The following is a 72089-nucleotide window of genomic DNA, read 5'->3' on the forward strand; positions in this document are numbered from 1 at the left end:
ATGTTTGAAAGTCGAGTGCTTAGCTCCTGAATGGATTCATTAGGCTGCATCTGGAATAGCTCATACTCTCTCTTTAGCATGTTGATTTTGGATTCTTTAACCTGATCCGTTCCTTCAAAGGTGGTTTCTAGTTTCTCCCATGCTTCTTTTGCTGTTGAGCAGCCTCGGATTCGATTGTATTCAAAAGCGTCAAGAGAGCAATGAATCATGTTGATAGCTTTGGCATTAAGCTGAACAGTTTTCCAATCTTCTTCGTTGTATTCTTCTTCAGTTTTGGCTCTTCGGGTTCCATTGGATTCAGTGAGCATTGGTGATGATACTCCTTTTAGGATGACTCTCCAACATTCAATATCATAGGCCTGCACAAAAATTTTCATTCTATTTTTCCACCAATCATAGTTAGATCCATTAAAAAGAGAAGGTCTAGATACCGAACTGCCTTCTGGTAGGCCAGAAGCACCCATAGCACATGTTGAGCAAGTAGCCATTAGGATATCTTTGGTAAGCTAATATATTTAGCTTGAACAAGCAAAGCCTGCTTTGATACCAATTGTTGGGTCCAGCAGTAGCTCAAGAGGGGGGGGGGGGGGGGGTGAATTGAGACTTTAAAACTTTTCTGCTAAAATATGATAAGCTACGGAGTTAGCTTAAGCAGATAGAGTTTTAGTCAGGCCAAGCTAATCAAATATGAGAGATTTGATAGCTTCCAAGAGATCAACTAAAGAGCTATAGAATAAGCTTAAGTTGATAAGTCCAATCAAAGATAAGCTGTTCAAATATTGAGGATTTGACAGACAAGTAAGATCAACTTCTAAGCTATTAACTCAGCTTGAGTTGATGCACATTAGTAAAGATAAGCTAATCAAATATGAATGATTTGTGAGCTTATCAATACAAGAGATAAAGCTAAGTAAACAGAAATTAGATTAGTTTGAGAAATGCTTTTAAAAGTTCTTTAGAAAATCTCTTTTGAAAAACAGTTTATGGTAAAGCTAATTAAATCAGAAATGAAAGCATAAAGCTGAGACGCCGGATTTTTATAGTGGTTCGGCAACCCTGCCTACATCCACTCCTTAGGGATCCCCATCCCTAAGTATTTCACTCTTCAATCTCTATTGCGGGCTAGAGATAAAGCCAATAAGAATACAACCCTAGTTCTACCCAGAAGCTAGTCTGTAACTTACACGCTGATTTGTTAGCTTCAGCAAACTATTTCCCTTTGAGATTACAAACCTAGTTCTACCCAGAAACTAGTCTATAACTCAGCTGATTTGTTAGCTTCAGCAAACTATTTCCCTTTGAGATTACAAACCTAGTTCTACCCAGAAGCTAGTCTATAACTCACAAGTGATTACATATATATTTGGTGGTGTAATACTCTCACTCAAAACTAACCCTAGTTTCTTTGAGAGGGATGACCAATTTGAAGCACAATGTTGGTGGTAATGGATTTTCTCTCTTGATGCTCCACACTTGATAAATGGTTGATGGAGAGGTATATATAGGCTTCAAGAATCTTCTAGAATTAGGGCTGAGTCATGTGCCTTGATTCTTATCCATAAATGCAAGGTGTGCAAGATGCCAAATGGAGGAGCCTCTTGCCAGCCGAGCTAATCAGATCAGGTTGGGAACATCTTGTTTGGTAGTGACCTGGCAGCCTGATTTTGTAGTACAAGGTACACTGTCACAGTCTGATCTTATCTGCTGAGCTGGTAAACCTCAAGCTAATTCCGAAAATGCCCTCCAACTATTTACTTGTATTTCAAGATAGAATAATCATGAACCTTCTAGAACATGGGCCTTGCAACACTTGAACAAACAAAATTAGTGGGCTTTAGTTATCATCAAAACTAAGGATTATGGATAAAGGCCTTTAGCCAACATTAGCTATTTATAGGAGACAAAACCTAAAATAGAAAATCTAGTCTAATAAGATACAATCTCTTATTTAGATAAATACTAAGCTAATAAATAAGATAATGTCTACTTAATAATTAAGATAATGAATACTTAATAAATAATAACTAAAAGGATAAATACATGGCTTTTAGGCTAAAAACACGAATTAGTCAATATGAGCTCTTTTTGGGCCACTGTAAACAATCAGTTTTTAGTTAATTAAAAACTATTTATTATTTTTAAATATAAAAAATATTAAATTTTACGATGTCTGTTCGAATTTTATAATTTTTTATTTATTTAATTTATTTAGTAAAAAATTAATTATATATCCATTAGTTATTAAATGAAATAAATTAATATTAATTTTCTAATATATATGAGATTTAGTAATTAATTAATTATTATTTAATTTAGTTATATTTGATTTTATTTGGTTTAATATTTGGTTTGGTTAAGTTGGATTAGTGGTTTGCGATGTTGCCATGTCAGCTAATTTGCTGAGTTGGAAGTGACATAGATGACATGAAGGCAACAAATACAGTTCGATTCAAAAATGTCTGAAAGAAACAGAATATAGCAAACTTGGCTAAATCTAATGAATTTGAAAGATTTAGCTATAACTGACACAAGACGTAAAAGTTTAGCATTTTTTTGGGATGTTGCCATGTCAGCTAATTTGCTGAGTTGAAAGTGACACGGATGACATGTAGGGCACAAATCCGATTCGATTCAAAAATGACTAAAAAACAAACATAATATAGCAGAATTGGCTAAATCTGATGATTTTAAAAGGTTTAGTTATAACTAACAAAAGACGTAAAAATTTGGCATTTTTTTGTTGGTTAATTAAGCCAAAAAAATTTCATCATCAAAATAAAAAAAATAAAAAATTAAAGGATTAATTAACATGAATTGGCAGGACGTTATATTAAGCACTTAGCGTCACCATTTTGTGGGATATTAAACTCCCTAAGTCACTGAGTTATTTCAATATTACAAAAAGGATACTAAATTTCAAATCGTTAAAAAATGGTCACTAAGTTATCGAATTATTTCTCAGGGAGGTTACTGTCTTAAAAGAAGGTCATTAAATTTATCACAAATTACAAAACGGGTACTGAATTATACCGTTTTGTTAAAAAACGATACCGAATTATTCACCTTTTTGTAATTATAGCATGCCACGTAGGATAAAACGTAAAAAAATAGTGTGTTTTGCCTCGAGTGACATCCCGTGAAATAATTTGATAATTTAGTGATAATTTTTTAACGATTTGAAATTTAGTACCCTTTTTGTAATATTAGAATAACTAAGTGATCTGAGGAGTTTAATATCCCCATTTTGTGTTAGTCTATTTATTATGTTTACAATGGATCAGGCAGAAGGAGCCGTCGGCTTATGTATACAATTGACGAAGGAAATATAGTATAGTGCATGAATCTGATGATGAATTAGGAGTTAGCAATTGATCTTTCACATGAAAGTTAGTCTATTAGTAAAACAATTAATTGCTGATATAATGAAAGTTAGATCATCCACGTCCAATAGAATACAAACATGTGTAGAATTGAAGATGAAATATCGAATAGAATACAAACATGTGTCTCCATGCATGCAAGCTTATTTAGTAAGCATGTCATGTGCCCTAATAAACTTAGTAGTTAATGTTGCATCATCTACCATAACTAATATTGGCTCTTTAAGAGAGTGAAGAAATAGGGATGTAAATGATGAGTGCGAGCTCGAATTTATGTATATTTATTAAAGCAAATCGTAATAAATTTTATGGTGTTTTAACTCTTTTACGTTTATGAATAACTCGTATATGAACTCATATATAGTGGCGGATGTAAACGTATAATTTTTTGGAGACCAACTTGTTTAATTATTATTTACAATTTTAATATATTTACTATTATGTTATGTTTGATTTTTTTATTTGAAAAAATTAGTTCAATTTTCATACAAATCGAACCAAAAAATTTATCCAAATTTAAAAATTAATTGAACCTATCAGTTTAATATGAATCAATATGGAAAGTTAAAGGTTCAATTATTTTGAATTAAAATATTAGAAATTTTTGATAAATTAATTATATTTGGTTGTGAAAAATATTAAAATTAAAATTTAATTAGATTCTATTTGAACTAAATGCAAATTCCTAAAACTAGACTTAAAAACAAGCTATTTTATACATTTATAATTATCATTAGCCAATAGATTCACAAATAATTTAATTGTGTTTATTTGTTACGCTCGCCGCCGCTGATGTTACACTCGTCGTCTCACCCGCTTATCAGCCCCTCCACGTCGTCGCTGACCAATGGGGCTTTCGGCGCTCGCCATTTCTTCCCGCTTGTCAGATCTGAAAATATCAGATCTGAAATTTCAGATCTGATATTCTCAGATCTGAAATAAAAAAACGTATATAATTCGTATGTGATTATTACTATATACGAATTATATATAATAAAATTGTATTCACCAAAAATAAATTGTATACGTATATTATTTGTTTATATACGAATTTGTACTGAGTGTATTAATAATCGTATTTTTATATACAAAAATATAGTATTTTTGTAAATATTATATTGTTTGTAAGAAATTTTGAAGTAGTATCTTTATAAATATTTTCCATTTTCCCGATATTTTTGTAAAAACCCCTTAACTTTTTGTTAAATGAAGGGACAAACTTGGCCCTTTTATAGTACACTAAAACCCTGTTAGGGTTAATGGCCGCACAAACTTGGCCTTTTTCAAGGTGAACGCGCTTTATCCGAGTATTTGGGGATTCGGTATTGTTCTTTTCGGATGCTGTTCCAGTCGAGGCAGATCCTATTGATTCAGCCGCTGTTTCATATGTTTTGGCCCTTCGGGCTGGGAGTCCGGTATCGTCTGAGAATGGATCTCATGCGACTCGGCTCCATTGTAGTTAATATAGGATTCGGTATCCATCAATAATCAAAAAAATAATTTTGAAAAATAATTTTTTTAAAGTTATCTTAATTTAATTAAAACATTATTCTGGTAAGATCGTTTGTTGAATTTTTTTTACAAATGTTTTTCTTCCACAATTAAAAAAATAAAGCATTTATTTTATCAATTTTTTTTTATTAATTTTTTTTAACATACTGAAAATACTATAGTAAAATTAAAAACAAATTACGCATTTCAAGATTAATTCAAAAAATCAAGTTTTAATAGAATTTAAAATAAATATAACAAATTTTACTTAATTTTATAAAAGATATTAAATTTTATGAACGATTACTATTTTTTTAAAATTAAAAAGGAGGAGCGATTGAGGAAAAAATTAAACTCACGATTATAGTAAGTGATGTCCAACAATTAATATAATATTTAAGTTATAACTCGTTTGGATGGATTATTACTATTAGAGGATGTCAACGAAGAAACACATGCTTGATCAATATGCATAGATATTGTAGTCATTAAACGATCAAAATTGTAACATTATAAACTTAGACTTTGATTGTAACAAAATTAAAATTAATAAAATATTTTATGAGAAATATTTATGTACAATGAATGTAAGTTTATTTTTTATATGAAACGTTCGATAAAATTACCTAAGAGACAATTTGAATTTAGCTTGATGCTTTGTATATCGTTTGAGTTTCTCATTGAATCTCTTTGAAACCTCTCTATGATAGCTTGAATTATAATATTTAAAACGGTACATTTAGGTTGATCATTAGTTGATTGTTGGTTGATATTAAATGTTTATTAACTTTGGTTATTTTTTAGTAGCTCATTGATAACCTCATTCATTGGTGTAAAATGACCTCCACCTTAGCGAATTACACTAATGTAGCCGTAAAACTTCAGGACCGTGCATAAATTTGAGAAAAAGTGGTAGTTTGTGCATGAAAATGAGAAAATTTAAACTACGTGATTAAAATGAGAAAACGTATAAAATTTGTGAATATTTATGAAATTAACTCTTTTTAAAATGATAGTATATTTATCATCATCATTTTGACCTTTTTCAGATATACTCACAATCAGTTTGGATATGATGTGGCACGATACTATACGCCTATTGTATATAATTTAATCACGCCACATCAGCTCTAAATTAATTGTGAGTATATTTGACAAAGAAAAAAAATGATGATAATATATATAGCGAATTGTAAAATATGATATACTGATAAAATGGTTAAAGTTTCCGATTGATAAATACATTGCCTTTTATTTATGTATAATCAGATCAATCTACATTTATTTTGAAGCAATATAGTATTAATATTCATTAAATATCAAGAACTCGCCAACATAAAATAAAATATGTTAAATTTTCTTCACCTTAACTGAGAGAACAAAAAACAAAATTACACAAAAAAATTATGATTGTCCGCCAACTATTATTATTATTGTTTGACCAAATAACTAAAAAAGGTCAAATCTTTTATGAAAATTTTACAAAAGTCCAAATCTTTCAATTTTATCCAATTTATCCTGCATGATTTTATTTCAATTTTGTCAAATTACACAATTTTGCTTATGTGGCGCTGATGTGTGGCATGACACATCAGCGCCATGTAGGCGCCACATGACACATCAGCGCCACATGTAGTTGGACAAAATTGAAATGAAATCATGCGTTTTATGACAAATTGGATAAAACTGAAAAGTTTGAACTTTTATAAAATTTCTATTGATCATTTTTGGTCATTTGGCCTTATTATTTTGATATTCTTCTGTTAGCTTTTCTATAATAACAAGAAAAAAGAAGTTACCAAGAAAATTACTACAGTTTTCCATAATTAGTGAGTGCTAATTATAAATTCATTCTGAACTTGGTATCACTATCTGGATTGGAAGTTTTCAGTAACATCAATATATACATAATAGTTAATTTTCCTGCTTATATATTGCTTGCTGCCTGTAAAAAAAAACAAAAAACAAAAAACAAAAATGATAATACTACTGCGTAGAGAGGTAACTTCTTCCTCAAGTTAAAAAAAAAAGGAAAAAGATAATAATTAGACGCCATAAAAGCTATGTCTTTGAGGAATGCAATCATCATAATCCATCTTTTGAGAAGCACATGAATACCCCTTTCTAAACCTGTTGTAGTTTCTGTTCTTTGCTTCCACTTCCACTGCGAACACTGCGCAAACCGGTCGGTGATCGGAAAATCTTGATTCGCTTCTTATATATGATAACTGCTCGATTCCTTTTCCTTTCCATAGTATCCGGTCGCACCTGAAATTTTTTAACTTCATTCGTTACTCGAGAATTTTGAACCCCAAAGCATATCTAAGGGTTTTTAGTTGTTAAATTGACCTTTTTTCATTAAAAAAAAATTCAAATATAACATTCATTTTAAAATTTTTTAGTAGAAGAGAGTTCAAATAAGTCATTTATAAGGGGTTTTTTTGAATTTTTTCGAACAAAGAAGAGTCTAACTTACAAAATTGGGTACAAGTAAAACCCAAAAGTGTGTATTTGGGTACAATTGGCGGTTTTATAACGTTAGGGAGAAATTGAAAATGGACTTAAAGGTCGAGAATTTTTTAGGACATTAAGCCTCTTTCATTTTGATCATTGATACTTTAATTCGTTTTTCAATTTAATGACTACACTTTAATTTTCTTATAACATAAAAGTTTTATCTGATTTCAAACCAAATATTCTCTACATGACATACTTGACAATCTGTGAACTTCCATCATATATTGATTATAATTCATTTATCCTTTGAATATATTTAATTTATTTTCTTATAACATAAAAGTTTTATCTGATTTCAAACCAAATATTCTCTACATGACATACGTGACAATTTGTGAACTTCCGTGATATCATCTGAATATATTTAATTTATTTTCTTATAACATAAAAGTTTTATCTAATTTCAAACCAAATATTCTCTACATGACATACATGACAATCTGTGAATCTCCTCGTATTTCGGTTTAGTCATAATATTTTTATAATAATTTAATACCAATTACCACATAGAAAATAATTGGTTAAAATAATCATATAAAATCTTCATGTTGTACGAAAATTAAAATTTAATTACTAAACTCAAATAAAATAGAATATCATATAACAAAACAAGGGTTATTAGCCAAAATTGTAGCAATTTTTTATATCTTGTTTCAAAATGATACCATAACTTTAATTTATATCATTTTGGTATCATTATTTTTATTTTTGCTTCATATTAGTATTTTCAATCAGTTTAGGCAATATCAAACTGCCGTGGTAGCATGTAAATAAAACACCTCATTGATCAAACATTCAATTTGATTGCCATGTCAATTTCAAATTGCCAATACCGTTTTTGCTAATAACCCGAGAAAACAAGGAAAGAAAAGCGGAAAAAAGAAAAATACCATGCTGGTGTTCTTCGTTTCTTCCTGGATTTGACAGTTTCTCCGGCATAAGAGTCGGAATTATTGGAATACTTATAGGTGGGTGCAAATAAAATACGTCCTTCTGTAAATCCATTAAATACTCTCCCTGCTTCTCTCTCAATATTCAACTGTAATCACCCAAATATGTAAATAACTCAGCCTAGTCAATTATATATATTCTTTTTATATTGGTTTTATTAGGTAATAAAATAATAAAGTCGCATATATAAAACAGGCCAAATGAAAAAAAAATGCCAAACTTTTCATGAAAGTTTTACAAAAATTCAAATATTTGAATTTTATCCGATTTGTCCTAAAACGCATGATTTCGTTTCAATTTTGTCCAAATATACAATTTGGCTTATGTGCGGCATGCCACATTATCGCCACGTAGGCGCCACATGAGTAAAATTACACAATTGGACAAAATCGAAACGAAATCATGCGTTTTAAGACAAATTGGATAAAATTGAAAGGTTTGTAATTTTGTGAAAATTTCGTGAAAGGTTTGGCTTTTTTTGGTTATTTAGTAAATTTGTTTATCTCCATACAGCGGCGGAACTACTTATGTTACGCTTCAACCCGAGCTCACGTCCGAAATTTTTAACAAAAAAAGGTAAGAATCATAATGAATTAGCCTAATAACCAAGAAAAGACAACGTTTCCCAAAAATTCCAGTTCTGTCCACCTTTAGAACTTCTCGATAATGTCCAAATGAAATTGTATTATGTCGTTTTAAAATGTCTCAACCCAAAAAAAAGAGTGTTGATGTTGATGTGTCGCTGACGTTGACTTCCACATATTTGTCATGTATGAGAAATATTTTATTTTGGTTTGGAAAAAATTTCTAAATGTTTGGCCTTTTTAGATCATTATCTGAATCTTTATTTTATATTTTTCATACATGTCAAATAGGTGGCAGTCCACGTCAATGACACAGCATCAGCACACTCCTTTTCGACTAGAGACATTTTTAAAACGATACTATATGATTTTAGCTATTATTGAGACGTTTTAGCTATTAGGCCTAATGAATTTAAAGATAGACAAAAGGTGAAATTCGGATTGTCGAGTCAGAGGTGGACTAGAAATTAAGCCTTGGCTGAAATAAAATTTTGAATCCGCCATTGTCCCAACACAGTTATAAATGAATTGTTAGGAAAAACATGCAGAATATCACTAGGCATTCACTTATCTACCTTGGTATCAATATCTTATTTATGCAGATTTTTCAACCATTTAATGACCGGTATATGAGTAAATCAGATTCAATTGAACGGATTTAGCTACAACTAAAATAATTCTGTTTACGCAGATTATAATAATTTCAGTCATAATTGGTAAAAATGAATTTGATTCTCTAATATTATTAGCAAAATGACGAACAAACCTGATCTTTCTCAAGCAATTTATCCCATTCATTATCCTCCAAAAGAACTCTTGTTTCCTCATAGCTCAACGCTACTCGATAATTCAAATCTCCAAGCCATATTACCCGGCTGACAACCAAAAACCAAAGGTTATAAAAATATTATTATATGAGAGATAAAGACTCAGTCCACCACGTCTAGTGGCACTATCATAATTTTGTTTGTTACTATTTTACACTTTTTTTTTTTGAAAAGACTATTTTACACTTTTAAATAGTAATATTACAATAGTGCTATTATTTTAATGACGTGTTCTAATGTGATAGGCACGGATGACGTGATGGATTGAGTGAATTTCTCTTATTATATATCAAGAAAAGAAATTTGGAATAAGGAATAACATACTCATGATCGATAATTCTCTCCGGGGCTCGAGGATTAGTGATGCTCTTGCAAATCTTGGGGAACTGTGTGCTTCTGATAATCTCAGCTACATCAGCATTTCTCCTTAGTTCGTCTCCTTCCTTCTCACCCGAGGCCAAGTGACAACAAACGAAGCACAGACTAGTTTTGTGTAATGTTAGGCTCACTGATATACATCCCTGCAATATGATTCAACTCTCACAGTTATTACAGCAAATATTAAGGTTATGTTTTTCTAGTGTCGGGATTTTAGGGTTTTGTATTCAAAAAATTGCGGTTACTGAATTATATGCCATTTACAAAACAGTGACCATCATTCAATTGTTATATTTTAGTAACTAAACTTTCATTTTTATAATAGTAGCATATCATTACTTGAGAAATTGTAGCTAATAATTCAAAATTGCTGACGAAAAACTGTCGTATTAACTTTTGTTGTCGCTACATAAGTAATTATTGGCTTAAATTTCTAAAAAATCAAATAGTAATTATCTATTAACAACTATATCTCATTTTTCAAATATATCGTGATTTTAAAATTTTATCAGTTTGATCCATCATTGACTGTTGTCAAATATATTAATCCTTAGTTTCTAGCTGAAATGGCATATGATGTTGAGGATAAATTTTATATGCATCAACAAATAAAATTGTGTCATGACAGCTCTAAACTAGTTATGAGTATATTTGACAAAAGTAAAAAAAAATATACTGGACTAAATTGGGAAAAGTTTAAAATTATCGTATATTTTACAGTCGAAGTATAGTTTTGAGTAGATAAATATATTTTATCTTTTTCTAATTAGTGATTGTTATAAGAAAAAAATGAAACTTACTTTGTTTCCAAGGCAACCCATAATTCCTCTTCCTACAGATGAAATTCTGAGATGTCCAACGTGAGGCACCAATTCTCTTCTAACCCAAACTGACACAAAAATACCAACCATTTTCTTACTTGTTATTAAACTGTAAGACATCTGCGTCGGAGCGCAAGGCAAGATAGGCATCTCGGCTGAATACCGAATGCTCCGGTCATCCTCCGGAGAAGACGAAGGGTCTAATTTATTTATGCAGTCATTCAGCTTCCGTAATCTGTGTCTCTCTCGAGGCGGCGATTCGACAGGACAATTGCATACCTTTATAAGGCTGCTGTCTACTTTCAAGCTTTTGCTTAGGACTTTCAGAGAATTTCTGTTGAAGAGTTTATGTGGCTTTGTGTCTTTGATGTTGTCGTGGTTTATTAGGAGTCTTGAATTGGGTGGCGAATCGGGGTCGAGCCGCGGCTTGTTGAGTGCATGGTTTATCAGAGCTAGCCATTTTGCTGCTGGTTCGTTGTCTTCAATCACAAGTACATTTCCAGCACTGAGTGGTACGATTTCCTGAAACCTGAAGAGCAACATAAAGGTTAATTTCCGAGTTGGTACCTAAATTTAACGGTATATTTTAAATTGATACCCAAATAATTTTCTTAAATATGGTTAGATAATTAATTTTTTTTGAATTTAATCATACCCGCAAACATAAATATCTGCACAGCCTTCAACCTGCAAGAAATCTTCAAGATTGAGGCCAGAATTGGGAGTCTTTCCTCCTACATTCCATGTTCCTACAAATATCCTAAATTCTTTGATTTCTGTTTCTGGTGCCATAGACTGCTCAAAGTTACATAAATTCAGCCCTTCAATTGCTGGACTTGTCACTCTGTCTGCAATTTATTACATAAGACCATAATAAAATGTTAGGTTAGCTACCAAAGAATATGCAATGCAATTAGCTTTCATAAGCTGAAATTAGACTAATTTTATTGTCCACGTGGCTTTTGCCCACTACGTATAGATTCAATCCAACTCACCAACCAACTTTCTATCCGTCTTAAATTGGTAGACAATTTTAATTTTTTTTTCTTCCTGTGAATGACGGTTTAAAACAAATACAGTGATTTAAAAATTTAGATTCTCTCGATGAAATGAGCTAATTTATTATAAAAATTATCACACTTGTCCTATTTGAATGTAGCAGTGATTTTTTTTTGTGATTTTTATAGTCTTTCCAAGACGTTCTGCTGTAGTTAATTAGGATGCATTTGATAATTATTTAATAAAATAATAATTGAGTATCTATAATTTGTGATAAAAAGATTAAAATATTATCTGTCAATTTCGATCCGAAAAAGTATATGTAAAAATATTAATTTTCTTTGTACATCATTAATATCCAGACACGGAACTAATAAATTTATAACACAAAATCAATTATATGATATAAATAATTAAAAATATCATAGTTTTTATCGAAAATTCTCTTAATTTTCATCACATAAAAAATGGAAAATATGGCATTAATGCACCTAATAATTTTTCATATTCAATCAATTGGTTTAACACATTTAATATTTCAGTTCGAACCTTTGTCAAACCCAAAACAAGAAAAATATACCTTTAATACCATTTTTCTTCATAGGATTAGGATATAAATCTATAAAAGCTTGATTCTTTTCTGTTATCTTCCTGTCAAAATCTGCCATCCAAATCCAAAATCAAAACCAAAAATATATATATTTGCAAATGTATTCCTACATAACATATATTATTATAAGAATAATGAATATGATTTCTAAAGATTAGAATAGAATATTACCAAAAAATATATCATCACCATCTGACTCTAATTCATCACTTGATCCCCTTTCCTTTCCATTTCGCATAGAACTGAAAATCTTTGGAATAATAGACTGCTCAAGAAAAAGAATTAATTAAACAATAAATATACATATTAATTAAAAAAGAGAATTTATTAATAAAGAACAAAAATAAAATATATATACCTTTTTTTTCTTCTCACCTTTGACAGAATTATCAGGAGTAGTATTTGTAGGACTATGATCAGATTTGATCGTTATTTCTGTGTTGATTGTGAGCATTATTGTGTTATCTTAAATAATTTCAATAATTTTGCAATGGTTTCTTGGTGAAAAATATTAGCAGAATGTGTGATCTGAAATGAAGATTTAAATCTGTAAGAGAAAAAAATTGGTTGATCTAAATTTTGCATTATGCATGAATTTTGTATTAAAAAATCGTTTTTTTCTTTTTTGATTTTGGTGGATGGAAATGGAAAAATAACATTTTTGTGATTTGTTACAAAGACTGAGATTTTGGCGCCATTGGTTTCGGAGAATTTGGGAAGGTAAATGGAGAGACCGTTATGATAATTTTCTTAGCTACTTCACATTAACCTTTCTACTTTACGCCTCTAGAACTTTTTTATTTTTATTTTTTTATTAATAACTAGTTTCGCATTACGTGCTATGCACGTGGCTCGTAACGTAACTCGTCAATGAACATATTAGTAAATTTATTATAATTATATCAATTTTTTATTTATAATTAATATTAAATTAGTTAAGAATTTTTTTAAAAGTAAATATAATATATTCGGCTATTAAATTTTTTCCACACTGAATTTATTCTTTTTTTGGTTTATAATAAACTTAATTAAATAATTAATTTTATTTTATTAATAATATCTTTAAAAATAATAAGATAAAAATTTTAATAATATTACTAAAAGATAGGTATTCCTACTAATTTGGAAACAATTTAGTTATTTTGTACATATTAAAAACTAAATTGGAGATAATTTAACTACCTATTCTAATTAGAACTTTAATTACAATATGGAGATAATTTAGCTACCTATTCTAATTAGAACTTTAATTACAATAGTGATTAATTAAATAACCAATTAGTTAATGACTATAAAACCTTCATTTAGTAGTAAACTAAAAAGGATTATTCGGTAAATTTGCCTGTCCCCCCCCCCCTCCGTGCTTTTATATATAGTACTAGTTTTTCGCCACGTGCTACGCACGTGAGCTATATTCATATGACCCGTTACTGCATTAAATATTAATAAAATATTTAATGCAGTACTTAGTTTTTAATAAATAATTATAGAATATTTTTTATTTAATTCGAAAAGATATATATATATTAAATATTAATTAAATTATTAGATTATATATTCAAATAGCAAATTTATCTAATTCATGTTGTAATTTAAATTTTTTTTTCTGTCACATATAGTGAATTTTCTTTTTAGGTTTTTTGTCTAATTTATATGGTAATCAAACATAACTATGTAATAATAATAATAAATGATAAGGTCTAATATAAAAATTAGTGTGTTGATCTCCCTCCGTCTCAAATTGATATGCAATATTTTTATTTTCTTTTGCCTCAAATTATAGACGGCAAGTATTTATTTTATAGTCAAGCTTTTTAAAAATTAATTAATTTGAAAAAGTATAGTTAAAATTTAGAGAGAATTTAAAGAGAAACTTTTAAATTATAGGGACCTACTTGAAGCGTCTAAAAATTTAAAGGACTGCGGAGATAGACCCGCAGCACCCACCCCTTAGCTCCACTCCACCTAGCTTATGATTGCTTTAAAATTCTACTTGATATAAAACTTAATTATAAGAACAAAATCATATAAGGTTGTCTGAAGAATGAGCATAGAATTTAATTATAAGAATATGAACAAACTCATATAAGATTGTTTGAAGAATGACGATGATATTTACGTACCCGTAAAGAATATTTTATACATTTTCTAGTTTCCACTATTTTGTGTGTACATATATATAGTTTCACTATATATATACATATATAATGTTATATTGTAATTGACATAAAATATAATTGACACAAATTATATGAAAAAGGAACAAAACAACATAAACCCTAATAAAAAAAGATCTACGTAAATGAAAGAGAATTGATGGCTGCTATGATAATGCTTTATAGAGCTACTTCAACTATTAAATCTATAACCAAATAATTATGACATAAAAAGAAAATAATCAAAATCAATGTAATCAAACTAAATTAAAATATGCACTTGAAAATTGAGAGGATCGAAGAAAAACTACTTACATGATAATCAAACTTCACTGTATATAACAAATGTTGTGAATTGAAATTTACTGTTATCTTTAGTATTTATATTAATTAGAATCAACTTTTAAAGATTCCTATTAAAATTAGAGTTTTGTTATTTATTAGGATTCTAACTTTTAATCTAGAATATGGAATGAGTTTTTATGCTTAAGGACTCTACCAATCCTAAAAAGATAAAGCCTAAAATTAATCCGAAAATTAGTATGATTTTTTATTAATTAGACTCTAAATTAATAAGGTTTTTTTAATTAAAATATTAAATAAAATTATTTAGTTGTTAAAATATTGTTATGAAATAAATTTATTGCTAATAATTGTATGACCCGTTGTTTTATATAAATATTGATTAAACTATTAAATATAATGTTTTAATTATAAATAAATTATTATAGATTTTTTATTTAAATTAAAATTATAGTATATAAATAATACTCCCTCCGTCCCGTTTAAGAAGTCCCATATTCCATTTTGGGATGTCCCATTTAAAAAGTCTCATTACTATTTTAGGATGTTTTTCTATTGAATACCCTATTTTACCCTTATTTTAGTTATCTTAGAGGAGCTCTATGGAAAATTCCACTATCATTAATAGGGGCAAAACATGAAAAAACATGAAAAGACAAGAATAATTAATGTTTTCTTAATCTGTGTGTAAAGTCAAATGGGACTTCTAAAATGGGACAGAGGGAGTATTTGTATAGACAGTTATGTTCATTTAGTAAAGTCATTTTAAAATATATTGACCACTTTAGTTTATTTTTTCACTAAATTATAAAATTTGGTCTTAAAATAATTTTTGCTTTACTCCTAAATATACTAAGCTAGTGATGCTCACGTGTAAACTTCCACAATATGACTTTCATATAGGGTTTAATGAGTTTGAGTTAGTGCCATTTGATTTATCAAGAATTAATTAATCACTTTCAATTCAAAGTCTTAATATCCTATTAAAACACTAACTTGTGTTTATTTTGAATGTTTTTTATTTTTACGGAAAAACAAAAAGGAGTTTTAAGTCCTAACTCAAATACAATTTCACTAACACGATTATTTTTGTTTTTATCTTAGAATTAGTTTTTTTTATTTGAATCAAACTTATACTTATTAGTTTAATTATTTCTTTATTATTTATACCCTTAATGAAACCTATTATCGTAATTTTGCCTGTCCCCCCCTTCCCACATATAAGATAGTTATAGATAGATAGATAATTAATATTTTTATCGGTGAAGTCACCAATTTCCGGTTCAATGTCCGCTTCAACTGATTAAATAAAATTTTTAAAGAATAAAAAAATATAAAATTAGCGACAATTTTTAATATATTTAACAATATATTTTTTTGTCGCTAATTCTTGTTGTCGGTTCCACGAACGGTTCACCGGTTCAACCACATGTTTGATCGCGTGTTCAAGATGTCATGTAATCCGAGTGACAAAACGATCAATGATTCAATATTGATCTAGCAGAGGTAGTGTCCTCCGCAATGCTAAGAAGATGATCACTAAAAAAGAAACCACTTTCACTTGAATATATATTAGGCGATCGTTCATATGATCGATCGTTCAAAAGAGGTAAAAAAAACAATCGTTCATCTTATCAGTTAGGCAATCGTTCATGTTAGTAGCAATTTAATTATAATGTTCAAAACGTTACAAAATAAATTCCTATTTTTTTCTTTTTGGCATTTTATAACCCCAATTTTGGTTTTCGGTCATTTTAGATATTTCAAATGCCAGATTGCTAGGTCATGGACAGCGTGACAAGATTTCTAACACTTTTTTGATTTTTTATTAAAAAAAGAGTGTCATTTTGATCAAAATAGAACCAATTAATTTTGAACAAAACGACATTGTTCTTCTTCATCTAACCTAAACACCTAACATCAAACATATCAAACTCGTTCGTCTTCCCTCCGATTTCGGCCCCTAATTCTTTTCAGAAATTGAAATTTGACTATAAAATACAAAAATGGAAAAAATTGAAATTTATATTGTAACTTTTTGAAAATTATGATAAATAGCTATAAATATAAAATGTTGGAATTTATTTTGTCAACGCTTGAAATATAATAATGTAGAACCTTTTTCAAACTCAAATTTCAAACAACAATAAAAAGTACATTTCTTAATATATTTTAAGAAAAAAGTTCCACAATTGAACATGCTGGAGTCGGTCCTATATATTGAACCACTGTTTTAAAATCCAAATCGAACAGTCTGGTTGGACTAATTAATTACGAGAAAAATTGATAACTACCCCACAATAGCAACTTTAATCTCAATAAGACGAGGCTAAGTTTTAAAATTGAAAATTACGGTCTCCACTTTTATTATAGCAAAACTAACCTTTCATAATTAAAATAATACAGTGATTATCAAAAGGTAACAACTAATTGAAGATTCTTTCCAAAATTCTCTCCAATTCACATTTAAAACATATCAATTAATATCTTTCCAAATTCAGTCAAATTCCTCTCAAATTGAATTTCCACCACAAGAAAATACAGAGAATTCTAGTTATCGAAGAAAGAAGACGATCATCGTAGCGCAAAAGATTCTTCCCAAGCTCGGATGAATTCAATTGCTATTAGGTGATCTCAAAAACAAAAGAATCTAGAGAAATCGGTGAATCAAAGTCACGCAAATCTCCCAAAAATAATCAAATCAAAATCGGGTAATATTTTTGCTCTTAATTTTGTTTTCAAATTCAATTTGGAAAAAAAGATTTGATCTTTAATATTTATCACTGCAATTGGATTATGTTTTTGGAATGATGAACACTATTTAAATGATGAACACTGTTAAATAGCCTATTTTATTTCCAGTTTTAAGAAATTGTATTGTTTAATATAAATTTTTATTCAAACAGGTCTGTTTAATCTTATTAACTAATTTTAATTGTAGGAATGACAACATTGAAAATACTTACTACAAGGGAGTATGTGATTCAACTACTCGAATTACAAAATCAAGGTAATGCTTGTCAAAGAAGATACAAATTTTTGAACAATTAAGCAGGATGATATTTAGTATGCTGAAAGATACTAGTTGGAATACCACATTAGAAATTAGATATCAATTGAGACCTAATCAGCAGCCGTTGGATGTCGAGGATAATGAAAGCGTACAATGCAACCAATGTGGACAGCGGAGATATAATAAAAAGACTCGTCGCGGTCTACCAAAATAGTAATAGATCTTATATAATTCAAATTTTTTGGTCTGAGTAGTATGTTTTTTCATTTAATTTCTTTGTGATCTGAAAAGGTTGTCTAATTTGATAGTTGTGGATGATAGTGGCTGTTAGTGGTGGTCTAATTTTGATGTTGCACACTTGATGTTTGAAGAAATGCTTATGAATATTGTATTGTTTCGAATGTTAGTTAACCAATGGTTAATTTTGGGTAAACCATTGGTTAACTTATAATAAATTTTATTTTAAATATATCGTTAATAGATCTGTTATAAATCATTGTTCCAGTTTGTTTTGTAGTATACTATTGATCATCACTTGGTAGACCATTAATAGCATGTTCAAAAATGTTTACAGTTGTTATTTTGCTTCTTCTTTTTGACAATTAAAGATAAATAAAAAATAAATTTAGCAATAAATTAAGTGTGTTTGTTATTGAAGAGAATTAGTATGAGATGGTTGTTTCTAATTTTAAACTATGTATATACTCTATTAATAAGATAAAATTCAAACACTTCGTTATACCAAACAATAACCAACCATGTACTAAAAACATTGTGAATTAATTAACACACAATTTAACTAATTAAAGTTCTCATTTTATGCTACAAACATATAGCTAAAAAAATCAAATATATTGCAATCTGAAACCACACATTGTATTGTAATTTATAGTATAATGGTTAACTAGTAACAAAAAAAATTTCAGCAACAGTTTACTAACCATTTTATTAACGATATATTCAAAATAAAATTTATTACAAGTTAACCAACAGTTTACCTAATATTAACCATTGGTTAACCAATACCCAATATATTACAGACATCAATAGATATTCTCATAAGCATTTCTTCAAACACCAAAAGTGCAGGCTATGCAACACCAAAAAATCAAACCACCACCACATCACCACCGTCGTTCATAAAAGAAAAATAAAAAATGATCGCAACACCAAGATATTTATTACAAGTTAACTAACAGTTAACCCAATGTTAACCACTGGTTAACCAACACCTAAAACATTACACACATTAACGTTCTATTCTCATAAGCATTTCTTCATCTTGATTCAGTAATGACTTTGCTGGTAATACACAAAGCACCTGCCCAAAAAATAATTATACATTAAATTAACACTAAATTTAACCTTGAAACCAGGACATACTGTTGCATACAAAGACAAAGTTAGAGTTAGAGTTCAAAACTCATTATTTCTGGTAAAACAAACATTATCATAAGCATTTCTATTATCACAAGCACATATTAACGTTCTATTCTCATAAGCATTTGTTCATCTTGTTATTGGATACCCATTAGTTAACCATTACTTAACCAACATAAAACTTGATCATAACAAGTATAAATCAAAAACTTCCTTCATCACCAAACTATTTGAATTTGTGGCTCATTAACAGCTGCAGCGTAAATAAAGTCACCACCACACTAGAAGCTCTTCCTCTTCCGCCTTTTTCCTCCGTCGAACTCACTCTGTTCCATAACATAGCGCCGTCTCCGCCTCCGTAGCAACAACGCGCCAACTTCACCTCCATTACAGAACAGCGACTGGTTGGACAATAGAAGAGAGCAGCAATTGATTTCGGTCGATGGCGATGATGATCCATGCCGCCGCTGCTCCTCGATAATCCACGCCGCCGCTGCTCCTCGATAATCCACGCCGATGAACAAACCCTATTAGTGAATTGTGGAATACAAAAAATGACTGCAACACCGCCACATCACCACCGCCGTTCACAAAAGAAAAACAAAAAATGACTGCAACACCAAAAGATTTATTACAAGTTAACCAATAGTTTATCTAATGTTAACCATTGGCTAACCAACACCTAAAACATTACACACGCTGACGTTCTATTCTCATAAGCATTTCTTCATCTTGATTCAATAATGACTTTGCTGGTAATACTCAAAGCACCTACCCAAAAAATAAAACAACAGAACAAATCAACCTAAAAGCAAATATATTTAAACACACACATTTGAAATCAAACAAACACAAAATCAAACAAAAACAACCTAAAATATATTAAAAATTATGGAAAATAAAAAAAATACCTTCACCGAGTCATTAGTATGAACATCGTTGTCTTACTTCTATTAATGATTTCAAAATTTTCAAAATCATTATCTTCTTCCTCACGGTTACGAACTCTACAATTCTTAATAGATGACCGAATTTCAACATAATCAACCTTCCTTTTGCTAGTTTGTGCTTTCGATTTAGGAATCCGAAATTTCTTTGTTGGAGATTTCTTTGAGACTGACCTAATTTTGATCATTACAAAATCATGTTTTTCAAAAAATAATTAATCAGGAAGTTTGACTAAGGGTTTAAAGTTTAAGAGAGTGGAGAAGATAATGGCGAGAATTTGGGTTTCCTTTTAAAAATCAAACTCAATTAAAGACAAGCAAATTAATGATTTCTCTCTAATCGTATTTTTCAAATTATGAAAGTTTAATTCTCAAATAATAAAAGTCATAATGGCAAATTAAAAACCCAAAATGATATTATTGCAAAGAGAAAAGCAGGCCCGTGTTTTTGGGAATAAAATGGGTAAAGCCCGTGTTTTCTCTAAATTTCTCATTAATTACTGGATATGGGCCAGTTGTCTGGTCCAATTAAACTTGAAAAATGGAGGTAATTAACACTACACTGTCAAAACCATAAATATTCTCAAGATTACGACACATGTTGTTTCTTTGCAAAAATATGGTACATGTGTCTTTGCAAAAATATGGTTAGTTTCAATTTCTTTCATTTGTGTTCTTTTGCTTTCTAATTTTACTAGTTATAAAATTGATAAATACGATTAGAAGGGATTCTTGCCCTTCTTCGACGGTGTCGCTTCCTCCGCTTCTGTCGCGGAAGCTCCTACTGTTTCTTCGCCATTTGGTTTGGTAACATCAGATAAAAGAGCATAGGATTTTCGTGGTATTGACGGTGCCGTTGGCGGAGAATACACTATCAGCGGTAAAAAAAAAGGTTGGTCTCATAACAAATCCATCTGGAAAGGAAACAATCCTAAGTAATTAAAATTTTAAATAGTCCCACCACCACCCTCTCACACTCCGGCCACCGTCGCCTTCTCTCTCACACTCCGACCGGACACCACCTACTTCGGCGAGCAGGTCTCTGTCCTCAAAGAGGATGAAAAAGAAAAAAAAGCAAAAAAAAATTAATATGATTAAGTGTCAATTTAAAAATGAACTAAATATAAGGGTCTTTTTAAGAAAAATTTATGTTGTAAGTGGAGAGAAACTCAGTGCGAGGGGGTGCAATTGGGCAAGGCTGTAAAACAACTTTTTTGATGTTACAATACTAAGTTGCTGGTTAATTTAACCCTTTTTTAAAAAAAAAAATTCATTTGATATTTTGTGCCAAGTTGAGGATTGAGTTAATCCTCTATTCACCAAAAGGCAAAATATCAATTTTTCTAAACAATTTTAGAGAACCGGTTAAACCGATGGCATAACTGGTTCCTACCGGTTCGGTTTTTAAAATATTGTATTGGACATTCCACAATGCAAGAGCCTATTAAACTCTCATTAGCTGCATTGTTGATATCCTAAGTAAAAGTCACTATTATATGAAAAAAAAAATTGTTAACGAGTGCAAAGTGCATGCAACACTTCAGAATTTTAAAAAAAAATTAGTTATATAATCAAAACTTAAGAGTCAAATGATCAATTACGTCCCAAATAAGAATTATAACAGTTTAATCTAGATAGATAAATTGACAATTGAATCAAAAATTTGGATAAATAAAAATTAGCCAGTAACTAAAAACAATATCTTACTTCTTTTACTCAAATCAAATCTATATCTCACAACTCTCTTAATGATCAATACTTTCTCAAATGCTAGTAAACCCACACCAGCTTGACGAACATAAATAGCTGCTATAGATAAAAGAATCAGTGAGTTGTATAGGTTATATCAGCTTCATTAGATCTGTGTACCCTCTGGAATACTCGTCGAAAAATACCAACAAAAACTTTATCCTGAAAAATATCAGACATGCAATAATGCGGATTTATTGCACAATGGATCGGATAGTAAACAATTGATGCTTAAAAATACAATTCGTGATGGTTCTGAAATCGAAAGTGCAATTTACCTGGATTTTAAACAAAAATAAAATTGTTGACTAGAGATTGTCATCCAGTTTTTGCCTATAGAGAGCCAAACCCTGCATTACGAAAGACGTACCATGCAAATAAGTAATCTATATCCTTGTGATTTATAGAAAATTGACGAGTATTATCATACACTAAAGCATGAAATCGACCGAAAATTTTCAATATACATGGGTGAAGTATTAGTAACATATTAACGAAGTTCATCAGTAGACTTCGTTTATCACAGAAGAATATAATCAACTATGAATATCTAGTAGCTTGCCACCATAAATGGATGTCAAAACGTTCTTTAAAAATTTTGAACAGTAGTAAAAGAGACTATTTTGAACGAAGGTTGACACTGCAAATATTAAATACGTGACTTATGTTCCATGTGGTCAGTCATTTGAAACATTTTAATCATTTTGTTTAATTTCAAGCAATATATAATAAGCATGAATGAAACGAAGATGCACGAAAAATGTTCTTTTGCATTTATGCACCCAGAACTGGCAAATTATCTGCCTTTTTCATTGCAGTTGACCAGACACACACAGTCAACCAGTAACATGAGATTTAACAACGACCTAAATATCAATTTGCCTCCTGAATTTACTACAATTAACTTTTTTTACCTTAAACTTGAATTTTTATCAATTAGACCAACTGGCAACTGTATCAATTTTGATACAACTTGAGGGGTAATTGACAAAAAAAATTGGATTAATTGATTAAAAATTGGACTAATTGACAAAAATTAACAAGTTCATGAGACTAGAAGATAAAAGGATAATTTTGGTGTTAATTTCTCATGGCGTGCAAAATCAGGAGGCACATTGATATTTAAGTTATTTAAGAGTCCACAAAACCAGCAATAACAAAATACCTTGGTATAAGCATAAACACCAGCTTCTGTAGGTCCAACAGGGCTGCCCCTCTTCATAAAGTTCCCATCTTTGTATATGTAAAGTAGCGGAACGCCGGTAGATAATTCTAGATTCATAACCTGTTAAACAGACCAAGTATAACTTATCAATAAGCAAGGAGCAGAAAGTTCCGCGGTACAGTTGTAAAGCTAGAGAAAAAAAATAGTTTATCACCTCCAGCGTGGTTAATTTATCAAGGTACATAATGATAGACCTCAGTGAATTCCCATGGGCAGCAACCATCACATTCTTTCCACATTGAAGCTGAGGTTCAATCTGCGATATTTAATTCTCATAACTCAGATGCTTTAGTTTATAGAAGTTTCAAACTCTTCATACGCATTAAAACGATTTGAGATGCTTGAGAAAATAACTACTGTTGTTACCTTTTCTGTAAAATAGGCAACAGCTCTTTTAGAACACATTTCCAAGCTCTCGCCATTTGGCGGAGGGATGTCGAAACTCCGTCTCCATTCATGGACTTTCTCCTTGCCATATCTTTCAGCTGTTTCTACCTTGTTAAGACCTTGTAACTCCCCGTACCTAAAGAAACATGACCCATTTTACTACCCACCGCAAACTACAGATTATGAAAACGATAAAGGAAAAGAAAAGTGATATACATTCTTTCATTTAACCGCCAAGCTGTAATAACTGGAACAGATTGTTTCATGGTCTCATCGCTATAAATTTGACTCCATGCTTTTGCCTGTTCGCTCTTATCATGCATCACAACAGGAACCTGCTAACACGCATTACGTATAGAGAATTTTGATTATTATGTAGTTGTAGAAAAAATTGTAAGAGAACAAAATTGAATTGTATAGCTTGTGGAAAGTTAACATTGTACATTTTCTATTTGGATAGAAAAATAGGAGTCATAATGTTCTGATCCAAGTCCAAATCAACCTTCCTTGATTTCTTACTTAAAAATAGATACTTTGCAACCTTTTCCAAGTAACAAGTAGATCCCTGGATGACTGACTCACTATAATCAGGTATGGACTTTTGAAATCTTGTAAGTAATGCATTGGAAGATCCCGACACACCCTAAAACGTAAAGCTCAATATGAAACCAGCGAAACTATATAAATGATAATATAAATACCTGCAAAATCAATGTTTCTTTAACTACATGATAATAATCGCCAAGTTTCCGCCCTTATCAGAACCCTATATAATATTTTCTGGAAGAACATGTTTAAGGTAATTAGGCAAAATATATGTCTAAGTTCTGAATGCATTCCATGCTTCCTTTACCATCAAGTATGGGGACATGCTTAGTCAATCATTGATTATTAATTACTGATCATCAAATGAACCATCAAGGGAGAAGTCTTAAAATTATTATGAACAAAGTAGTTATTTATGATATAATCTTCAAAAGCAATTCATTCAATTAGATTCTACTGCGACTGTCATCTAAAAAGGTCTTCATCCTACAGCTGCTATAATATGTTCTGTTTCAATCCAGATAGCATAAGTTGAATTTGTTGGATGAAAAACTTACATAGCACGGACACTTCATTCAATCAATGTTTTCGTATCAGAAATGTCTCGGGAACTTAGCATTTCGGACATAAACATGCATTTTTAACATAGGAAACCTTAAAGTAACATTGTTTCACTGTTTCTATGTCCATATATCCCATGTTCCCTATCCGTGCTACCAAGTGCAAAACTATAGTAAGAGCATAAGCGTATTTGTTGGGTGCATAACTGTAGTAGGATTTTATGGCTAAACGAATATCCTGAGATTACAAGACTACAGTTGGCATTAATTAAAATTAAACGCTGCTCCCATGACTATGGAAATTGGCAGCATAAGCATAAAGAAAAAGAACAAATGTGCCAAAAGATAAATTATAAATGCATGAACTGGAAGAGGAGCAAATCACCTTTTTGCAGCGATGTTGAGTCATAGCAAGCATAGCTGTCATCTGTGCACGAATCAACGCAGACGTGTAAATCATGTCCACCGGTATATTACTGATCCGCCTACCAGCTTCAATCGCTTCCTCAATGCCTCTTTTAGTTAAAGGTACATCAACGCTGCCGGTGAATAAATTCTTCTCATTCCACATAGACTCGCCATGTCGAATTAATATCAAAGAAGATTCATCTACCAAAGAGCACCACATCCAAAAATTATTCCAAAACACAATGATTAAACATAAACTTCTAAACATACCATCATAGAAAATGCTAAACGAAAGAGCAACTAAAACTTTATACGACGTATGTAACATTGTACTAGAAAGCCGACTAGTGAACTCACTTGATGTTGTCTGATTATAATCGCCAGTAGGATGCGAAGTAGACAAAACAGGATCCACCGCTGAAGTACGACAAGATGATGAATTGCTCGAACTACATATTCCTCTATTATGCAGTTTAACATCTAGTTCGACAACGTTGGAGAAGAATTGCAGTGATGAATTTCCAAATTTCTTGGAAGAGCCAGAATCACTGCTGCAGTAACTATGCAGCTGCACAGCAGCAATGGACTTGTGCAATGCAGCAGACACCATTTGTTAATTATCTAACTGCAACACATAAACAAAGAAAACATATGAAAATTATTCAACAAAACTACCATCAGCAATGGCGGATTCAGAAATATTTTACAAGGCGGGCAAGACTGAAAGTATATAAGGTGGGCCAAAATGGCAAAATATAATTTCTAAAGTGGTAAAACCATACTATTCAATTAAATATTAATATTTTTTTTAAAAAAATCAAAATTATAAGATGGACAATTACGTTCTTTCTAAATCCGCCCATAACCATCAGTATAGATGGTATGGAAAATAAATTGAAGATTAGTGGTGTAATTGAAGATAATAAACACTAATCCCTAAATAAACAGAATTAAGTGGTTAACATACCCAATATTAAACAGAATCAAGATTAAACTAACATATGAACAGTGAGCAACATAATTAACTAGTAGAGGTCTAAATTAAAGAAAATGAGCTCCTTTAATGCAAATAAAACAAACTTAAAATTTTAATGAAAGTTAATCCAACTACCCTGTCATCTTTATTAATATAAAGACAAAAACTTCAGAATAAGCTCAAATTTACGTCATTTTCAGCAGATTTTGAGTGAAAATGAAAGCATTAAAAAGCCACCAACTCATAACAGAATCACGACAAAATGAAAAACCAAGAAAAAATAGATATTGAAATTAAAAGGGTAGAACAGAAATTAACACTCACAAATTAATATTGGAGAGAAGAGGGTGATTTTTGGGTAATTTAGAAGTTAATTAATTGAAGAGGGAGATCGAAAGCCTGCATAATTCGACTTAACGATGTCGTTTTCTTACATTTGTCTATTCCGTTCGGTTCGAGATTGAAGAATATCTGAAATCAAATCAAATTCTGATTCTTTTGATTTCAGCTTATATATTTTTCGGCCATTTTAGATTTTCCTCATTTATTTAAACTAGTGTCGCTTTACGTGTTTCACACGTGGCTCGTAGTGTAACTCGTCAAAATATTATATTAATTAGTTAATACTCGCTCGTAGTGTGACATAATATTATAAGTATTTTATTTAAATTAGTACTCTAATTCTAATAATTATTTATCTCAATGGTTTTCTAATAAATATATATTTTATAAAATAAAAAAAATATTAACATAAATGTGCATTAAGTGACAAATAAGTAAAATAGTTTTCACTTTTAAAACAGTTATTATACTTCGGATTTGCTGTATCTATTAATTGTTAACTTACCAACACATTATAATCACATTAATCAATTTTGTCTATACTTATGTTTAGTGAATATTTATTTTCTTGTATTCTTTGCCAACATAGATAGATATTTAAACCTAATAAGACGGCAATACTGAAGATTTTATATTATTGTCGATCTCTTTCGGTTTACAAATTGTTTAAGTTGTAAAAAGATAATTTAGGAAAATATTTATTTACTCAAAAGCTTGTAGTGGTAGACATGGTATAAAATTCTATAAAATAGGTGAGTATTTTAATTGTATTGCAAGTAGTTTAAATTAGCTAATATTTAGGTAGAATAATTATTATAATTATTATGGAATAATAATTTTAATAATATTAAGGACATTAACGTAAATGTGCCTGTCCCCCCCCCCCATCCGTGCTTTTATATATAGTATAGATATAGTATAGATTTGAATTCCAGTAGAAATTTTTAAATATATCCGGTCTATTATCTGTGAATTGAGTCAATCATATTATAATACATTATATTACTATTAAAATATGTAAATAAATAATAATTAAAATTATAATAATGCCGCTATTTTAATGACGTGTTACAATTTAATTAGTTTAGTTCATGGATTACGTGATGAACTGAGTACACCTAAAAATTTCTCTAAAAATTTCTCTGAATACAAATATTTTTTTAATTATTAAAATTCGAATTTAAGTTATTGAATATATATTCTTTTTAGAATTAAGTTATTCAATATAATGAGACTTTTTTGTCATAATGTTTGAATGAATTATGAACAATATTTTATTTTTATCTTAGGCTAAAAATTAAAAAAATAAAAAAATAAAAAATTCAAATAAAAACAGTTGAGTTAGTATAAAATTGAATAATAATTAGTATAAAAATATGATCTATAAAGTTTAATTAGCTACAGGATAAGTTATTCATTTTAGCATTCCCACATTACAGAATAAAATTTAATTCATTACAGAATAAAAATATTGGCAAAGGCTATCATATTTATGGTTCGTGATTTTATACGCAATAGTTTTTGGCTGGAGCTCCACGGTGTTTATGTGTAATGAATAACTTATTCATAAATAATAACACACTATATATACTATTGCGGATAGCTATAGTATAATACTTCTTTTTTAAGTCTTGTAAAAAAATGACTTCCGAAAAAATGAAACTTTGGAATTTTTCTTCAAACTCAATTCTTGCTTTTTCTGAAAAATTGGATGGATAACGCGGTGTTACTACAAAGACTTGAATTCGGGTTTTAGGTACCCGGGTAATGATATATTTCGTAATTTATATTTTTTGCCATTTTTGTAATTCTTAGCCTTTTACTGAAAAGAATTTTTCCTTCCATTGCATCGTGATTGAGCTAATCTAATTATCATTTATTTTAAAAAAAATGGACATTGTAGTATGTTAATTAAGCAAATTGGAACAAATATATTAAGTTATCAATTTAATATATTTTAGATACTTAGTCTTCATTTTAAAACAAAAAAAAACCCTTCCTAAACTTAAATTAAAGATCAATTGTGAGGTATTAAACTCTGTAGGTCATTAAACATTTACAAAATTTTAAAATGAATACTATAGTTATACTTTATTTAGGTTTTTTCTTTGGAGTTTGGGATATCTTGAAAGTAAGAAAAATGCATCTTTTGAAGAATGACATTTTGGAGATTGATTTTCTGATTTATAGTTGTGTTTGTAAAGTGGTTTTGTTCGATATATAAATCGCTTCATCTGGAGTTCAGTTATTCGGGCAATGATATGTTTAGAATTTCTTTTCTTTTTTTTGTAATTCCATTTAGATTGGTATTATTCACCCTTTGTCTTCCACTTATTTTGTGGATGAGCTAATATATCAATTATTTACCAAAAAAAGTTATCAATTCATTTCACCGGAAGATTGCTTGTCAAAATTTTATTTTTTTAATTTTAGATATAAATTCAAAAAAGTTATCAAGTTATAAATTTTATTTTAAAAAAACTACTAAACTGTAAATATTGTTTCAAAAGGGATATTAACTTTAGTAAACAAAAAAAAAACAAAACGATAATTTGACATCGATTTTCGGCAAGAAACATCCGATAAAATAAAATGATAACTTTGGCACCCAAAAAGAAACAAAATAAAGTATAGTATCCACTCCAAAACTTAATAAACTCCATGACTTACAAAGTTTAATACCTTTAATTGTGTAAAACAATCATTCATAAAAATTAAAAATTTACACAAATAAATTCTAATAATAAATATAATTTGGAATTTATTGGATATAGCTGCATCATTTGTAAAATTGACATATTAGAATGTTATGATTTGATTTTAAACATGTATTTGATAAAATGAACATGAGGATATAATCCGTTTTCATTGTTTTTTTATTTTTTATTTTGGAATCATTGCCCAAAAGAAAAGTTTACAAAACCCTTAAACTTGCAAAGCACTAAGCAATACGTTGATTTTGCAGGAGTCTCCTGAGCTAAGAGACACATAGTAAATATTATCGCCACATCAATACGATCACATTGAAATCTAAAAACATCAAACACAAAAAATTACAATCAACGGATCTCTATCTAAAAATAAGTTAGAGATTTTGGACAGATTCCTACTCATATATCAGATTCAAGAAGATACTTAACCAACTCTTCACAGCCAGACATCGGCTCATCCCTTAAAAAGCCCAAGGAATTGGCATAATGCAGGTCAGCAATAGCACCATTGTTGCGAGTCAGTATCACCTGAGAACTATTGCGAGCTGCGTTAGGTTTAGCGCAACTAGGCCACGGACTGCTAACAAGAGAAACATAGCATATCTCGTCTTCATGGTCATCTTCGACTTTGATGTTGAATGTTCCTTCCGAGTTGGTTACGCCCTCCACGCTGTATTTTAGCCGGAAAGTCGTCCTGTCTTCGCATTCGATTCTTACCTTCGCACCTGAAACCAGTGCAGTGCATCACATATATAATTCAATTAACACTAAACATTTGAATGGTATTAAACTTTGGACAGTCTTGTTCGTCAATTTTGTAAATTATGACAATTATATCTAAACCTCGTTTTAATTAAAGTTCTGAAGTTTCTCTTTTCTAACTGGACTAATCAACTAATTAAATCTATGTAAAGAAACCCATCGGCCACATACACTCTTGATATATTTATCATAAATCGTAAAATTGATGGACCAAACTGTTCAAATTGTTTTCTAAATATATATTTGACAAAGATAATCAAAAATATTAAAAATGTAGAAAAATCATTTTCCCAAGGACATGGAGATTAATATGCGCGACGCATGACCATATTCTATATCTACCTAATCACTATATCAAATCGGAAAGTGACGAGAACCCATAAATAAAACTATATTTTTAATAGCACTTTAACACGAATCGAAATCTTAATATATTTTTTTGGATGACAAAAATCTTAATATTTAATTAAAATAAAATCTAAAAATTTGTTTTCACACTCACTAATCCAATTTGAATCTCAACAGTTTATTAAAAAAATCAAAAACTGAAAAAGAATGGTAGAAAAAGAAGAGAGTAAATACCAGGAATATAAGTAGTTTTGTTGGTCTCAAAGCCACAACGGCAAGTATCACAAAATGCTCGTCCTCTGATATGAAATGGCCTCCTCAAAAGCCGAGCGCTGACGAGCGCAGGGACAGCACAAACAAAAAGTAGGGCAAAAAACAGGAGAAACTGCCTAGACATGATGATGGTTGGTAAACTAATAAGAAACTAATAAGAAGCTCAAGTTGTGAAGAAAATGAGAAACAATGGAGACTATTAATTAGGGTTTTATTTATAGCTGTAGGTGATTAGGGTTTTCAGTGAAATATTGAAGATAATTAATGCACATGCAATTGATATTACGACGTCTACTGCGGCGGTTTAGTCTCTGTAAGTAATTGCTGTCGGTGGCTTTACACTTCCATTTGCTTCTTTGCTCCCTTCTAGATCTTAAGCACATGCTCATAATTTTAATATTATATAAAAATCTTGCTATTAACACTGGAATATTCTTACAAATGAAAATTGGCAAAATAACATCCATCTATCCGGATTAGGATCCTCTTAAGTTGATTAAACATGACTTATCATATTTAATCAATTTACACTATTCATTGTAAATTGAAAAAATATAAAATATGCTAAGTTAATCTACACATAATGAATGATATAGACACTACAACAAAACTGCTCTACTGGGGCGGTTTTTTTTGCATCTAGGGGCGGTTATAACCGCCCCTACAGGTTATAGGTCCGTTTCAAATTCCGCCCTTAAAACGCCGTTTTTCCGGGCGCCACTACTGTACAGAGGCGGCTTTTGCAACTGCCGGGGTAACTTTTATATCTAGGGGCGGAATATAGGGGCGGTTATAACCGCCCCTACGTACTTGTATCTTTTAGGGGCAGTTTTTGAACCGCCCCAAACTATTTTTCAATATTTATATATCATATACTTAGGGGCTGTTATAACTAGGGGTGGGCATGGACCGGTTAACCGGTCCATGAGGGTGATTTGTAAACCGGTCCATTGTAATACGGTTTTTAAAATTAAAAACCTAAACCTAAAATTTTAAACGGTTAACCGGTAAATCGGTTAACCATCAAAAATGGTTTGGTTTTTCGGTTTTACGGTTTTTAACCATATAACCATTAGAAAAATTAAAGACAAAAAAAGATAAAATTTTAATTCTATTTAATTTTTTAGCAAACAAAAAAAACCATAAAAATTCAAATTATATTAAAAATATAAATCTAAACTATCTTATGAATAGTTAAGTCAATGCAAATATTTAAAACTATTATTATTTACAAATAATTTATAAGTAACATCAAAATATTTTTACATATAGATTCTCCTAAAATATAGAAATATTCCTAAATAAAATATCTATCAATATATTTTTATATTTAGATTTTATTGTGTATATTATAAAATCCATATTATTTTATAGATCATAAAATATACCTTATTAATTATTAAAAATATATATATATATATATATATATATATATATATATATATATATATATATATATATAAACCGGTTAACCGATTAACCACGGTTTTTAGAAATCCAAAACCTAAACCTAAACCATTAACCATGAAAATTAAAAATCAAAAACCTAAACCTAAACCGTTGGACCGGTTAACCATATTTTCCGGTTCGGTTTTCCGGTTTTGGTTCGGTTAATCGGTTTGATCGGTTTTTTTGCCCACCCCTAGTTATAACCGCCCCAAACATTTTTTTTCTGTTTTTATATAAATTGTATTTCAATATCCAATGGTTCTGATTACACCAACTGCTTGAATAAACACATAAATCTGATTACACATAAAATGCTTTTCATTGGAATTATTAATCAAATTTTCATAAATCATTCTAAACAATCATCCAATAGTATGCCTTTCAGTAAAACTAATAACCAAAATTCCATAAATGATTCTAAACATTGTAATCAGTGGACTTCAAAAACAATCCTGCAAAAGGAAGCACATTGCTTGGTGATGGAATGATGCCCCTGATATGAACGGAGAAATTGCCAACTAACTTGAGGAATGACCGTCCTACAAATATCAAATAAAATATATACTAATCAAAATCATTAATTCTATCAAAAATTAATATGCATAGAAATTCAAACTTACAATATGAGCTTTTAATAGAGGCACCAAACATAACAAATTAATTCTGAGAACATGGAACTAAACAGGACTTGCAATAAAGAATCATCTAGCTAACTCTTTAGCTATATGAAGATCAAACTAAAGCCAAAAATAAAAAATTATCAAAAATGTGCAGAATTTAAAAAGAGAAATATACACTGAATTAAAAAGAAAACTAAATACAATAAATTAAGACTCATGTCATGTTAATCTGCAGTACAGTTCTAAGGACTTGACTTATTGTCTATTAATTAAGTTATAAATCCAATGTTTTATCACATCAACTAAAGCAAAATTAGACAAACAAATAAACAAAAACTGGATTAGCATACCTAACTTTCCAAATATTACATGATTAGTATCACTAATAAAATCATATCAATTAAAGCAAATCATCTAAAAGCAACAGAATTTGCCTTTATAAACGATACCTGAGGATTATTAACTGCCGTAGGCATCCATTGTTGTTCCGGAAATTGCCTCTTGATAAATGCGGATAAAGCCTCCACGGTTTTGAACATATTTTTGACTTGTTCCTTGAGATCTTTAACCTCTTCCGATTCACTTGAATTTGTAGAATTGTGCCATTTGTCTCCAATATTATACCTAGTCGATCCAAAATACCTTGTAGGAGTGACTCCGGAACCCATACCACGCACTCTCCTATGATGCTCCGGACCTGTTAGTTCTTGAAAGATTTCTTCATTCATTTTTGCTAAACTCGTGCTAGAACCTTCACTACGTTCTGCTTGAAGAGTCTTCGCTTTCTCCTAATATATTTGCAACAAAAACAACTTGATAGTTAGTCTTTTACCAATAGATTGATCAACAAACACATTTGATAAAACAATAGCAGATATTGGACAAATAAGCAACATGACACTCTTAAGCATATGTGGTTGAAGAAACAGAAACATATCACTTGAAATCATTCTATACATTTTATACATAAGCTGCCATAAAAGCATAAGCTGCCATAAAAGTATTGTATATCAGTCAGATTTGTAACATACCATAAGCTTCCATAAAAGCATTCTATACATTTTACAGATCGCATATCTAAAGCAATTTTGTTCATTTTAACAGCAGAAATATATCATTTGAAATAACAGACTAATTTCAAAAATAACGAACTAATAGAAAGAAGTACCATAAGCTCTTTGCTATTGTCATCAATATACGTGCCATCCTTCTTTCTATGGGTCGTGTCAAAAAAAGTAAGTCGGTCAGGGGCCACCCCACTTTGTATTTCCTAAAAATACAAAATTTTGTTAGAGAATTAAATTAAATTTTATCGGTGTAAATACATAATTACCATTTCTTTTCGAAGTCTTGCATAACTTTTTCTTCCAGTAGTTTGCTTGTTTTTCTTCTTATTTGCATTGGCAGTATTTATCTGGCTCAATCTCTACAAAACAAAAAAATCAGTTATACAAATTATTATTTAGAATAAACAATCACATCACATATGGCTAAATACTAACCTTACTTCTCTCAATATACTATCCATTGACCAAAATACGCCATTGAGTTATTTCAATCCCTTTTGGAACATCTGTTTTGACTTGTTCCTTAGATTTATCTCGGCTGTAATACTGTAATTTCAGATCAAATTGCACTAAAGTCAAAATATCATCACGAAATGACTTATAATCTTTGCTGTCCCATCTCGGCATATCCAATGGTGCATATTTCCCATTCACTGCAATAGTTCCCAAGAAGGATCCAAGTGTTGCACCTTCTCTAGAGCATGGAACTCCAAATCCATCCACCTCTACAAATATCTTTTCACCCTTTTCCATATTCCATATAGCTGTGGATGCGTCTAATAAGTGATCAATATTGAGCACTTTTCACATAAAATCTGCCTACTAACAGAAGAAAAAGAATGATCATCTTCTTCTTCATGGCCCATATCAAATGCATCTCTGGGTTTAATTTTGATAACCACATGCCAGTTTAGATTACTTGGATCTTCCACATAGAACACTTGATCAGCTTGAGAAGAAAAAATATACGGATCATCAGTTACATTGTCACCCGTATGAATTAACCGAGAGAAGTTAACTAATGTATACCCATATTCATCTTTTTTCATTCCAGCACTACGATGAACATCAATCCAATCACATTTAAATAACACAATCTTGAAACTCCCATAGTAATTTAGTTCAATAATATCTCTTAGTTTTCCAAAGTATTCCACACCCCCTCCTTCTGATTTGTTAACTACACCGCTATTTTGGGTCAGTCTTTGCTCTTCACGGGTCTTGGTATGAAATCTAATTCCATTAATAATGAAACCAGAAAATCTTCTTGCTACCTTGTTAGGACCCCTACCTAGGGCCATAATTTCAACAGAGATATTCGAGTCACGCGCTAGACCTATAACCTATAAGATTATAAGAATAAAATAAGTGTAAACTCTAAAAGTTAAAACTACAAACACAGTGAACTAATGTATAAAAAAACAAATTCATGATATTAAGACTAAACTCATCATGATAATTCGTAACATCATGTTAAAGCTAAACTTACTGGCGATATTGTATGAGTTGGTCGTATGTCGTAGCATAATCTAATTCAGATTATGTAATTCATATTTGTCTGCCTACTTGGCCATCTGAAAAGTGATCTATTTGATTGATCATTATCAGGCCACTCATTATCTTACTAAGACCACTCATTTCTCCTTATGTAAACAATGCAAAGATAATAATGGCCTGATCATCCATTATCAAAATGCTAATATAATGCAGCTCAAAATTTTATTATTAAAGAATGAAATGTGTTCTGATAAAGGTCAGATTCCTTATGTTTCATGTCAATGTTTATCAAATATTTAGACTTTGCTAGATGATATTATTGACATTCCACCGCATATAATTAAATAAATAATACACCACAAATATTTATATTAAACCATACTCGACTCAACTAATGCTAAGTTTGGCCAAAGTGGCTTCTATAAATTTTTATAACTCAAATTGAGATAAATTTACAATTAAAGCAAATTATCCCACTATATAGCACGAAAACGTCAAAAAAATCTATAAAATATTCTATGACATAGACTATTTTGTAATCACTAAATTTTCAAAATTTTCCTAGGAATGTCCAAAAAGAACACTGTCGCGTACAATTCAATGATATCTGCCTATGCAAAAAATGGCAGGGTTATAGATGCACACAATCTATTTGATAAAATGCCTAGCAGAAATTTAGTGTCTTGGAATACTATGATTGCTGCTTACTTGCACAATAATAAGGTTGATCAAGCCTATGATATATTTTGTTAAGGTTGATCATGCGAATTCATAAACTCCTAAAAATCAACACTGAAAAACATTAGCAAACATATGATATCCTTAATCAAACACAATAATAATGCAATGTTACTGGACCACATCAAGTTATTGCCCTTCATGCAAATTCATAAACTCCTAAAAATAACCTAAATCCCCAATAATTTGTCATAATCACAATAGTTACAACAAACAATTTGTCATAATCACAATAGTTACAGCATGAATTTCAAAAATAAAGTTGAAAACCAAATCTGACCTCTCATTGATATGAGATTTGCTGCTAGTGCTCGTGAAGATGAGAGAGCGATTCAGCTGCTAATGGAGTGAAATGAACCTAAGTGAAGTGAGCGATTCAGTTGCTAATAAAAACCGCTTCGTCAATGTTAGTGAAGTAGAGTGGAGTGAATCAGCTGCTAGGTCAGATTCGCCATTGTTAGTGAAGTGGAGTGGAGTGAATCGGCGGCTAGGTCAGATTCGCCATTGTTAGTGAAGTGGAGTGGAGTGAATTAGGTCAGATTCGACATTGTTAGTGAAGTGGAGTGGAGTGGAGTGAATTAGGTCAGATTCGCCATTGTCACAGTGTTTGAGTTGAGAGGATGTGAGGCCGACGAGAAGAAGAATGGAAAAAAGAAATTGATTTTGCTAGGGTTAGTTTTTTTTAAAAGAACCGCCCCTAGGTTTATACAACTGCCCCTATAATACACAATAATAGGGGCGAATTCAAATGCCGCCCCTATAAAACACTTTAAGTTTTAAATGATAAATCATAAGGGCCTTTCAAATGACCGCCCCTACGAAACCGCCCCTGTATCTCTATTTTGTTGTAGTGAGATTAATGGTGTATATTAATTGAATATGATAGGTCATGTTCAATCAATTTGAGAGAATCTTGATCCTTACCTACAACTATATCTGATTTGTTAAATATATTGTAATTTTAATATTTTATGGGTTTGATCTGTTAATTTTATCAGTTTAAACTTAATTGGTGTGACACAATATTATATGTGTTAAAAAGGATAAGTTTTATATACTATATCATGTCATATCATATTTAAACAAGTTGTTTATATATTTGACTAAAATTAAAAAACTTAATAAACCAAACTAATAATTTCTAAAACTATTTGACAAAAAGAATATAATTGTCGATAAATAGATATATTTACCATAAATAATAAACTACTTTCAAATGAATGAATGCCAAAATTTAATGTTAATTTTTTTTTTGGTGAGAAGTGTCAAATGAGCTGGTCTTTAAAGTAAAGTTACTTAGATGTTTGCCAAAATTTAATATTAAATTTTATTTTGATCCTACTTCTAACGGTAAATGATGCAATTAAAGGTAATACTACAATAGAATCTGCAACTGTATGAACTACGGTTATATTAGACTCTAATTTCATTCCTACATAATTATTGATTATACTGCGCTCTACTTTATAATTAATTGATACATATGAAAGAATATGAACATATCAATATTATAATGATTATAATAAAAAAAATTAATTTTATAAAAAATCATCACATTTACACGTTTTCTCATTTTAATCACATTTTCTAAAAAGTGTCATATAAATTTACCATTTTTCATTTTTTTTACAAATTTATCACCGATGTTAAAATTTAATGTCTTCCTCCTTCCAAATATATGCCTTAATATAATTAATATTCTATGTAATTAAAATAAAAATACATCGGACTTTTACATAGGTGATAAATTTATAAAATAATAAAAGTGATGAATTTATGTGAAACTTTTTAAAAAATATAATTAAAATAAATAAAAAATATAAAAATAATAATTTTATATAAAAATCAATTCTAATTAAAAAAAAATTAGTGATCAGTTGTAATTTTTAAAAATTTATCGAAGCATGGGCATGTGCAAAAGCTAACTTGATGGAAGTGTAAGATCCAAAAGAACAAATTAATATGAGTTGACTTAAAAGCAGACGAAAAATTAGGGAGACTTTAATGTATGTTATGGATCCCAAGGACAAAATCAACTTTTTTCTGCAATCCTTTTACCTCATAAGTTAAAGCAGCATATCTAAAATCATTTCCCTTTCCAGTGGTAATTTACTACTCCCCCGATTTTTTTAATTATTTATTTAGCTAATTTTATTTATCAATAAATAATTATATATTTAGAGATTCAAATTGATTCCAATCTTCATTTTTCAAATCTATCCATATCTAATAAATAACTTTATTTTTTTCTTTAAAGTATTTATTAACTATGAGAAATATATTTGTATTTTTCTTTATAATTGTTACGATCCAAATTATTGAGTCGAGACCAGCGCTAGGGAATGAGAATGGTAGCTCCAAAACCCGTAATAAGCCTAAAATCATAAACGCATTTTCGCAAATAACAATCACACGGAAGCAAACATATAACATATATACAAATATATACACTAGTCGTTCTGTCAAACATATGGTCTCTAACTTTCATACCACGTACGTACTGCCCCCACGATACTATATATATATTAATGTATCTAATACATATCACCGGTAACTGGTGCCGTGAACATAATACAACAAACGTAGTCTACAAAAAGATATAAACAAGAACAGCAAGTAAAACAACAAACATATACACCGCTGTCAAAGCCACGACACTGTCAATTCCGGACTACTACTGCAGCTCTACGGAAGTCAAGAACTATACATGCGACTAACAACTTACAGACCCAAAAAGGTGCACTCTAGCCAAGTCCAATCACTAAGAGCCTGAAATGTTTATAAACAACGGGTCAGACTATGCTGAGTGAGATTACAAATTACTATCGGTATTATAAAAATAACATCGCATTTAAAACAATCATTTATATAATATACAATATAAGCCAAGTATTTGATCTGATCGAAACCCTAATCTTATAAACAATCCTGAACTAGGCATTTTCTAGTATTCATAAACAATAACAATTTCTTAATCCTGATGGTAGGTTACGGGATAAACCATGTCAACCAACTATCTAGTACAGCCTTGGGATAGTTCAACCATGGTGACTCGTACTAACACATAAATCCAACAATCAATCGGAGTCCTAGGATAGTTCAACTATGGCGACTCGCTAGATACAGGTCGCGGGCTAGTTCAACCATGCTGACCTCGTATCGAATTCATAAATAAGTTAGTCTAGTTCTACTTGCTAAGACTTACCCGACATTGGTGATCACACAACCTATTGACACCCAATAAATAACTGTTTACTCGGATCGCACACCAAATTCTTATACTTAAAACAATCATTCAACGAGATACAATACAAATCAATCATATAATATGCAAAGTATGCGATAATATTATTTATAATATATTAAATAGCTTTTACGAATAATACACGAACGTAAAATGTAACTCACATGGACCACTATCCAATCTATGATACTATTGATATGATGATCAAACTCCGCTAATCCAAATACGTCTACCTCGTAGCTTGCCGATTCGTCTGTTACATGATCAAATCAAATACACGTTTAGTATATGTCACGATCCAATTTTATGGATCGCGACCGGCGCTAGGGTATGGGTATGGTCGTACCAAAACCCGTAGCGAGCCTCGCGGATAAACATACAAATAATTAACCCTGCAAGAAAACCACTGTTTGGGGACAATCGAGACTCCAACCTAAGTCTAACAACTTATATATATATATATCAGTTTCAATATCATAACTTGATAATAATTCAAAACTATGAATCATGCCTCAAATATAATAATCCAAAGTAATATGCCAAAGGTAACAATAAAACAATCAGACCGATCCGACAATCCAAAGTACGATATTCAAAATACATACTAGTTCTACCGCGATCTACATATATAAAATAATAGACTAGTTTTATTGATATAAAAGACCTCCAAGGAATCAAAGAATCGGAGATGACCAACGCTCTCAAAATCATAAGCCTAGAAAAATTTGGAAAACAACGGGTCAGATATACTGAGATGAGCTCATAATACTATTTACTTTTATTAAGTTTAAAACCTTAAAACAAATTCTTTTATACTAATATATATTCGATTATGGAAAACAGTATTGAAATGAAATCTCAAAGTATAAACCCAAAGTATATTCCAAAGTAGATGTGAACAAATTTATATCGCTTCCCAAAGTATGCCAGACATTGGTCAGCCAATCCCAAAATACTTACCGGTGAACACAGTCTCGATACAAGCCTATCGAGTAGCTCGTTTCAATCCAGATCCATAATCCTTAAAACAGTTTGCAAACAGTTGATATACTAAAATAATTTACGGTACTTAATAAAGCGATAAATAACACTACAAACTCATTGCTTGCTTATCCACGTGAATCTTGGTAAACAACTAACCCTGCGTAGACTCTGAAGTACGAGCAGTCGACGGGTCTAAAATATTATATAAGTTAAAATCCGAACAACCCCTAAGTCTAAAAATATTAGACACCCTATAGGACTAGCATCTCAAAACACAAACAAAGTACAACCAAGGTAACCAAAGTATAACCAATGTATATTCAAAGTATTCCATTCAAACCAAATAACAAGTTAGGTAAATTATGTTTAGGTGGGTTCTTATCTTTAAAACAAAACTAAAGTCCTTTCATAACTTAAATACTTTCTTTAAAATCAAAAGATTTCCCAAGATAGTGTGTTAGTCGTAATTGCAGTATAACTCAACATCACATGTCGGGCGACACACGTCTAACCCGACCCAACCAAAATTCAAAGTGAAAACCAAAGTAAATCAATCCTTAAATGAAACCAAGTTTGAAATAAGAACTCATTCCCTAACTTAAAATAATGCCAAAAAATATAGAAAGCAATGAAGCCAATTAAGCTTGCCAACACTTGGCAAATAACACCCAAAGTACACTTAAATATATCACCTCAAATAAAATCAATAAGATTCAACATCTTTCAAGTATCAACTTGAAGTTAAAATAGTTTAACCAACACATTACAACCATATAAACCTTACATGCCTTATATCTCATTTAACCAATGTTAACAACAACCTAGAATAAGGCTAACATCCTTTTACTATGTTTAAACCACTTTTTAAACAAAGTTTCCAGCCTCTTATATTTGATAGAAATCATCTTAAATACGCCTTAAATATTTGGTCAAAACGTTGGTTAATCCTTTAACCCAACCTCACCCAAAGTAGCATCACAATTATTTAAAATCAAATTTTAAAGTAATTTCCAGCAAATTTACTTATTCAAAACAGTGAATATAAACCTTTAGAAAGTAATGATTAACATACCATTTATCCTCAAACAATTATCCCAAATCACCCAAAGTACCATTTGCTAACAATCAATCTTTTTATTTTTAAAAGAAGTTTCCAACTTTTACTTTATTGTCTAAAACAGAAATTAACCCAAGAGTTTAATCCAATTGATTAACCACACCACCCAAAGTATTATGGGTGGTACCAAATAAAAGCTTTGTATTTTGTTAATTCAAAATTTTATCTGTGCAAAGGAAAGAGTATAATATTCAAATTATAAAATTGATAACCGTAAATTTCCAAATGGATTTTCCGCACCGTACTATTCAAAATAAAAGGGACTAACTCCGTATTTGTCCTAATGTTCTCTTGTTGTTTTTTTAAGAGAAAAATTGACTAATACTCTAGATGTGTGAAAATGTTATAAATTTTACTTGAGCAAAAATCAAAGTTGAATAATACAGTTACCAAATTTCATATTGCATAAAAATCTACTTTAATGCCTTGTGCTAAAAATCCGTTTGAAGCCCTTTTTATAACAGGCTCAAGAGGATCAAAAGACCCAAGGTATAAGTGGACAAATTGGATCGGGCTTTATTGTACATTAGTAGAAAAAACTAAAATCTAATTACAAAAACACAATGTAAAATGAAGCTTACAAAAATGCCAGCATATTTAAATTAGTAGTTTTAAATTATATATTATGCATGTAATTTTTTTTATTTAGCAATTAATAATATATAATTATTAATATCTTGAATTAAAGTTTCATTTTTTATTATTTTATTAATGTGTAAGAATCATACTAGCTTTTGTGGTAGTAACGTTTTTCGATTTTATTTCAATTTTCGGTTATTGATTATTAATCTATAGTTATTTATAACTTGAACTAAAGCTAACTTTTTCTATAAATGTAGAAATTTAATTTTTGTTTTTTTAGAAAAATCCTATTTGATGTTAATTTACTTTTAAAATCACTTTTGGTTTATGTTAAATACATTACAGTAATTTATAGATAAATTTTAAGATTTCATATTGTTTTAATTATTAAGATTATATTTTTATTGAATGTCTATTATTTAGTATAAAATTATCATTACTTTGTTTTTAGGTGTTGAAATTTATTTATTTAATTATTAGAATATTTGAAGGATTCATAAAAAAAAGTTCATCTCAATAGAATATCAAACTTTTGCAGGTTTTGTCAGGTATAACCAAATATTTCAAAATCGGTTAGCTTAGCCCATTTTAGGATTTTTGAAACCTTTTTTAGCTATTCGTGAATCAAATCGAAAAAATTATCATTCGTGAATGGGCTAAACTAGCCGGTTTTGAATGATTTCGCTAGAAAAAATTTCAAATATCTCATATCATTCAAAATAGGCTACTTTAGCCCATTGACAAGTTTTTCGATTTAATTCACGAATGGCTAGAAAATGTTTAAAGATTCCAAAATGGGCTAAACTTACCGATTTTAAAAGGTTTGATTACAACTGACATAATCCACAAATATTTGGTATTTTATTGTAAGTAACAAAAAAAAAATATTTATAGGGCATGGTTATATTTATCAAAATTGTGTAAAATCGCAATTTTATTCAATAAAAGAATTTAAATTTTATTTGAATTAAATATAAAATAACTGTTATAATCATTTAGTAAATTGTATATTTAAAAGTAAATTTTCAGTGATTTATATTATATAAAGTTATTTATGACTTGTTTGAAAAGAAAATAATTTACGGGTTAAATTAGATTAAATTTTATAATTAGTCTTTTAATCAAGTCAATTAATGGAGTTAGAAGATGGGAGGATATCTTGTTTAATACTTCGTCTGTCTTATAAAAATAAAAATATAAATTATGTCAAGTGCCACAAACATCAATGAATATATTAGCATAAAAATTAATTTGAATTATTATTATTATTATTATTATTATTATTATTTGTTATCGATTTCAAATTTCTTAATTATTTGTTTTTTAATATTTTATTTTTAGTCCCAAATTATAATTGATCTTTTTAAAGTATGTAATTAATATTATTATTTAGAATATCTAAATAATTGAATTATGTATAAATGATGAAAAGTTAAAAGAAAAGTTTCTATTTTTTTTGATTTTGGCTAATATCTTCAAAAACTACTGACCTTTATTTTTTTTCAATTGCATCACGACCTTATAATATCCTCAATTCACCCTATTTTCATATTTTTACGTTTCAATAGCATCATAAATTAAAAAAATAGATAATTTTACTATTACAAGGATTATATTTTATAAAACAAAAAAATATAAGGGTCATTTTATACCTTTTTTTACTTGGCTAAATTGAAAAAAGTCTCTTAAATTAAAATAAATTCAAAAAAATTCTCTTCTCAATTAATATTTTTATTTTAAAAAAGAAACATATCTTCCCCAACCTTTTTTCCGGTAACTTTTCCGACTCACCGCCCTTCTTCCGTTACCGCTACTTTTTTCATCGTCTTCCATAACCAGATCTGCTGGTTTTCCATGGACTAGTCTTCCATGGAAGACGAGTTGCTCGTCTTTTATGGAAGACGGGCAACTCGTCTTCGGAAGCAGGGTGGTGACGGAGAGCGGCGGCGGGCTCGAGAAGGCGGTGTCAGAGATGATTAATTTAATTAATTTATGTTTTTTTTATTTTATGGAGAAGATGGTTTATATTTATAATTTAAAATATCATATGATATTTAGAACTTTTAAAAAATATGAAGGATTTGTTTTGAACCTTATCCAAATAAAAAGAGTTCAATTTGATATTTTATGGTGCTATTGAAACGCAAAAATATAAAATAACGTGCAATTGATGATATTATAAAGTCGTGCTGCTATTGAAAAAAAAGAAGAATAAATGTCAGTAGTTTTTGAGGGTATTATGTTTTAAATTTTATGCAAGTCCAGTTTCACCTACTTTATAGGACGGTTAGAGTAAATTTTATCAAAAGTTAAAAAGTTAGTAGTTTATTTTCCAAAAGTTAAAAATGGAGCTTAATTTCTAGATTAGGTATAAAATCAAGACGTTAATTAGCAATTAGACTAAAATATAAAATAATTAAAATTGATTTAAAAGTAGCTAAAAAGGAGATGCAAAGGTGATAGTAACACTCAAAGACAAAAACAAAAGTAACCACATTCATGATTTCTGCAACTAAAATTTAATTGACATGAAGTCTCAACTACAAAGATTTTACTATTACAATGTTTATCACATTAAATAACATAACATTATTTTTTGGTCTGTTTTGAAGAAGAAGAAGATGATAAACCCATTTTGCGTGGAATACACTTTCCTTTTGCTCCTCTTTCTTTAATTTCTTCCTGAACTTCTTCTTCGTCTTCCAATCTTCCCTTTGTGCCCCTGATTCAATATCAATTATTTTTCTTCTATTTTTATATTTTGAACATAAATTAATTAATTTCTGATATAAAACAACCGAATAAAATATATTCAATGCATAGGTTGCTATGTGACATCTTAAATTTAAGCATATTCATGTAATATACTACCACCGATTACAACATCAACTAATTTTTATATGAAACATTTGATGTATTCAGCATAAAATTTTCAAAAAATTTAGCATTATTTTGATAAGAGTTAAAGTTTTAGTACTAAATTGAAGGCCAAAGAGATAATAACGTACATATTTTTTAAATTATTTAGAAAGAGCATATAATTTTTTAGGTCACTTAGACGTTCAACAATTTGAAATGTTGTAAAAAAACCATTTAACGTTTTGAAAAGAACAAAAAAGCTCTTTTAGTTTATCTTTTGGACATTTAGCCCTCACATTTTTTGTTATTGTGGCGGTTTTATTTTTCAAGTGTGGAATTGTTTTGCACTATATAAAAACATTAAGGGCCCAAATGGCCAAAATAATACTTAAAGAGTTGAAGTGAATAATTTGAATAGTTTTTATATCTTGTGCCTAAATTGAAACATAAGATAAAAATTTGGTATCAGTTGAGCATTTTAACACTTAATATCTGAATGATAACCTAAAAATAAAAATAAACTGAGTCAACTCGCTAAGGACAATAGTAATGAAAAATGAGCACTAACCTTTCTTCATTATACGAGTTCGATCTCTTCAACCCAGCTGACTCACCAACATCTCGGTTCTCACTCATTGATTCGACAATGCTGCCGCTAAAATACTCCTTTTCTTCAGCTTGTAAATTACCGAACCTGGGATTCTCAGACATGTATCGAATCATTACATCTTCTTCAGCAGCCTTCACAGCATTTCTGTACAAAGCTCCTTTATGAAGAACATTAACACCATTGCTCACCTTTAATGGTGGTTGCTTTACATTACTTGGTGTTGCAGTTGCAGTAGCAGAACCAGCATTGTTCTTTGCTTTAGCTACAGCTAGGTTTCCACAGGAAATAAGTTGGAGGAGTACTGAGTTACGACTCGTTATTGACTCGGTCGATATAGGGTCACCATCTTCGAATCGTTGGGAAGAAGCATTGTTGCGATTATTTGAATTGGAGATCAGCTGGGGCTTGTTGGATGAAGGTGGCGGTTGCGGTGTAGGTGGCGGTAGAGAGGACGAACGATGGTGAGTTGACTCAGTACTGGTGAGATTTTTAGTGGGTGGTTCTTCGAGTTCGTCCGTTGATACGCCTCTAGAACAACGAGAATGCGGAGTTGTTGAGGATGTGTAGCTTGTTTTCTCTTCATCTTCATACTCTTCTTGTGATTCTAGATCCTCTTCTTCTTCTTCAAAGTCTTCGTATTCGAATTTGGTGTTCCGAGTTGGACCGAGTTGTTTAGCTTTTGCAGGGAGATTAGGTTCTTGAATCAGTTGTCTACTATTATTGTTACCAACATGTAGCTGTTGGAACTTTTCTGAAAAAGCAATAACTTACATTTACTTAATCAATATCTAATTAAGAATAAATTAACTTCAAAAGAATATGCTTTAATTATACTAATTAATGGGGACTAACCAGAACAACCTTCAACTAACTCGGACCCTTTAAGTACATACTCAGCTCCATCAGATGGATAAATTACATCATTTTCTGTTAGGTCATTCCATACATAACCATTCTTGTAGCTCCTACACAGATTTCCAACTATCAAAACGCTTGCACGAAAACGAAAACGAAAACTTTCCAACCGAAAATACGTAAAACGAAAACGAAGAAAATCACATTTTTATAAAAATAAGCTATAAAACATAGTAATATTTTAGAACAAAACGTTATAAATATAAAATTTCGAAATTTCGAAAGCGTTCCTAAGCCGAAATGCCGAAATCGTACAACTCAATATTTTAGGGTTTACCATGTGTTACAAATGTGTTACCTTTTGCAGGACCATGAGTATAGAGAAGGAATGCCTTTGCCTCGAAGAACAGTAAGCCGATCCATAACATCTAAATCCACGACAGAAAAAAAAACACATAATTAAGAAGACGAACCAAAAGCAAACTCGAGACTGTAGTAGTCGGAACCCTAATTATGTAAAACAAATCTTTGCCTTCCACTATTTGTGGTTGAGCTAATTCAAATATCATTCATAAAAAAAAAAACTATGTAAAACAAAAAAAAAACAGAAGCAAATTGGTAATAAATTAATCAAGATTAATGCATGATTACCTTTCAAACGAAGATGATGATGAGCAAAATGAGTAACTTCCATATAATGAGGATGTTCAAGCTGGCCATTTCTAGAGAGATAATAAACAACTTGAACCTTTTTGATGGGTTTGACCTTGGGTTGCACACATACTTTAGCCCTATCTGGACTCTTCATCATCATCAATTCTCTTTCTTTGCTGTTTCTTTTGGATCGGACCTCCATTTTTGAATTTCAAGAAGGGACTGAGCTTTGCTTTATAGTTCCCACATGAAGACAGAAGCTCTTTTTTACTAGTTTAAGAGGTTAAGTGAAAATGAAAGGTGATGCATCAAAAGGCGCAAAACTATCCATAACCATGATACAGATTTTAACTTTGGATTCTTTTGATTTGACGGGTTTTAAATATTTTATAAAACAGTTATTTTTATTAGCATAGTATACGCGGGTTGTCTTGGATGGATTCCGGTTATGAAAACGTTTTTTTATCTTTAGATTAATTCTTATTCGAGTCGGGTAAGTATTTTATGAAAAACAAAGTTTTAGTCCTCTACAAGGGACCTATACGCTTGAGTTGAAATTAATATAAATTTAAAAAATTTAAAAATGAAGTTTTATAGTTGGAATTAGTTCAAAACACTTTATGCACCTTCAACGGTGGATTTGTTTTTTGTTTTTTTTCAATTCGAACTTAATTTTTAATTTGTTTTTTATTTTTCGGCAGGGCAGGTTTAACCGCCATCTAGCTATAAATTTACTACAAATTTTTCTTTATCTTTAAAATTATTATCTTTATTTTAGTAGATTTTTTATTTATGTCGGATTTGGAGTCTATCCTAACTTAAAACTAGTTCCGTCTTTGCGAGTATTAAAATAAAATAACAATTTTGTAGAATATTTAACCCTAATTCAAATTCACTATATTATATTAGGTAATTCGGGTCGACAACTAATTATTTGTTTGACGAATTATCTACGTGATAAGTACTATATCTAACCATCCGTCCGCTATATTTAAATAATTCTTTATTAGAATTGATAGGATAACAATTAATTATAAGAAAGATAAAAATAAATAATATGAAAATATAAAAAATGTTCTATAAAAATATAAAAAGGGCATCTTAAAAAAAATTGTAAAAGTATTTTAATTTTTTTTTTGGGATAAAGATGTAGTTAATTAATGAAGAGGTAAGAGATACAGTATATGGGTAGACCCTAGAGAGAGAGGAAGAAGAAAAAGAGAATGTTAACTGTTGGGTCGTGATCGATCACTGTTTTGACTTTGTAATTGCTCGGATTCCTAAATGATAGGGCCAAAAAGTGGAAATCAGATAGCTGACCTGACCTTTAATTGTCACAACTTTAAGTTAGACTTAGGGCTGAGCGTAAAAGCCAAAAATTTGAAACCAAAAGAATCCAAGTAAGATATGTTTAAAACCATCAAAATAATCCAAATATTCTATCTTGGAAAAAAAATCCAAATATTCTATGAACTAATATTGTAATTAAAAATCCTAATGTATTAAAATATTAAATTAGAAGAGGAAATACATCTTTTATTTGTGTATGGCTTTCTTTTCATTTTTCTTTTCATTGTTTGGGAAGAGATGTTTTTAACTAGCGTTTATAGAAAAAATTTAATCCCACAATATTAACAAAATTCTGATCACAACATTACCAGTTGAATTGAAAAGATTTCCGGCACGTCATTAGTGGACTAAGGCTATCAGATAATGATACGTCGTTAAAATAATAGCAATCTTGTGGATTCGTTTGTTACTTATTTACACATTTAAATAATAATATTACAAGATTGTCATCATTTTAATGATGTGCTATAATATAATTTAGTTCACGGATGACGTGATGAACTGAGTCTACGTAAAAAAATTTCATAGAATTGTGGTTCTTTGGCACACTTTAATTGTTTTATGGGCAAAGATAGGAGATATTTACATATGAATCTAATTTAAAGTTAAATATTTATACCATTATTTTTCTTTATGAATCAATATGTATATTAAGCTATAAAAAGTAGCAAAAATCAACAACACAGAAATTTTGTTAAAAAAGTGGAGCATTCTTGATAGAAAAATAAATGTTATGATTTTAATAGTTGGTTAAAATAGAGTCACAGATCTAAATATAAAATACAGTATGAATATTTTAAGAAATCCAAATTTTAATAAAAAAAATTCTGTTATAAATGTTAAAAAAAAAACTGCTTTAGAAAAACAGGTAGAATCACCTCCTACATCTTTGAAACTTTATTTTAAAAAATTGTATCATATCTACACTTTCAAATCTCTCACACAAAAAAAAAAACCATAAGAAATTTCTAATATGAACCTCTCGGAATAATGTCATGACATTGAACAAAGAATCTCCAAAAGAGCAAAGAGAAACCTATACTACACCCAACTTCTGAAGCACACTACACCAAATACTCCTAACAAAATCACAATAAATGAATAGATGAGTTTGAGTTTCCACCACATAGTCCACGTCACAAAAAGAGCACATAGTTATCAAAAGTGATAATAGACTCTCTCGCCAAAAAATCAAGAACGGGCACTCTATTATGCAAAGCAATCCACATGAAAAACTTGACACGAGGAGGAGCTAACGATTTTCATATTTGAATAGAACGAGGAAGATCAGTAGACCATGCAAATCTCTATGCCCTCACTTTAGCATCCAAATTACCCGCCAAACCATCGGAATAGGACTCCAAATAATTTGACGGATCAACAATAGCATCAACAGTATAAGCAGTCAGAATTAAAACTAATGGTGGAGTTTAATTAAAAATATCATCCATTCGGCGAGCAACATCCACATGTCTACCCTCACCTTCTACATGTGCTCGACAAACACCACCACTAGTTGCCCTTGCTCGACGAGCAACATCAACTAATCTTGTCTCCTCTAAAGCAGCTGCTCGACGAGTAGGAAAGACTCCCTTTCACCTACTCAACGAACAACACCCAGACCTGTACTCCCCATAACATCAGCTAAATGACGAGCCTCAATATTAATTCTACCCTCTCTAGCCTCAGAACCACGACCAACAGCTCGGTCATTAGTTGCACCATAATTCCGGACAACTACATCCTCATCAGCAACTTCAAAAACATGAGCAACATATCTAGAAATTCTAGCTCTGCCTGCAACACTAGAACCACCAACACTACCAGAATTTACAGTAAATAATCGACAAATTATTTTTATACTTTAAATCCGCTACTAATTTTAAAAAATTTAAAAAATTATTTTTTTAAATTAAATCGTTAAATAAATTTCTTATGTAATCAATCACCCATCCACGCCCTCCGTCACTTACCCACCCGCGTTAGATCACCCAACAAAACCCACCTGTCGATTTTTGCAAACTTCCCAGTAGGTCACCCATCCTTCAATTGTTCCCATTCAAGGCTCTTTTACCTTGTAGTTCTCCCGCGCAAAATTTCACCTTAATCAACTCATATTCATGTTATATATCTATGTATATTATACTTAAATGTAACTAAAAACAACAAAGATTTGTTTTCATAATTTAATCCCGTATTTTAAGATAATTTTTTAAAATATTTATATACTTTAAATAAATAAATAATCTGTAATATTATTTCATAAATAAGGTTTAATTATTATTTTATAAATAAAACCGTTATATTAAAATAATATAAATTTAATTAAAAAAGTTAATTACTATCATTCATTAAATACCATCTTAGGATATTAAACTCCATGGGTCACTCAAGTCTCAGGAAATCTCAAAAAGGTCATTAAAGTTAATTTTATTACAAAATGGTCATTGAATTATACCTTTTATTACAAAAGGTTCACCCATATAAAACGACGTAAAAACCTAACATTTTTACTTATGTGGCATGCCAAAATTACAAAAAAGAGCATAGTTCAGTGACCTTTTTGTAATTAAAGGAATAACCCAATGATTTTTTTGTAGTACACAAAACGTTTAGTGTTCTTTTCGTAACAATACAAATAATTTTGTAATAAAAGGAATAGCTCAGTGACCACTTTGTAAGAAAATTGACTTTAGTGACCTTTTTGAAATTTCATGAGCTTGAGTGACTCAGTGAGTTTAATATCCACCATCTTAAATAATATTTTTTAATATCTTTTAAAAAAAATTGACAGTGCAAATTAGCGACGGATTTTAAAATCCGTCGCTAATTGCGGCAATAAATAGGCGGGAGAATTCGAGCCAATAATTAGCGACAAATTTTAAAATTCGTCGCTAAATTTTATCAAAATAATTGGCGGGACTACTCCCGCCAACTTTTGTGACGGAAAATCCGTCGCTAAAGTTGGCGAGATCACTTCCGCCAATTTAAATGGGTGTTTAGCGACGAATTTTAGATTCGTTGCTAAAGCCGTCGCTAACCAAAAAAATAGCGACGGAAATTGAATCCGTCGCTAAAACGCTGTTTTCTAGTAGTGTTTATTGAACAATAATCTTTTAAAAATAAACTTTTAGCAAGCTCATATTTAATATAAATATTTATTTAATTTTCATATTCTAATAATGTAGTTTATTTGATTTTTATCTAATATTAAAATTATTATTAAAAGGATATTAATATTAAAAATAGTCAATACTTTTTAAATCACCTATTTAAATTATATTTATTTTAATGAGTGTTTTATTGTATATTAATTTCTAATCTCTACATATCATAGTGCTCTAATATATATTAACTTATAGTCTCTACAAATCATTTATTTTATTGAATATTAATTTTTTTTAAATAATCTAAAATTTTGACAAACTCACAATTTATTTAAAATATTTATTTCATTTTTACTATTTTATTAATATAAGTTATTTGATTTTCAGCTAATATAAAAATTATTATTAAAAGCGTATTAATATCAACCATTCAACATTTTTAAATAATTTATCACCATTAAAGTAGACTTTTATTTTATTAGTTTGCATATGAATTTTTTTAACATTTTTTTATATATGTATGTTAATAAATTTAATATTTAAATAAATTTTAATTTAATTTCGCGTAAATACGCGTGGCTTACGACTAGTATTGATATATTTAACAGGTTACATCCTACTGGCAAAGTACATTGTATATCAAAATTATATATATATAAAAAAAACAACTGAACCCTTATACTTGATCTACAACAAGAAACGAAACTTTAAAGAAAAAATTATAAATACAAATTTGATAGGTAACTAAAAACAAGATGAATTTAAGTGTGAAGAATTTTTTGCCACCAGTCGTATCCCGTAACTTCTCTATTAACCACATGTACTGCTACTAAGATATTTTGAGCGATGATAAAAAAACCTAGATCTTCAAAAACGTGAAGCTGAAATTTGAACAAACCCTGAAAAGTCTTGAATGAGTTAAGGATCTAAAGCGAACAAAAACACCCATAAAAACACATAATTCTCCAAAAAAACGAGCAAATTATCAAAAAAATAACGCAAATATAACAAAAAAATAAGATAAAAGACGATGATTTCCGGCTAAAAGACGAAAATCGCCATTTCCCATGCTCAAAATCGAAAAAAAACCGAACTTTTGTTCTCTATCTCTCTCTAATCCTAGAGAGAAGGTAGAGCTTGCCGACAGAACATGAATGCTAATTATACTGTTGCGATTTTGAATTGAGTTAACAAAGAATTACATCCAATTTAAATTTGAAATATGAACAATTAATTTTAAATTCAACAATTAAATCCACACACTGAATAGAATCCAAAGAAACTTATTAGTAGCATTGAAATAGCTAACCTACAATGAATAGAATCCACACACTGATACAGTTGTAGATTTACTAAATTTGTACTTACACTTTATTATTTGTATTACACTTTTTCATAAAGAGAATTAGAGCCTATGAAAATGAAATCTCAACGACTGCCAGGGCGGCATATGATAGGCCAAAAAGGTTTCTCATTATCTCTTTACTTGCTTCATTTAATAAAAAGTTTTGAGATAATATAATTTGGGCCAAATGTCGTAAAAAAGCCAAATTTTTCATAAAAGTTTCACAAAAATCCTGATCTTTCAATTTTGTCGATTTTGGCCAAAAACAAATTATTTGGTTTCAATTGTGGCCAACTATCGATTTGATTTTAATTTGCCTATGTGACGCCTATATGGCGCCTATGTGGCATCAAATATTGAAAGGTCAGAACATTTGTGAAACCAAATAATTCATTTTTGGCCAAAATCGACAAAATTGAAAGGTCGGGACTTTTGTGAAACCAAATAATCAGTTTTTGGCCAAAATCGACAAAATTAAAAGGTCAAGACTTTTGTGAAATTTTTGTGAAAGGTTTGGCCTTTTTACAACATTTGGCCTATATTTTGTATATGGCAAGAAAATAACTAATATTTCCTCGTATCATTCTATTTTAATTGGCGAATTTTTTAAAATGTTTCAAAAATAAAACTGAAAAATAAATTAAGTTAGAGTAGACAAGAAAGAGCGACTATTTTTCTAATTTGTACTATTAAAAAATAAATTAAGATGGAGCATCTTCGATGATATTTTCTATATTAAAAATCATCTTTTATAAAATATAAAATATCTTAAAAATAATATTTTAAATTTTGATTTAATAAAATCTAATATTAATTCTTTATTCAATTTTTAAAATATTAATAATATAAGTTGATTTTCATCTTTAGTTAATTTATATAATTAGTTTTTATATAGACAAATTAGAATAATATGTTTTAAAAGAAAAAAAAATTATTAACTTTTTGAAATTCAAAATTTTATTCATGAGGAACAAATAAGAGAGTGTGTTTGACAACGTTTCGGGTTCGAGTCTTGTGAATGCAGAAAATTCTCACTGGAAGACTCACCCACCATGCCAGGTGCGCGACGCGGGTCGGATCCGGATTAGTCAGGGTGAAGCCCTGAAAACCGGATGGGCTTACAAAAAAAAAGAGAGTGTGTTTGACTCAACTTTGTTGTCAAACTTTTTAAATTAAAAAATTGGACTAATTTTATTTTAATACTAAATTTTTGCGGATTTTATCAGTTATAGCCAAATCTTTCAAAATGGTCAGGATTAGCCATTTTGAAATATTCCGAATCTTTTGTAACCATTTTTTAAATTTAACCTTAATTTATTATATGCAAGATTAACCTAAATAGCTAGAAAATGTTCTAAATATCTCAAAATGGGTTAAACCTGATGATTTTGAAAGGTTTGTCTATAATAACAAAATCTGCAAATTTTTAGTATCAAAATAAAATTAGCCCCAAAAAAGTTGATCATTTTAAAGAGCATTTATAATGATACTTTTGTTATAAAGAGCTCTTTAAAAATGAAAAATATTTTAAAGGAGTCTAATGACAACTTCGTGGAATAAATTTTTCTTGGATATTTAAATTGGCCAAAGCCAGAATATATACAAGCTACTACTGCTATTTTTTTATGACAAGAACTTTACATGAATAAAAATACTAAACTAGGAAAGAGATAAGCTAAGATAGGAAAATATATTCATAAAAAATTTACAAAGATATTTCTAGATAGTAATTAGGAAAGGATAATCAAGAAATAAACCATCTTTTCTACGAGCTACTTCAATTCTGAGAAAATACTTAAGTACACCCAAGTCTTTCATATGAAATCTCACACTCAATTGTTTTTTGAATTTTTTGATTCCCAAAGAAGAAGAACTTGCAATTATAAGATCACCGACGTACACAAGAACATGTGAAGCAACATCACCTTTGAGTAGCTAAATAGTGAGTAATCTACATAAGATTGGTTGAAACTAATTGTAGACACCTATTTTTCGGACAGGTAAAAGTGATAAAGAACTGAAGCGTCCAATAATGATTTACAGAGAAATCCGTCCAGATGACGAGCTTTCGATTTGCTTGCTAGAATCTATGCAGGCTTAATCTGTACACAGTTGCAAACTTGGAGGATTAAAACACAATTAGACTTAAATAGCCCATAAAAATCCAAAGAGATTGTAGTCTAAGTTTAGAAATTGGACTAATTGCAATGTCTTATAAATTTATGGGTCAATTTGCAAATTTTACGGACTGTAATTACTATAACCAAACCTATAGGACTTTAGTATCTTTTTTTAACACTTTTAGGCACCAAAATTGACTTTTAGCACCTTTTTAATTAGCGAGCAAGTCCAAATCCGAAAATTAAAAGAAAAATCAAATGAATAGAGTTTAAAGCTAATCTTAACACCTATTAACTAATCACTTAACAGCTTAAACCCTAGAAGACTCTAATCTAACCTTAGGTCACCCATTCCCCTATAAATACGGCTTAAGCCAGCCTGGTTGAAGGTGACACACAAACCCTAGAAATCAATAAGTAAAATTTGGCCACAATTATTAGACTAGCCATAGCCGAAAATCACAACAACACACACACAAATCCAGTCCTGAAACACTAAGAACGCTTTGATTCTCCAAAAACGCAATCCCTGTACAGATTCGAAGCTGGATTCCACATCCACTTCGCCAGCAAGCAAGCCAAGGACTCGGACCGATAATTCTGAGGACCCTTTTATTATGTTCCTTTTATTTGCCATAAATATATGTACGTCAGGCATGCTGACACATGCTGACTTCCGCGTCAGCGCGTTGACGTCGGCTATTTTAGGTGCTAATGAAAACTTTTGTTAAAAAGTTGGCACTGATGTAATTAATATTGAAAAAAATGTATCGCGTGTAAAATAGAGGCTATTTTAGAATGTTTTTATTATTCTCTCTTTTTAATTTGGACTTTTAAAAAAAAAAATTTATCCAGCTGATCATGTATGTAACTACGAATTAATTATACTTTATAAGAAATTTGGAGAACATGATGATGAAGCTATTAATTAAGAAATGAAATTGCTATTATTGATTTCATTAAGTTTAACAATTTCAACTCAAACGAAGTAACAAATTAACCTATAAAAATCAGCATGTATGTTTATTATTACCTGAATTTAATTAAAAAATATATTAGTCCTTTTCTTTTCTTTCATCTAATTCTTTTTTAGATAATTGAAAAGAAAAAGCGCTCACGACCTTAACAGTTAGATACCTAATGCTATATATGCATATATCATTTGAATTATAATCTGTTAGTTCTTTCGTCTAATTTTTGTGTGGATCAAATAATACAAGCATGTCATTACTAATAATAGAACAACCAAAAGAAATGCAAGTATGGTGGGAGGACGTAAAACAACAAGAAAAACAATCTAAAATAGCTAACAATAGTAATACATAACTTTTAGCATAATTCACGTATTGATTATTACTTTTTAATTTTTACAATATCATGCATGATCTTTCAGTTTTTGCAATTTTGTCCAAATCATCTGAAGCTGGTGTTATTAATCATTACGTATTATATACACTTGGTCTCCTTCAGTTAGTCACATCAATTTTAAATGACAGAGTTATATGAAATTACAAAAAGATAAAAAAGGTCGATCATGATATTGTAAAAACAATATTGAAAGGCCGTGTATGAAATTATAGAAATTAAAAGACCAACAATTAAAATATTAATTTTTCTAAAGTTTAGGTATATTTTAGTAATTAACCCTAACAATAATAGAAACAGCAAAATTACAACTTGTCAATTCCAAATTCTGTTACAAATCTGTCTATATAAACTCCACACCACATTTGTATTATTTCATCAGACAAGAAATCAAACAAGGAGCACAATAACGATGATGGGAAAGAGATATGCAGCGTGGTTTTGTGTCGTTATAATAGCCATAGGTGCATTGTTAAACTGTGCCGAAGCCACCAAAGGAGCACCGGCAGGACTCGACCCTGCACTTCTCGAACCATGTCGAAAACCGGGAGGTTTCTGGATACCTGGTTGCCAAACTACTGTACATGTTCCGCGCAATCCGACTAATGTGTACAACCGGGGTTGCTTAAAAACCAATAGGTGCCGTAGCGCTCATGGTTAAAGCTTGCCGCATCCTAGTGTCTTTATGATCATGATTTCTGATGAATCATGTTTCTGCTCCTTGTTTGATTTCGAGTTTGAGTTTCATAAATATATTATTTATCTTAAATTGTGACAAAATAAAATTATTTTGAGACAATAATCAAATTTATAGTGAAAGATTTCTCAAAAGAAATGTAATTTTGTCACACAGTTTAAGATTTTCAATTGTATCTTATTTTTATTAATGAGACATTTCATTCTATTATTTGATTTTTAGATATAACTGACTAAAACAGTTAATTTATTTTGTCTTAATTAAATATATAAGATAAAATGATTTTTTTACAGTTCATGCTTTAAATATATAGGGTTAATTACATATAAAATCATGACCTTTACATCAAGTTTTAAAAGTAACATGACCTTTAAAATATGTCGATCACAGACACCGATTTTTTTTTTTAAATAACATCGACAATTTTTAGTGATATTTTTGCTGGCGTGACATGACACGTGACAGGCCCATCGGGTGTCCAAATCAGCGAATTTTTGCAGAAATATGTGCTCATGATGAAATTGAAAAAAAAAACGAAAAGTGGTGTTGGTGATTGACACGTTTTAAAAGTCAGCTTATTTTTAAAATTTGTTGTAAATGTTATAATTTTATATGTAATTATTAACATATACGTGCAAAGATATATTAAAGACAAAAAAATTTTTGAAATATCATTTAAATTTTTAGATGATTTCATTATATATGGTAGCCAACAAGAGTTAGATCGTCATAATATCATTTGACCATGTTAACAAATCTAAATTAATGATAAGGAGTTGTGTGTGGTACTTGATTATAACTTTTTTAATTATATTTGCCATAAGTGCAGAAAGGAAAAAGTTGAAATACTATTTTATGTTAAGTTAGGGGAGTATATATGTATATATTTATAACTTTTAATTTTGAAATTTATAAGTTTGACCCACAAAACAATAAATTGAGAGTAATTGAACAGTTAAAAGAATGTTTTGCATGGGTGAGTACTTGCAAAAAAAGATGACCCACTTTGAAATTTATATACGTACGTGCTACTTTTATTTCAAACGATGACAATCTCTTACGTAATAAACGAACAAGCCTCACTGCTAGAGTTAAAATGAAAATTATTTTGTTAATTAATGGAACCCAACAATTCAATTAAACTAAAAATATCAAACTAGAAAAAACGCAAGAAAATTTCAAATCCAACCGTATACAAGTGTTAGCAGCTCTTTCAATGACAAGGTGAGATATACATATTGATTTTTAATAAAACAATGGCTTAATGCCTTAAAAAAAACCGACCTTTCATCCCCTTTTCAATCCTACTCTGACGTTGAAAAATTGTTAATTTTACCCCAATTTGCATTTTTTTCATTTCAATTGTAGCCTGAAGCATAAAATTGACCTTTATTTATTTGACAAAAGTTCAATAATTTTTTTTAAAAATGGTCAATTTAATATAAAAAGTTAATCTAATGCAAAAAGGGTCAATTTAGAAATTTTTTGCCAAATAAAAAAAGGTCAATTTTATATTTTAGGGTACAATTAAAATAAAAAAAATACAAAATAGAGTAAAATTGACAGATTTGTAACGTCATGGTAGGATTAAAAAGAGGATGAAAGGTCAGGATTTTGTAAGACATTAAGCCTGAAACAATCTAGGTATACTGATACAATTATTAGTGATATAAATTCTTAAAATATGATAAACATTAAATTATGAATAAAATTTCTACTAATGTTGGTCATTGGCTTGCTTTTCTAGCAAGTGATTTTAATTAGAGGATAAGATGAAACTAATGAATTAATAACTCAGGTCACTTTCTTCGATTAGTTAAAATCATAGCACTATAAAATAAAAAATAAAAAAGTATAGTTTTAAGAAATGCTCTAAAAGTTGCCAAATATAGTTCAACTAAAGGTCAAAAATAGCTCTAATACGTGTTTGTAAATAAAATTAAAAATAAGAATTAATGTAATAAAAATTGACCAATTTTATACATTTTTTCATTTTAATCACGCTGTTTAAAAATTATCATTTTTATACACAAACTATCAATTTTTCTCTAATACATACACCGTTCAAAAATCCGGTAAAAATTGTTGAGTTGGCAGTTGGATAGTGACATGTCATAACGAACCGGATAGTAACACGTCAACATTTTTGCCGGATTTTTGAACGGTATATAAATTTGAGAAAAATTGATAGTTCGTATGTAAAAATGATGATTTTTAAAGGACGTGATTAAAATAAAAAAAAATATATAACATTGGTGAATTTTTATAACACTATCTCTAAAAATAATACTTATAAAGACATTAAAGACTAATTTTTGTATTACTGTTAATAAAGCGCGTTGTGAATTTAAATGAGAATGAATCTCTCTTGTTTTAGTACACATTCATAAAGGCGGACTTGTAGTTGAGTATTTATTTTTAACTTGAACATTTTAAAGATGCAATAACTCTAACTCTTAAGATGGAGATATGTGTTATTTGTTTCTCATTATAATCGTACAAAAATAGTTGTAGTCAAGGATACGATGTTTTGTCACGATTCAATTTTATAGATCGTGATCGGCGTTAGGATGTTGGAGTGGTAACTCCGAAATCCGTAGTTAGCCTCGCAGATAACACATAAACATACAATAACAATTTACTTGCATAAACCAACGCTCAGGGACAACCGAAACTCCAACATAAATCTAGCAATTATATCAACAATATAAAAATAATATTCGGTTCAACTCCGTGACTCTAACAACATGGCATAGATAATAATATTCAAATATACAATAAAATATGCCATCATTAATGTCATAATAGTCGGACCAATTCAACAACCAAAATAAAGATAATCATTAAACTAGTACTACTGCGGTTTAAGAATTTTTTTTTAAAAGACCATCTTTTAAATAAATTCAAAAGTAGACCTTCACAGAATCAGTGAAAGCTGGAGATCAATTAAACGTGCTCAAATCAATTAAACCTAAAAATAGGAAAACAACAGGTGTTAGATATACTGAGATGAGTTTATACTACCATTTATATTTATTAAGTGAAAAACCTTAAAAACAAAGACAATTCTATATATATATATATATATATATATATATATATATATATATATATATATATATATATATATATATATATAAATCATTATGAAATAAGTATTGAATCAATCCTAAAGTAGGTGAGACGCATCTCTATTAAATCCAAAATACACCAGAGATATAACTCTGCCGAATTCAAAGTAGGCCAGATAATAATTTACCGATAATAAGTATAACCGGTGCACACAGTCTTGATAATGCTATATATATACTTAATAAAGCGGTAAACGATAATATAAACTCACTGCTTGCGAAATCCACAACAAAGCTCGGCAAGCAACTAGACGGGTCCCGACTCCGAAGCACGAGCAGTCGATGGGTCTAAAAATAAGGTATAATTTAGAATCAACTCAACCCCTAACTCTAAGAATACTAGACACCATATAGGACTAACACAATAAACAACAATGAATGAGAGAACTTCAGAAGAATTGGAAAAGACTTGGAATATCGGTCTTAACATGGGTCTGTTCTCAGCTTCTAATAAAACAAAGACTACTGTATTTTTGTTTGACAGATTTTTCAAGGATCAGGAAACCACATCTTGAGACCTTCTTGAGATATCATTAACCAAGGCTTCAATTCTTTTTATGTCGAGCTCTTTTAATTGTATTTCGTGGAATTCGCGAGGAGGTTTATCATCCCCTAGGAAGCAACGTATTATTCGCTCGATGGTGCGAAATAATTGTCTTTCTCTTCTCTGCATCATTGAATCCAAGAAGGAACATGTCGATGATTTTCTTGTTTCCCGGTTATGGCCATCTCTGGATTTTGATTATTGTTTCTCTCCGTCCTCGGGTGCTTCAGGAGGTATTTTGTGTATCTGGAACAAGCATTTAATTTCTCCTGCTATAATCTCTAAGTCCAAGAATTGGATAACTCTGGAATTTTTATGGAACTCTATTCCTCTTAGAGTCATTTGTGTTTATGCTAGTTGCTGTGCTATTGAAAGGGCAGTTTTGTGGAGTCTTCTTAGACATGAACTCATGACAGACAGAAATTGCTTATTAATAGGCGATTTTAATGAGATTTTACTTCCCTCAGATCGCCTTAACTGTAACTCCTTTTCATCTTCTATGAGGCTTTTTTCTGAGTTTGTTAATGAATCCAATCTTATTGAGTCACCCCTTCAAGGCAGATTGTTTACTTGGGAAAATTCAGTCTCGAAATCAAAGTTGGATAGATGTTTTGTTACGCATGGTGTGATTAATTCTTGGCCGAATAGTTTATTATTTGCTCTTCCACGGAACTTCTCGGATCATGTCCCGCTTCTATTTCGTTCTCAGGTGAATATCGATTGGGGTCCTAAACCGTTTAAGTCGATAAATGTTTGGTGGGATCATAAAGACTTCAAAACTTTTGTTTCAGATTCCTGGCTGTCAGTTTCGGACCAGCAGGATATTGTGAGCAAGTTGCGCTCTCTAAGGACTCTAATTAAAAGCTGGAATAAAGACGTTTTTGGTAATATCAATAACAAGCTTGATTCTACTCTCCAAGCTATTCATTCAATGGAATCTGCTTCTGACCTTCATGATCTTTCGGATTCCGACAAGGAGATTTTATCTTCTCTTCATTCTGACAGTTTTCGTTTTTCAAAACAATTAGAATCGCTTTGGCACCAAAAATCAAGAGTGAATTGGTCGTTGCTTGGAGACAGAAACACAAAATTTTTTCACTCCATAGCATCAGTTCATTCTCGAACTAAGCTTATGACAGAGATTTCAGTTGAAGGCATTACTTATGTTTCGCCAAATGACATTAAGCATCAAGTGAGTTTGTTTTTTCAGAAGCTTTATAAGAAGAGTGCATCAATTCCGTTTTCTTTGGAGAGTTTAGAGGTTAGAAAGATCTCTCATTCTCAATCCATGGCATTAACAGCCTTGTTTACTGAAGAGGAGATTATGAATACGCTTATGAGCTGCGAAGAAAACAAGGCACCGGGTCCAGACGGATTCAATTTTTTCTTTTATAAGAAAGCTTGGCCGATTATGAAGCATGACATTCTACATCTTTTTGATACTTTCCACTCCTCCGGCTCTTTTCCTCCAGGCATCAACACTGCATTTCTTGTCCTGATTCCTAAAATTAAAGGTGCTACAAATCTTAAGGATTTTCGGCCAATTAGCTTGATTAATGGAGTTTTTAAACTCCTTTCGAAGGTGCTAGCAAATCGTTTATCTCCTATTCTCCCTGAGATTATTTCACAAAATCAATTTGGCTTTATCAAGGGGCGCAATATCCACGACTGCCATATGATTGCTTCTGAAATATTACACATAGCCGCAAGACGTAAAGAGCAATTTTTTGTTCTTAAGTTAGACTTTAGAAAAGCTTTTGACAGTATCTCTTGGGAATTTATTTTGAGTATGTTGAGCAGAATGGGTTTTGATAATACTTGGAGGAAGTGGATTTCTTATTTTTTTGACACTTCGCAGCTATTGGTTCTTGTTAATGGGAGTCCGTCAAAGAATTTTTCAATGGGAAAAGGATTCAGACAGGGCGACCCTCTTTCTCCCATGTTATTTGTTCTTGCAGTTGAAGGTCTGAAAGCTTTGATTAGTCAAGCTGTAAATCATCATCTTTTAGATGGCATTAAAGTTGATGGTTTCCCAGAGTCTATTTTTATTCTCCAATTTGCAGATGATACATTACTATTCATCCCTCAAGACTTAGATATGATTAGTAATTTACTGCGGATTCTTCGTTGTTTCGAAGTGGTTTCAGGCTTGGCCATCAATTACAGAAAAGTTCAATTTTGGGTATCAATGTGGACGATGAAGTTCTTGCAGAAGCAGCGTCTATTCTGAATTGCCCAACAGCTCAGTTTCCTATCACTTACCTCGGTTTACCCTTATCTACTAAGCCTATTCGTGCATCCCTTTGGCAGCCAGTGGTGTCTAAATTCACGGATCAGCTTGCTATTTGGAAAGGAAATCTCCTTTCTCCTACAGGTAGACTAATTTTAATCAGATCTGTCCTGAATAGTCTTCCAGTTTACTATATGGGCTCCTTTGCTATTCCTCAAGCCATTATTTCAGTTCTCGATAGATGCATGAAACGTTTCCTATGGAGTGGTAATGTCGAAGGCAACGTTATTTGTAAGGTTTCATGGGATAGTGTTTGTCAACCTTATGATAAGGGAGGTCTTAATCTGATTCCTTTCAAATTAAAAAACCAAAGCCTCTTATGTAAATGGATGTGGAAGCTTCGTTCGGATAACACCTCGCTTTGGTTTTTTGTCATCTCTTCTAGTTGCTCGATTTCCTCTTGGCATGATTTAATTGATTGCAACGTTGCTCACTTATCCCATATCTGGAGAGGTATTTATAAGGCCTGCATTTCTAATACTGCTATTTGGACATTATTTAATCAGAATGTCACAGTTATGTTGGGAGATGGAAAGTCAATCAGGTTTTGGAGCGATACCTGGCTGAATGATACCCCTCTTGCTATTCGCTATGAGCGGCTTTTTGCTCTTACTTTGAACAAAAAAGCAACTGTCCATCAGCTTTTCTCAGGATTTATCACAGAAAATGGAAGCTTGCAACACGTTAACAACTCCCAGTTCTTATGGAGAAGAAGGCTTCGTATTGGAGAGAAGGATCAGTTCGCAGCTCTCCTTCACGAAACCGAGCAGCAACTTCCTTTGACAGCTAACGCAGATGAAGTTTTATGGCGGGGAAAAATTTTCAAATCAAGAGATGTTTCTCTTCTTCTACAGCAGAATATGCCTCCTGTTTCAGCTAATATTCACGGTAATCTTCTTGCGGTTATGTGGCGTTGGAACTTACCTCCTCGTATAAATTTTTTTGCTTGGCTGGTTATTCGCGATAAGGTCTTTTCTAAGGCAAATCTGGTTTCAAGAGGGATTATTGACAACGAAATGATATTTTGTTCGGTTTGTAATTTGGTGGAAACTACAACTCATATTCTTTGTCATTGCCCCTACGCATGGAAGTTTTGGAGCTTTATTCTTGCTAAGTGTGATATAATTTGGGTTTCTCCGCCTAAGATTGATATTTTCTTTGAGTTATGGATGTCTTATTGTCAATCTTCCCATAAAGAGCTTTGGAGGCTGTTTTGGTTTATGGGAATTTGGGAGCTATGGAAAGCACGTAACAATAGGATCTTCAATGATAAAGATATTCCGCATGATGTTTTGGCTTACTCTTGTATTTGTAAGGGTGTGCAATTTTTTTCAGCTTTTCATAGTTCATTCCCTTATTCGGGTAATGACGTTTTTAGATGTTTGGATAATTTTGTAATTACCCTTTGATCCATCTTGGATCTTTGCCTTCCACTTCTTGTGGTTGTGCTTTATAAACCATCATTTATCCAAAAAAAAAACAAGTCAAAGCATAATCCAAAGTAGAGTAATCATACATACTCAAAACATAACCAAAGTCATACAACAAGTTAAGTTAAATTGAGTTCCCACTTTAAAAACATAAACCAGAAAGTTATTTCAATAACTTAGTTTAAAATCATAATAACAAGTTTATAAATCCCAAAGTAGTGAGTCGACCAAGTTATCATAATTATCAAGTTTAACCTCACATGTCAGGCGACCAAGTCTAATCCGATTCAAACCTCCAACCAAGGTAAAACTATTCGTTTAAAGTCCGGAAACACTTTAATAAATCAAAGTCTCAATTCGGAAAATAAGGGAACTCAAATTCAACAGTAAAACCCAAGTATAGCATCATGCTTGTAAGGTGTTCGATAAAAATCCATAATGGACAAATATGCTAAAGATGGAAACACAAGCCACACAATGACACTAACATGTCATCTAAACAATAATCATACTTTAATATTCCCAAGCAACATAAGCAAACCATATACCATGCTAAATAACCAAAACAAGACGTGGAATAGCATTACATCAATTTGTATATCTTGTATCCAACCAAGCATGAATCGAAACTACAAACCACGAATAACATCATCATATAAATCAATATACAAATCAGCCCCTAGCCAACTATATTAAGCCAAAACAGTTTATCACCGAATCCAATGTGCACATCCAGAAAAAAATAACCAAATTTGGATTCGAATCAACAATCATGAATATAACATGTATAGACCATAAAAACACGTAAGAACAGCCCTACATCATGAATGGAAAGCAACTAATCAACCCAAAAATAGAACTAATTACATCTAACACCAAATCATTGCACAATTTCGGATCTCAAGCTTGGAATCTAAGATTCGATCCAACAAACACGTAAATCATAAGGATAACAACCTTAACATAGTAAATCAATTTCAACACACGTATAAACAACAATTAATCATACAAAACAATAGCCACAACAATCAATATAAAGATTTGAATAACACGGTAAACCTCAACAATCAAATCAAGCAAACTAATGATAAAAAGGAGTTGGTACCTCATGAATCAAATGAACAATGGAAACTCGGATTTGAAATGAATCCAAGACTACAAGAACGAATCAACATAGAACAATTGAGCCACGAATCAATCAATACGATTAATTACAGATTAAAAATGAGAAGGAATGATTAAATCACTTACAAAATGATCGAGGCACCAAAGATTGAGTAGAAAATGATTAGAACTAGTTAGAAATGAGTTTAGGGTTTAGAAAATCGAGTGGGGCTGGAAAAATCGCTTCTAGGGTTCTTACTCCGCAACAAAGGCCAAAAACAGCTTTTTTTTTATAAAAAAGACGCAATCAACGATCGTTGGGGACCTTCCACGATCGTTTAAAATTTCAACGATCGTTGGCTGAGTCGTCAGGCAACTCGTGAGTGTTCAGCAAATGAAAATAAAAGTCAACGATCGTTGAACCCATTTCAACAATCATTGATATTTGCGATTGACGATCCGAACGGCGAATGAAAGATAATCCTCTTACGAAAAACATAGCCAAAGGGGGGCTCGATCCGACGGTGCAATTAGAAGATAGGACGTTTTACTAAAGCATGAGATATTTGGAAAACATGCGAAAACAACTTCAATAACTACTCAAAAATGAATCGAATCAATATCAAATATCCACACAACACATGTGACACATACAAGATACAAAACAAGACTCAATCAATGGGTCATAAAGTTAAAACCAATCTGAATCAATCCGCAATTAAGTCAAAAACATAACAAAAAATACACAAAAAATGATTTAACTTTTAATAGTTGTTTCACATCTCTCAAATGTGTCAAGTATTGACCGAGACAAAAAAAAAATCTAAAATATATTATTTTTGCATATATTAATGTTTTGTTCTATATCTTTTGGTATGTATTGATAATTATAGACATGTATTTTGGCTATAAGAATTCTAAAAACAATTCTCAACAATATGAAGGATTAATGTATTTCATATAGTTGGTCACTGATAATAAAAAAGAAATCGTCTTAACATTTAATTCATATTCTGTAATTTGATGACTGAATTTCTGCAAACAATGACTTTCAAATTTTGAAGATGTATGCTTAAATAAATTTTAATTTCAAAGATTATCATTTTAAAGCGGCCTAATATATTAAAAAGTAAAAAAAATCAGCTTTTTGAAAATTTACTGGATGTCTATCCTTATTTTTTCAACTTGAATTTAATTATAACTAAAAGGTTAATTATTTAAAAACCACCCACCTTGAATTTTTTTCGTTTATACCCTGACCTAGAAAAAAATTCATTTATATCCTGACGTATGTCTTTATGTTTCACCTCTATCCCGAGGCATTAAATTAACCTATTTTCATTTAAAAAAAGTTTAAAATAGTCCTTTATTTAGAGAAAAATTCATTTTTAATTAAACTCTAATTTGCTTAGGTTAAAAATGAAGAACTATCTTAAACTTTTTTCTTAATGAAAAGAGGTTAATTTAGTGCCTCGGGGTAGAGGTGAAACATAAATACATACATCAGAGTATAAATGAATTTTTTCCTAGGTCAGGGTATAAATGAAAAAAAAAGTTTAAGATGAGTGGTTTTTAAGTAATTAAGCCTAACTAAAATAGCAATTGAATGAAAAGAAGAAGAGTTACTGATTGGTAATGCCATACGGTTAAGATAAATCGATTTTAAATATATATTATTAAACCGATTTTAAAAAACTATATAACTATATAAGCCCTAATCACCGAAAAATAGCAAATCTTTGCGAGTTTTGCCAGTTATATCTAAACCTTTAAAAAGTCGGACCATTTAGCCTGTTTTAGCATTTTTGACATCCTTTGTAGCCATTTTTTGAATTGAACCGATTTTGTCACGACCCATTTTCATGAATCGCGGCCGGCGCTAGGGTATGGGTAATGTAGTACCAAAACCCGTAGCTAGCCTTTCAAATAACAAATAAACACAATATGCAGAAAACCAATGCTCGGGGGCAACCGAGACTTCAGCCTAAATCTAGCAGTTATAATAATCAACAATTAATATAACATGCTTATCCAATTCCGAGTCTGAAATAGATTTATCATAAACTAAATTAAATGATATAACATGCCAAAGCAATAAAATCAGTCGAACCAATCCGACAAAAATATAATAATAATGAAGACGTCTAGTTACTCCTGCGGTCTAAGAATAAAACATTTTCACAGTTCTACTAAAATAAATGGAACCTCTGAGGAAAAGTAAATGCGGAGATCACCAGACTCTCTCAGATCATAACCCTGGGAAAATTGGGAAAAACAACGGGGTCAGATATACTGAGATGAGTTTATACCACTATCTACATTTATTAAGTGAAAAACCTTTAAAATCGTTTAAAACATTTAATAACGATATTACGAATAATAGTTGGAACCCTAATCCACAATTCTAAATAATAAACATAATCCAACGGTTCTGGTCCCGAGAGCTGAGCTACACCGAGTTACCACTGACCACACTTATACCAGAGTCCCGAGAGCTGAGCTACACCGAGTTACTCTACTTGGTCCCGAGAGCTATGCTCACACCGAGTTACCACATTACCATAATTACCTTTCCCAGATCATTACCGGTGCGCACGCAGTCCTAATGATGCCCATTAGGTAGCATGTTCCAACTAAGAGCCATAATATAAAAACAGTTCGAAATATACGTACAGTATATATATTTAATATTAAAATAACAATTTACTTAATAAAGCGGTAAATAGTAAGTACAAACTCACTGCTTGCTAATCCACGTGATAACCGGCAAGCAAACTAATCCTGGTTCGCCTCTGAAGCACGAACAGTAGACGGGTCTAGACAAATAAAATAATTATTAAAAACAGACCCTAACTCTAGAGAGTACTAGACACCACATAAGGCTAGCACAAATAACACATCGGGATAAAACTATCCAGAACAACACAAAAATACCCAATAGGTAATAAAGCCCAATTAATGTAAGTTTATTGAGTTCTCTCTTAAAAATCCAAATTACAAATATTATTTAATAAACTTTAAATAATAATTAATTTTCAAATACTGGGTTAACTGAGTTACCGATAACTACCAAGCTACCTCACATGTCGGGTGACCCAAGTCTAACCCGACCCACAATATTTTATAAAAAATATAACATAGAGTTTATAATCGCAAAAATAACTTTGATAAAATAAACATAATTATATTCAATTATAAACCATACTTTATAATTATAGAAACCACTTTTGTAAATTAATAATCAAAATATAAAACGGAACTCAACAACTTATAACTCAAGTAACCAATAGTTATAAACAATTTATTTAATAATAAAATAAATTAAGAAAACGTTTAGAATCTAAACTTCAAATTGACACGCCGACTCAATAATTCTAAAATATAATAATTACCCGAGTAATTATAAGTTAAATGATTATAATACAAATTATTATTTTCAAAATGTAATAATCAAAAACAATTTAAATTATAAACGGTCTTAACAAAATTTTCAGATTTAAATTAATTAGCATTTTTATCGACTTAATCGATAATCAATAGTTCGGTTTCAATTTCGGTATTTAATCAAATAATAACCTTTAATTTTATCCTGAATAAATAAATAAAAATTAAGAACCAACCAATCATACTTGAGAAACCAAATATTTATAATAATGAAACATTAACAATAAAATCAAAGAAAGATGGCCACACAACCATGAACCCACCAATCAACATCCAATATTATGAAACTAAGAATCCAACCAATATGAATGTCACTGTATTCAATTTCAAATGATCAACCCGGGAAAAATCTCTATTAACAGATTAATATCAATATCAATCCGACCAAAAACATGAAGACCCAATAAACCACAATTATTGACGAAATCAAATGCTTTTCACCATTTGAAAATTTGGTTCCCGCCAAGCACATCAAAGCATGAAACCCAACTCATAAGGACCTTACATCAATCATCAATGGCAGCCGCAAGAACACAAATCAAAGCGTGCAACAAGGGATCGGAACGACACGACTCTTAGAAATACAAACGTATCCAAAAGCAATTCAATTAACAATAATAACCCAAAAGTTAAACAATAATCAAACCATCATAATCAACAGATCAAACAACGAAATCCATGGCAACAACATGGACAAGAACGTCAGCCAAAAACAACTAGAACGACGGATCGTAACTCAAGGAATTTGCGTACCGTTAGAAGATAGCAGGCTCTGGTGATTCAGGAGATGCTTCGATTCAGATATGATGTGAGAAATGATCTTACACGATACTAGAACAAACCAGCATAACAACTTACGAAACGACAACACGATATTGAACGAATAACAATGAAAAGAGACGAAAAAGACTAACCAGATTCAAGAGCGGAAGGAAGGAATGGTGTGGTATCTCAGAGTGTTTCTGAGTGTAAGACGGCTAGGGTTTCAGAATAAGAGAATGAAAAGAATAGGGTTTAACGAAGAAAACGAGTGAAAAAAAGGACTCGGAAATTCATTACTGCTATACAAACTATAAGTTCCTACTTCATAATAAAAAGATGGGCTTTCTAAAAATATAATGGCCATAATCAAAATATGATAGGCTTTTCATGCACAGTATTAATGTGAGAAACAATGAGGTAGGTGTTAGGCATGGGCTCATTTGCATGCAATATATATTCTTTTAAAAAAAAAAATTATAAGTACAAACCAAACACGAATCGAACGACGATCGAATCAACGAACGCGTCAAATAAAATTAAATACAATATGTAATAATAAAAATTTACCTAAACCTTGACGGAAAATAAATTAAAAATAGATAAAAAAATAATTTAAAAATACGGGATATTACATTCTCCCAAACTTATTAATAATTCGTCCTCGAATTTAACACAAAACCAAAGTAATATGAAATCGCACGCATAAAATCACACATAACTCAAAATACGGGGGCAACACATATCCAACGGAACAAAAAAACAATTACGTAGCACAATTTTTGATTCCCAAAATCGCTCAACTACCGAGTGACAAATCAAATAGAAACCAATCAAAAACCGCATAAACAACCTATGTAATAGATAACTGCAATCTGAAAAGATTAAACAGACTCGCAACAAAAAAGATGATTCTATCACAATGAAAACTGAGGAGAGTCGAAGCGAAACAAAACAGAATTTAATCGAAAACACGGTGAAAGTATATGGGGTGCTACATTCTCCCCAACTTATAAAAATGCGACTTCGAATTTAAAACAGACTCGAAAACTCAAATGATCACCACATGCATACGCGAATTTTTATTTTTATTTTAGTTCAACAATCTGATACCTCAAACGACTCTCCAAACACCACGTGTGAACGAATTAAAATTTATTCTTTTTCAATCGCGAAAAATAAAACATCACACTGTACGAGGAAGAAAATTTCAAAAGAACAAGCTCAAGTTTCCAAGACTGCCAAGCAACACCACAAGTGAAGGAACAACTCTAAATTCAAATCATAATCTCACTAAGCCAACTCCTATGCTACAAACCGAAACATACAGACACTTTCACTAGAAATAATCTTATATCCCTTAACGCCTATGCATTATTTCACTTATAGTGGTCACAACACCAATCACATCATATGAGAAATACCTAACAGCAAATTAAAAATTTCATCCTGATCAAATATGCTCTCACAAAATAATGACTAAAACTAAACACCATTAGTATCGTCTCAATTCAACCAACTAATATCAGCTCGACAAGCTATCAACTTCGAGAAGCAAGACGTAATAAAACACATCAATTTTTAAGGAATACATAACTTAAACTTCATACAACAAAATTTTTCATCCTCGACATTTATTTTGAATCACTGAAACCTCGAATCCTACCGAAGATCATTTGGATCAAATCACAATTAATCGGTTTATTGGTGGTGCTCGAAATAAATTTTTTTAGAAAAATGCTTTCCGCAAACACAAATATATAATTAACACCATCCTTCTTTAATTGGAAATTACTAGCACCTCAAGTTAAATTTCATTTTCAACCGAAAATAATTAACCCGTTGAAAAATCCTTTTGTTTGTAAATGCACCAACATAATAAAATACTCTCAATTTGAATTCTCTAAAGAACTTTACTTTAAAAATAAATTCACGATTTTTATAATATTGTTCATTTTTAAAAATCTTAAAATCCTCTTTAAATCAAGATGACAAAATTACATCACTTTCCCCAATAATAAATTTTGCAAATGAGAACCCCTTTGTTTACGAAATAATTTCTATACCGGTATCAAAAAATTTTAAACAGATATTGAATCTGTAAAAACAAAATTTCTTTTTAGTTTTTTGTAAAAACACATGCAGAGCATAACCAATGTTCTTAAAACGAAACTCCTCAAATTATATACTCTAAACTGACACAATTCTTTAATCCGAACTAAACCTCGTGTGCAACCTTATAACCATAGCTCCTATTTACCAAATACCGATACTCCAATAATATTGAATAAATCCTTACACTGCAATTTCTCTTAAATCACCACCGTCATCACAGAGTATTTGTCTAGTTTCCAACAAAATAAAAATTTCAAAACCGTTTGAAATTTAATAACCTTTCAAACACTATTTTCACAGAGTTTATAACAAAACATTTTTTTTTCTGAAAAGTCCTACTGATAAAATTCGTTTTACATAATTGTGCG

General features: G+C 30.5%; 5 protein-coding genes across 10 annotated transcripts; all 5 read right to left on the reverse strand.

The window, feature by feature from the left end:
• Window positions 1–6718: 6718 nt before the first annotated feature.
• LOC126654886 (type I inositol polyphosphate 5-phosphatase 5) lies at window positions 6719–13198 on the reverse strand. 2 transcript variants are annotated; one of them, XM_050348882.2, is made up of 9 exons: window positions 12917–13198; window positions 12730–12823; window positions 12529–12609; window positions 11605–11797; window positions 10929–11478; window positions 10075–10271; window positions 9690–9798; window positions 8279–8427; window positions 6719–7139 (listed from the first exon to the last, which is right to left on the reverse strand). In XM_050348882.2, the coding sequence occupies exons 1-9, from the start codon at window positions 13010–13012 to the stop codon at window positions 6917–6919; spliced, it is 1692 nt and encodes a 563-aa protein (XP_050204839.1). In that variant the 5' UTR covers window positions 13013–13198; the 3' UTR covers window positions 6719–6916. The 2 variants fall into 2 exon arrangements, with proteins under 2 accessions (XP_050204839.1, XP_050204840.1); XM_050348883.1 differs by having other exon boundaries at window positions 12934–13019.
• Window positions 13199–22000: 8802 nt separating this feature from the next.
• Window positions 22001–26735, reverse strand: LOC126654817 (2,3-bisphosphoglycerate-dependent phosphoglycerate mutase 1-like). Of its 2 annotated transcripts, none has more exons than XM_050348814.2 (9): window positions 26533–26735; window positions 25590–25857; window positions 25210–25433; window positions 23935–24053; window positions 23698–23854; window positions 23486–23587; window positions 23272–23391; window positions 22385–22456; window positions 22001–22268 (listed from the first exon to the last, which is right to left on the reverse strand). In XM_050348814.2, the coding sequence occupies exons 2-8, from the start codon at window positions 25840–25842 to the stop codon at window positions 22415–22417; spliced, it is 1017 nt and encodes a 338-aa protein (XP_050204771.1). In that variant the 5' UTR covers window positions 25843–25857; window positions 26533–26735; the 3' UTR covers window positions 22001–22268; window positions 22385–22414. The 2 variants fall into 2 exon arrangements, with proteins under 2 accessions (XP_050204771.1, XP_055962439.1); XM_056106464.1 differs by lacking the exon at window positions 26533–26735 and adding an exon at window positions 26344–26361.
• Window positions 26736–29481: 2746 nt separating this feature from the next.
• LOC126656302 (protein DOWNSTREAM OF FLC) lies at window positions 29482–30837 on the reverse strand. Its single transcript, XM_050350835.1, has 2 exons — window positions 30606–30837; window positions 29482–29986 (listed from the first exon to the last, which is right to left on the reverse strand). Exons 1-2 carry the CDS (start codon window positions 30766–30768, stop codon window positions 29661–29663), a joined length of 489 nt encoding a protein of 162 aa, XP_050206792.1. The 5' UTR covers window positions 30769–30837; the 3' UTR covers window positions 29482–29660.
• Window positions 30838–32393: 1556 nt separating this feature from the next.
• Window positions 32394–36830, reverse strand: LOC126654488 (uncharacterized). 4 transcript variants are annotated; one of them, XM_056103851.1, is made up of 6 exons: window positions 36296–36708; window positions 34216–35123; window positions 34047–34139; window positions 33882–33983; window positions 33163–33501; window positions 32394–32632 (listed from the first exon to the last, which is right to left on the reverse strand). In XM_056103851.1, the coding sequence occupies exons 3-6, from the start codon at window positions 34047–34049 to the stop codon at window positions 32612–32614; spliced, it is 465 nt and encodes a 154-aa protein (XP_055959826.1). In that variant the 5' UTR covers window positions 34050–34139; window positions 34216–35123; window positions 36296–36708; the 3' UTR covers window positions 32394–32611. The 4 variants fall into 4 exon arrangements, 2 of the variants coding, with proteins under 2 accessions (XP_055959826.1, XP_050204325.1); XM_050348368.2 differs by lacking the exon at window positions 34216–35123; XR_008789564.1 differs by lacking the exons at window positions 32394–32632; window positions 33163–33501; window positions 34047–34139 and having other exon boundaries at window positions 33894–33983; window positions 36296–36830.
• Window positions 36831–44411: 7581 nt separating this feature from the next.
• Window positions 44412–47239, reverse strand: LOC126654916 (protein SOSEKI 2). Its single transcript, XM_050348922.2, has 5 exons — window positions 46918–47239; window positions 46625–46694; window positions 46264–46376; window positions 45370–46162; window positions 44412–44664 (listed from the first exon to the last, which is right to left on the reverse strand). The coding sequence occupies exons 1-5, from the start codon at window positions 47120–47122 to the stop codon at window positions 44532–44534; spliced, it is 1314 nt and encodes a 437-aa protein (XP_050204879.1). The 5' UTR covers window positions 47123–47239; the 3' UTR covers window positions 44412–44531.
• Window positions 47240–72089: the final 24850 nt, after the last annotated feature.

This window comes from Mercurialis annua, linkage group LG7 (genome assembly GCF_937616625.2).
Source record: "Mercurialis annua linkage group LG7, ddMerAnnu1.2, whole genome shotgun sequence".
NCBI classification, from domain to species: Eukaryota; Viridiplantae; Streptophyta; class Magnoliopsida; order Malpighiales; family Euphorbiaceae; genus Mercurialis; species Mercurialis annua.

What these genes read in the sequence shown, in the direction of transcription:
- LOC126654886 (XM_050348882.2), bottom strand. Translation starts at nt 13,012, where the DNA reads ATGCTCACAATCAACACAGAAATAACGATCAAATCTGATCATAGTCCT. An exon ending in GAAGAAAAATGGTATTAAAG is followed by an intron (nt 11,798 to 12,528) that starts GTATATTTTTCT and finishes AATAAATTGCAG; the next exon opens with ACAGAGTGACAAGTCCAGCA. An exon ending in TGGGTTGCCTTGGAAACAAA is followed by an intron (nt 10,272 to 10,928) that starts GTAAGTTTCATT and finishes ATCATATTGCAG; the next exon opens with GGATGTATATCAGTGAGCCT.
- LOC126654817 (XM_050348814.2), bottom strand. Translation starts at nt 25,842, where the DNA reads ATGGTGTCTGCTGCATTGCACAAGTCCATTGCTGCTGTGCAGCTGCAT. An exon ending in CTCAACATCGCTGCAAAAAG is followed by an intron (nt 24,054 to 25,209) that starts GTGATTTGCTCC and finishes GCGTGTTAGCAG; the next exon opens with GTTCCTGTTGTGATGCATGA. An exon ending in TGGCGGTTAAATGAAAGAAT is followed by an intron (nt 23,855 to 23,934) that starts GTATATCACTTT and finishes ATGTTTCTTTAG; the next exon opens with GTACGGGGAGTTACAAGGTC.
- LOC126656302 (XM_050350835.1), bottom strand. Translation starts at nt 30,768, where the DNA reads ATGTCTAGGCAGTTTCTCCTGTTTTTTGCCCTACTTTTTGTTTGTGCT. An exon ending in CAAAACTACTTATATTCCTG is followed by an intron (nt 29,987 to 30,605) that starts GTATTTACTCTC and finishes CACTGGTTTCAG; the next exon opens with GTGCGAAGGTAAGAATCGAA.
- LOC126654488 (XM_050348368.2), bottom strand. An exon ending in ACAATAGCAAAGAGCTTATG is followed by an intron (nt 33,502 to 33,881) that starts GTACTTCTTTCT and finishes CAAATATATTAG; the next exon opens with GAGAAAGCGAAGACTCTTCA. An exon ending in CGGCAGTTAATAATCCTCAG is followed by an intron (nt 32,633 to 33,162) that starts GTATCGTTTATA and finishes TGATATTTGTAG; the next exon opens with GACGGTCATTCCTCAAGTTA.
- LOC126654916 (XM_050348922.2), bottom strand. Translation starts at nt 47,122, where the DNA reads ATGGAGGTCCGATCCAAAAGAAACAGCAAAGAAAGAGAATTGATGATG. An exon ending in TCATCATCTTCGTTTGAAAG is followed by an intron (nt 46,695 to 46,917) that starts GTAATCATGCAT and finishes TCGTGGATTTAG; the next exon opens with ATGTTATGGATCGGCTTACT. An exon ending in GTTAGTTGAAGGTTGTTCTG is followed by an intron (nt 46,163 to 46,263) that starts GTTAGTCCCCAT and finishes TTGCTTTTTCAG; the next exon opens with AAAAGTTCCAACAGCTACAT.